This window comes from Diadema antillarum, unplaced genomic scaffold, assembly GCF_040938485.1.
Source record: "Diadema antillarum isolate AM-2024a unplaced genomic scaffold, OU_Dant_1.0 seq00000711_RagTag, whole genome shotgun sequence".
Classification (NCBI taxonomy): Eukaryota; Metazoa; Echinodermata; class Echinoidea; order Diadematoida; family Diadematidae; genus Diadema; species Diadema antillarum.
In genome coordinates this window covers 185,505-257,593 of record NW_027271615.1, presented here as the reverse complement: position 1 = coordinate 257,593, position 72,089 = coordinate 185,505, and the positions used below count along the sequence as shown (strand labels likewise).

Genomic DNA, 72,089 nt, shown 5'->3' with positions numbered 1-72,089 from the left:
AATGTCTCAAAAGGTACGCGAACAGTTTGCGATTACGTCGTAAAATGATCGGAAAAACTTCGCAGATTTCGCATAACATACGCGAGACATTCTCCAAAGTTTCGGAGTCTGTTTGGGGTTTCACGAACATTTTGCGAACATCGCGCGTGTCTCGCGAAGGCTTTGCGCATATGACGAGGCTTTAAAGACACTTTCGAGAACAATTCACGAGCAAATCACGACCAAGTGTGCGGAAAAGGTTGGCAAAAAATTTCAAACTTTTTTGAAATTCTCGCCGAAGTAAAAACGACATTCGCGAACAACTGACGACGCTTCCTAACCCTCACGTTCGTTTGGCGAACTTTTGCAGACTAAAATACGAATGCTGGATTTTGCCATTCGCGTCCTTCGCAAATCGTTCGCGTGCTCCGTGAAATCCCACTAACTTTGGACGTAGCTCTATCTTTTTCGGTTCGACAGATGAAGAAAAAATAATCAAGCGTTTAGGACTCTGAGCCTTCAACTCCTCCCCCCCCCCCCTCCTCCTGAGGACTGGACAGGTGTGTGCGTGTGGGGGGGGGGTCTCATTTTAACAAATTACGATCATATCACCATTAAGATGTTATCTGCCAAATCTGTTGAAAATATGCGGGGACAGCCACAACAGATCTTATCTTTTTTACGACTGACCGTTAACATTGGTATCTCATCTGTCCCCGAGCTGTGGGGGCAATTGGGGCTTGGGGCTAGCTCTGCCAGGCATAGCGCATGCGTACATTTGATGACCACAGCTGGACGCTATCAATTTCGCCCCAAGGTCACTCTCCCCTCCAAATCTTGTCCCTGTACCCGACTTGCTTGGCGGGGACGGGGGGACAAGTCCCAGTTCGGGTTCGGTACATTCCAACGACCTGCTATGCCTACAATTCATTCTCGTCCCCTCACCTAGGTGACCACTGCCCTTACCAACTTGTTTTCGGCCGAGACCCCCCACCCATGACGAACTTGACCTTTGACCCAATGTCTGGCATGACCCAGACATATGGCGAGTACGTTTCCCACCTCAAGAGGAAATTTGACCAAATCGGACGCACGATGCTCTCTCTACAGAGAAAGACGCAGGCAAAACAGAACGTAGGCATCACTAATCGGCTAAGTTTCACTCATTCAATAGGGCAACTAGTGTACTTGTACAAGCCGACCTCCTCCTCACTTACTGCCAACTCCAGAAAGATTGCAGCTGAATGGGTTCGACCCCTGGTCGTTCATGAGGTCCTTGATAGGACACACTACGTTCTAGCCACTCTCAAAGGCGAAATCTTGCGAGACGTCTTCAATTTCAACAGGTTGAAGCCCTGTTTCATGAGAATATCGGACGACCGAAAACCGATCACCCACCTCCAACGACTACTAGCGTCCCTTGGCAAATCAACGACTCCCACAGATGATAAAAACCCTGACCCTGTGGAGCCGGGAAATGTGCAAACGCCGTGAAATGTGCAAACGTCTCGCCGGGAAATGTGCAAACGTCTTGCCGGGAAATGTCAAATCTCTCAATTTCATCAACGGGAAATGTGCAAATGTTCAATTTTGCGGGGAAATGTGCAAAAGCCGCCGAGAAATGTGCAAACCATTCATTTCACCTATATTATGTGTAGATGGAAGGCCAAAGTGAAAATTCACAAACAGAAAACAAAAATATCACCATACATGCCATATTGATACGTGAAACTGTCGATATTACTGTCCCGTTCCACTTTCACTCATCACTCTTTCCCGCCAAAAATGACTTCCCCCTCATATGATTGGTCCAAGTACCACACCCACTCCTCTTCCAAAATTGCTGATGTGTCAAGAAGCACACTGGCCATAAGGGCAGACTGGACATTTATGTAGAGAGCTGGTCAGACGGTCATCGAGTAAAGACCGATCTTTTAGTTACTCGATTCTCATACACACGCTGTACACATTACCTTTTGCCTGTTCGTCGTTGACGTCAATAAAGGAGCATAGCTCTTTTGAACGGAAAACCTTGTGTACGAGCTCATCCTTATTTTCTACAAGTACCTCTAGAGATACAAACTACATTACACTATCCTTTCAAAAGTTATTAGAGTTGAAAGTGAAGAAAGTGTACAAGGTTGTTCAGAAATGAAAAAGGGAATCTAAAGACACACCTTATCACACTATTCTACCAAATATTTTCGAGACAAACTGCCAAAAAACACACTTTCCCGCCCGTTTTATGACCCCAAATGTTATCATAATGTAAAAGAAGACTTGCTCCTTCAGAAAATATGAAAAAGTCAACATCGGCTGGATTGACTCATTTCACTTATTTTCAGTCCTCACGTAAAATCAGCGTGTGCGACATTTTGTTCGTTTTGTGATGCACGGTCACATTTGTCTTTGGGTCTACTACTTGAACATAAGAAAAAATGTGATGCAAACAAAAATGAATTACCCTGTGTCACATGTGTATACTGAGAGGTGTAGTACGTTGATCTTTTCTAAAGCTCTGTCCATACAAAACCCATGGCATATATTGCCCTTGGCAAACCGCGCCTGCTTAATATGTCATAGAGTGTCTGTGAGGAGCTGTAAGCCGTGAGGAACTGTTAAAATCTACTCTTTGAAATTGCTATTTTGTATCATCTGAACAGGGATACCCAGATGATGATGTCTCTTTAATGATTAAGAACACCTTTGGAGGTATGTCATACCACGACAATTCGTGATTGATGGATTTCGAGTGTATTTCTGAAACACTGTTTTGCTTCAACATTTCGCAGAGCTTTACATTCACAGTCCCAAAGGCACATGTTGGTGTTAGTACATTGACAGCTGATCTACCTTCAGCCATACTACCAAGGTTTGTGACCCATAGGCGTATATTGTGCTTGTGCAACCTTTTGTAACAAGGATCAATTGTTCAACTCCATCGCTACCACCGTCAAGTGTAATCCTCTTGGCTGTCAGCTTTGTTGACTGGTCGCTCGCCAGCAGACTCTTCAGCTCTTCTTGATGCTGTCACAAGGGAGGTGCAGAATCTACGCGACTAACTCGAACAGAGAGAGAGAGAGAGAGAGAGTAGAGTAGAGTTATGGACCTGGAGAATGAGCTCAAGACAAAAGCCGCTATCATATCTTCGAAGCAGAAATAACAGGAACGCAACAATGACGAAATCACCAATCTGCAGCGCAGCTTGAACGATGCAGAACAATACTCGTTCAGGAACTGCTTGCAGTTGTTCGAAATTACTGAGTCTGATGCAGAAAGACACAGATGAAGTGATGCTCGACCTAGCCAGCGAAGAGCTGAATGTGAAGCTGAAACCTGAGGACATCGACAGGTCCCATCGCATTGGTGCTTCACGTCCTGTCAAGAGAGGAGAGAAGACGAAGCCCCCTAGACCTATCATCGTCAAGTTTGCTACCTACCGTGTTCGGCATCTTGTCATCAGAAACAGGAAGCGACTGAAAAGGAACCTGACAGCAACAAAAAGCAAATGAGTTCGTCAAAACGAAGAGTAATGTGATCGCTGCTTGGACAACAGACGGAAAGATCCTGGCGCTGCTCAAAGCTACGAATGGCGACACTGTGAAAAAGAGGATATATTCAATTTCTGACTTGTAAAAACTGTAAATCAGTAACGAATGAAGTAATGAAATGGTTTAAGGGTTATTTAGGTGATAGAAAGAAATTTGTTTGTAAAATAATATTGATTAACATTTTAGAGATATTTCAATCGGTGTGCCACAAGAATCAAATCTTGGACCACTATTATTGTTCTCAATGTATATGAATGATTTGCAATATGTAAGTGATATTTTATCTGTAATTTTATTTACTGATGACACCAGCCTTTTTAACCCTGACAAGATGTTGCAATGATTAATCAGCTTGTCAATACTGAAATGGAAAAAGTGCAATCATGGTTTTTAACCAACAAATTACAGATAGATTATACAAAGACAAATTGTATGATTATTAAATCTCGAAATGTAATTGTTGATGCAAATTCGATATTATAATTAAGAATGTTGAGATTTAGAGAGTTAAAAGTATTATTTTGGGGGTGTTATTATTGATGAATGCTTCAGTTGAAAAGATCATATTAATCACATTTCTTTTAAAATATCAAAACTAAGTGGAGTACTGAATAATAACGTCTAACAAATTTTGTAAATATATAATAGTATGACTTTATCACATCATATTGTAATATTGTATGGGGTAATTGCGCAATGTATTTAGCGAAGAAACTTCTTAAACTTCAAAAACGTGCAATACGTACAATGACTAAATCACATCATTTGGCACACACTGAAGTATTGTTTGTAAAGTTGCATTTATTGAATATTCATAGGATCAACAAATTTCAGATTGCTTCTTCTATGTATTCCTTCACCAAAGAGTTATTACCTGATGTTTTTTAATGATTATTTCATCTATAATTTTGATGTGAATATGTAAGTTACCAGAAATTCCTATAAAATGTATATTCCTTTTTATAGATATAATTTCTCTAGAACAGTGATTTCTTTTAAAGGTCCTGTAACCTGTAATTTGGAAGGTAAATTGGCACCTCGTCTACACCCACCCTGTCCACTGTCCACCTAGTCTAATGCCATCTCGTCTAAACCCACTTCGTCTACTACCAACTCGTCTACCAACCATTTAGTCTATATGCCAATTAGTCTAATTGTCATTTCGTCTACTAGCCATTTTATCTATAGTCCAATTTGTCTAAGTCACATTTCGTCTATCACCCATTATGTCTATTGACCATTTCGTCTATTAATCATTAGGTCTATGAATAAAATAGTCTACAGTTCATTTTGTCTAATAGCCAATTAGTCTACAACCACCTTGTCTAATAGTCAATTAGTCTAATAACCAGTCAGTCTACTCCCAACTCGTCTACTCCCAATTGGTCAACTCCCAACTCGTCTACACCCAACTCGTCTACTCCTAATTGGTCTACTCCCAACTCGTCTACTCCCAATTGGTCTACTCCCAACTCGTCTACTCCCAATTGGTCTACTCCCAACTCGTCTACTCCCAACTAGTCTACACCCAACTCGTCTACTGCCAACTCGTCTACTACCAACTAGTCTACACCCAACTGGTCTACTACTAGTTATAGTTTTTTTTTTTTGTTATTTAAGTCTACTTCATCCAGTTTCTTTTTTCCCAGTGAAATAGGTTGAACACTCTTGGTGCCCCATTTGAATTTTAAATTTTTATGTTCTAATTATGACACTTTTTTAGGAAAAAAAGATAATGTCACAGTGTGAAAAACTTGCTGTGTTATTTTTGTGGTGGATGTGTAATTTATATCAGAAGCAATCATGCAGCATTTATATGTCCAAACTCCAACACTCCATCCATTCAACTTTGATACACAATCATAAGTATGGTAAAAATGAAAATGAACACTTTAGAAGTACATTATCAGTATTCTTTATTCTGTCTGCCACGTACTGATGTATGTAAACGGTTAAATGCACAAAAAAGGTTGAAACATATGCACAAAAATATGATTCATGTACAATATATAGCTACTACTGAGATGAATAATTTACTAGCCTGCAATGTACTCAATACACGTTTCGCGAGGAACCTAACGAAGTCCACGCGCATGCGTACAAAAACCAGCCAGCACACTGATAGTCTTTGCTCAAGTGACACAATTGGCAATTTCAAAAAAAAAAAATCGCATCCCGCCAAGATCGCTGCATGCATGCATGCACGCGCATGGAGGTTAGTTTGCAGGCACAAACCCTTGTTGGTCGTAATAGGAGTCTGCATGTGCCAAGACTAATTATACACGTACCACTGCACTGCAGCCTCTCCCAACAAGGGTTTGTACAGACTTCTAAAATCAGTTTCTCACGGTGAAAATCAAACTCCACCCATGTGATTGGTTGCTTTCCAATGTCCATCACCATCTCTTGGGACTTGTCTGGCAGCACCCAGTAACTGGATAATTAGAAAGGCAGATTAGGCAGATATCACCAGTCCATGGGTGAAATAAAAACAACACTGGTCAGACCAGGGAGGTGACCTCCCTGGTCAGACAACCCTTATACCAGTGCACCAAATTCCAAGGGGTGTATCAGGTGACCTTTTCTTCCTACTCTGCACAGTAGTCCGTATTGTCATCTTTCCCCCTTAATCTGGCTCTTCTGTAAACCATGGAGTAACATATTATGCAGATATATGTGGATTCATTCACGTGTAAACCATGAAATGACTAAAATGTAATGAGATATTTTGGGGGCATTATTTACTATTCTGAACAAGATTTCAAGGCATGTTATAACTTTTTGCAACAATTCATGAGATTCCCCTTATCAAAAGAGCATACATATTATTCTAAGAGACGAAAATCAAATTTGAGATGGTCGAGATATCCCAAAACAGAGTGGTCCTAATGAAATGTGGGAAATTTCTTTTATATGGACCACCTTGCTTTACTTTGTTTTTGGATATTTCCAAATCCGACTTTCATCAAATAGAATTTTAACTTCTGTTTGATAATAATATCTCGAGTAGTTTCTATCTTGCAAAATGTCAAAAGCTGAATCATCATCTCAACCAAAATTACCATCCTTTAACACCTACTTGTTTTCTTTTTCTCGCTGGTATACTGTGTACTCATGGGCCCTAACACAAACCTAGGTTCATTGTAAGTGTATACCAACCTAGTGTATATGACAATCTAAAATTGATACCCTTGAATTTCATTATGTGTAGGTTCTGAATGAAACCTTAATTTTGAGAAAATCAATGCTGAAAAGCAAAGAACAGTTCTTGTGCCTATGCAGGAACCAGACCCAGAAAAACATTTTACTTCTAAGAGGTTTTCTACTTCCAGGAGGAATTTTTAATAAGTGGAGTCAGAGATGGTCTTCTGTATAACTTCTCTCCCTAGTTTGATCTCTCTCCTAGTAAGTTCCGACAGTGTTTCAAATTCACTGTAAATTCCTCCCTATTCATTGGTCTGATAAAACAATACATTTCCAGAGTGAATGTATGTATCCATACATCTTTTAAAACTTGTGATACTGATAGATATCAATGTAAAATCTCCTGGATGCTGCAGTTGATCATAACTTGCAATTGATTGCAATTCTCTATTCTATACTAGTTAAAATCATTTGCTGGTTGCCATCAATTTTTTTCCATCTTTATTAATTGCAAAACACTGAAAGAGCTAATACTTAGTTGTTATGTGTTCACTCAAAATGAGTTGAATCTACTGTGTCATAGCTGTAATAATCTAATTAAGTGCTTTTTGGAAATGAACCTGCAGTATGTTGGCAACAACGTAATATTTGTCACTGTCGTCCAATGTTTTGCCATGATTTACAACATCATTCATATTTTTTTGAATCATTTACAATTTTGTGGATCAAACTTTTTGCTCAGTTGTATTTTTGGATTTGAGTTGCAATTTGGGAATTATGACCACTCTATAGTTGGCCTAATGTTATTTGTTTTGTTTGTTTGATAGATACTTTATTTTCTGCAAATCAATATACATAAACTGAATAATCGTGAACATGGGAAATATACAAAGTATATTTGAAACAGAGTCGTTTGACTTGCATAAACAATGATATAAAAGGAAATTAATGATATTACAGTATGCATGTCTATGCAGCTGGGATTACAATAACAATATTATATTTAGGAAATGATAATGGAGAGGGCCGCCATTGTAAGCATTGCTTGAAAAGATGGCCGGCCCGAGGAAAAGGTAGGTAGGTAAATTGGTAAACAATACAAATTCTGCTGCGAGGATAGCAGGGGAAAATAAACTCTGATGTGTGAAGGTGGTGAATGTGCGTGCGAGTGCTTGAGAGTGCACAGGGGCAGATAGGCTGGGATTTGGAATGATAAAATTGGTTTGCTGGAAGAGGGAATGACTTACGATGTTGCTACTATCGGGAGACCAACATAAGTCATATAAATTATTCGGGCTTAATTCGTATTTGAAGTATACTGTGATAAAATATGCTTCTTTAAGTTTGCTTTGAATGAAAACAAGGAGGCACACTGTTTCAACTCTTCAGGAAGAGTGTTCCATGTATCCGGACCGTGATGTCTAATCGACTTTTGACAACACTTAGATATGATACATATAGAATTTTCAATATGCCTCTTTCCATTAAACAATATTTTTATGGATAAATACAAAATCACATGAACTGACCTACACTTTGTATCTCCCTCGATTTTTGAGCATTAGACTTGAAATTTGGCACATGACATTGAGGCCGCCATTGTAGAATTTTAGCTTTTGTCATTGTCAACAGTGTTTGCCATGGTAGCAGCATTTTCATTAAAAAAAACATACAAAATTTTGTGGAACAAACTGCTCACTTTTTGAACAATTGATTTGCAAGTTGAGAGACTATAATGATCACTCTTGCATGTTAAAGGACAAGTTCACCTTCATAAACATAAGGATTGAGAAAATGCAACAATATTAGTAGAACACATCAGTGAAAGTTTGAGGAAAATTGGACAATCGATGCAAAAGTTATGAATTTTTTAAATTTTTGTGTTGGAACCGCTGGATGAGGAGACTACTACAGCTTGTGAGTCATATGCGTACAACAGTATAAAGAAAATATAAAAGAAAATTCAACATATTTTCACTTTTTTCGCATAATAAAAGAGCAATTGACTTGCCTCTTTCTAAAGGCAGGGGGAATAATATTACCCATAACATTTATCGGTAACGAGGTAGGGGAATGTGTACTTTTTTCAAAAGATGGAATTTTGTGAAATTCTCTTTATATTTTCCTTATATTGTTGTACGCATGTGACATCTAATATTCATACACTGCAGTAGTCTTCTCATCCAGCGGGTACTGCAAAAAAACTTCAACAATTCATAACTTTTGAACGGATTGTCTGATTTTCCTCAAACTTTCAATGATGTGTTCTACTAATATTGCTACATTCTCTCAATCCTTATGTTTATGAAGGTGAACTTGTCCTTTAATAGGGCCTACTATTTCATTTTAGCAAGACAGTTGTGTGTGTGTGTGTGTGTGTGTGTGCGTGTGTGTGTGTGTGGTTTTCAGTCTGTCTGTTGCCATGACATGAGTATTATCTTACAATTACAGAATTATGTGGATTGATCTAACTCCCTCACTTATTGAGCATTAGAATTGAAATGTCGCATATATGTGGCCGCTACTGTAAAGTGAAGACATGCAAACTTCATCTCTTGTCATTGCTGGTCAATGTATTGACGTGATAACAGCATTTTTTTTTAAAATTAAACATCATACAAATTGTTAGTTGATTTTTAATAGCTAAACCCAGCAGTTTGTAGGATTTGACTTGAGATTTGACACATAATACCAATACAAATTCAATTGCTCAAAGTATTTCTTTCGTCAATATCAAACAATGGGATCCCATGGCAACATCCTTTTTCTATATTATAATTATATATAATTATATATATATATAAAGAAAAGTAACAAAGCTGCAACAAAGTTCATGCTGTATTCACCAACGGTTTATTTCTTCACACAAATTTTCGAGCGTCTCGCCGCCCTTTCTCAAGTGTTGATACTGTTGAAGAAATAAACCGTTGGTGAATACAGCATGAACTTTGTTGCAGCTTTGTTACTTTTCTTTTTATCTTGCCAACACGTGGACTACCTTATCAACACACACACACACACACACACACACACACACACATATATATATATATATATATATATATATATATATATATATATATATATATTAGAGCTTACTCCCTCAGTCTTTGAACATTTGATTTGATATTCGGTACATGTGACCACTATATAGCATGTTGATACTTAAATTCAATCTTTGGAGTATGGAAAATCCGTGTTGCCATTGTAACGGCATTTTTCATTAAAAAATATTCACTTCTTTCGTCAGGGACAGACAGTATTTGCCACAGAAATAATTAACTTTTTGAATAAAAATCAATCAAACAAAAACATTGCTTACGCTATTTTCCTCAGTTTTGAGAATGTTGTTATAGCTTTAGATTTAGCACATTTTGGTAAACCATTATAGATTTTAGATATGCATATTGAAAAACACATCTTTGTCAATGTTAAATAACGCATTGCCATGGTAGCAACTTTTTTATTTCTGATAAAAAGCATACAGAAGCATTGTGTATTGACCTAACTCCCTCAGTTTGAGGTCCATGGGGTATTAATCACATTTAGTGATAGTTCTAGTCTGTATTGCATGTATTGTTGCTGCCAGTCCTCTGTGGTACATTCTTATTATTTTCTGAGCAACACATTTTTGCTTGTTTGTTTACATTTCAATGAACTTCTGTTGTTGTTTTTGAAAGAAATGTAGGTAGGCTATTGTTCTTTAAACTGTAATATTCTCTGTTAAAAAAAAAAAAAAAATGGGCGTATATTCCTTGGCAATGTAGCCCACATTATGTGTGGGACCTTGATATTTTGACCTGGCTATAGAAACTTCAAAAATTCATAACTTTTTCTTTTTCTAATTTTGCTCAAACTGTCACTGATATGTTCTAATAATGTTGCTGAATTCTCTCAATCCACATGATTTCAACGTGAACTTGCGCAGTACTTACTTTTACGATATCATCAAAACATATCTAATCTCTTTTCTGTTACTCCCCAAATTAGCCAAAAGCATTACAACATATATAATACTACAGTTATCAGGGTCATGGCTTTATGACAACATAAAACTGTTTAATTGAAATATCAAACAATCGCAAAAAATATTTTGATGATATCGTAAAAGTCAAGTTCACATTGAAATACATGTGGATTGAGAGAATTCAGCAACATTATTAGAACAATAAACACATCAGTGACCGTTTGAGGAAAGTTAGATAAAGAGCAAGTTATAACTTCAAAAATTCATAACTTTGTTATTAGGCTCTATAATATTATCCACATTATTCGTAAGATACATGAACGCCTATATTTATTGACTAATTCAGCTAAAACAGTTTGAATGCATGACAATTATAAATTTGACATTGGTGTCAGATTTTTACTTGAATGGATTGATCCAGGTTATAGCTAATCTTATATCTCAGCTCCTATGGGCCTATTGGCAAACTATTTCGTTGAGATTTTGCTTTGGTACATGTACAACGCATTAGCAATAGCACGACAAGACATTACGTAGGCCTGAAGGGAAAAGTCACCAAATCATTAAGTATAGTAATCTATTACTGTAGATGAATAAGCCTTAGTAGATTTATCTCAAACTTCCAAGAAGGCGAATTTGATAAAATGCATGATAAGCAGGCACCATGCATAAATAGGTGAATTAACTTGGGTTTTTATATTCAGCAGTTTATCTCGAACATCTTGGGTAGAATAGTGTGATTAGGTGTGTCTTTAGAATCCTTTTTTCATTTCTGAAAAACCTTGTCCACACTCTTCACTTTCAACTCTAATAACTTTTGAAAGGATAGCGCTACTGCTTTGAAAGTTGGCATAAATCATGGACAGAATGTGGTAATGAGGCATGCTTAATTTCAGTTTAATCTAATAATCTCTGTCATTGTCGTTACTCTGGTGGTTTACTTCCTGTTTTTGTCCCATTGATGGCACAGCCAGCACGGTTTGGTAAAGATTAAGCGCTTGAATAGACATTGTACTTCAGAGCCTCTTTTCTCAGTTCACACTTTTCCTGAGTTTGTGCTTTCTTTCCAATATTTAGATAGGTTAGGAGAGTCCATTTGATTTGAGTTATACATCATTTTAAAGCTTAAAGTCTGCTCTTTCAGAATATGGTCTTAACTAAAAATTCATGTCTGGCGACTTTTTGTTTGTTTTGAGGTGCATATGTAAACTCGCATTCACAATTAAATCAGAATGTCACATACAATGTAAAAGCTTATTATAGCTATTATCTTTTTTTTTCTTAAACAGATAAAGGTTAGGCTCGTATAGACATATCAGTAGTTTTGTACAATCTTGTATAGCCCTTCATGAAATATTATAGAAATATGAAAGAAGGAGTTATATGACACATTGGATAAGTATGTCGGCCAGAGGCCAAGAAAACTATACATGTAAGGTAGACTGATATAAAAAAAAAACACAACAAAAACCTACAAACTTGTTCAGCTATTAATGCAAATGGGGAGTGAATTTTCAATGTACAAAAACAGAGAATGATTTAGGCCTTTTGTAGTATTTCTTTCATAAAGAGATTTATTGAGAGAAAGGTGAAAATAGAGGGAAAAATCATGTTGGTCTTGACATGATTCAGTAATTATGAAGAGTAGACAGACGGACAGAAAGAAAAAAGATCTAGTGAGAGCTTGAAAAGAGAGAAAAGAAGAAAACGAATAAACAGAAAGGGAATGGCTGGGATAGTTCCTTGGTTCCTCATGCAAGGAGGTCTCTCATTGCAGACAGAATGGAGCATTTCTTGCTCTAGAAAGTACATTCCGAGGTGTTACATAACAGTTCAAACCACCATCTGGCTTTCTACTCAGGTTGACCTTTATCTCAGTGGGGGTTAGCCAGACAGGCCCCCATAGGACATGTCAATCACGGTTACCATGACAATCCTCTCAGAATGAAGCTCTGCCTAATAAACATGAAAAGGTGTTTCTGGACTCAAAGGCTGTTGGGAGAAGCTACAACACAGGGCCTATGGGACAGTGCCGAAGTGGTGCATATAGTAGTCTTGGCGCAGACTCCTCTACGACCAACAAGGGTTTGTGCCTGCAAACTACATGGAGGTACGGGTGGACTGGGGTGGTCGGTCGAAATGTAATTCTGTTACGTATGACTGACAATTCGTTTGTGATGGAGGATTGTAACTGAGCTAGTTTATCATTATTTAGTTATTTTACGGCCAGAATGTAGACTGGATAGTCATGTCTCACCATTGATTAGTATGTCTTTATATTCAGCATGTGCGGAATAATTAACAACTAGAATAGTCTAATAGTAATATTGATTTTTGTGCTAATCAAGGGCAGGTTTAATATGAATAGTTCATGACAGTGAGACGGACTGGACACTAGACAAAGTGGTATATTCATTATAAGCATGACCAGATGGAAATGATCAGTTTGGGTAAATTGTTGAGAGTAAAACTATATCAGTTGGGAGTACACCAATTGGGAGTAGACGAGTTGCTGGGAGTAGACCAATTGGGAGGAGACGAGTTGGGAGTAGACGAGTTGGGAGTAGACCAATTGGGAGTAGACCAATTGGGAGTAGACCAATTGGGAGTAGACGAGTTGGGAGTAGACCAATTGGGAGTAGACCAGTTGGAAGTAGACCAGTTGGGAGTAGACCAGTTGGGAGTAGACCAATTGGGAGTAGACGAGTTAGGAGTAGACCAGATGGGTATAGACCATATTGGGTATGGACAAACTAGGGTTGGACGATATGATAACTAGACAAAGTGAATGTAGACTGAATGACTTGTAGACGAGGTGGGAGTAGACTAACTAGTGGTAGACAAAAAAAATATTAGACGACATGGCAAATAGACATTGTGAGTGTAGACGATTTGGCTATTAGATCAATTGATTTGTAGACGAAATGCTCCTTAGACGAGTTGGGTATTAGACAATACGGGTAGTGGGCAAAGTGGCTATTAGACAATATGGGTACTGGACAAAACGAGATGTAGACCAAATGGGTATTAGACTAATCGGTAATAGACGATATGCCAGTAGACCAATTGGAAAATAGACGAAGTGGCTGTAGACGAGGTGACAATAAACCATTTGGAATTATATATTAGATAAGTTTCAACATTGTTCCACTCTAAGTGATTTTAAAAGGAAGTATAATTTTTTTTCTTTCTTTTTTTATTCAAAAAATATATATAATGTGCAAAATACTGTGAGATTATATACGTGTAAGTTTTATTGATTGCCTGTTGTTCGTTCATGTATCGTTCGTTATTGTTGTTGTAGCTTTTTAGCTTGTTTGTATTTGCCTTTTGCGTTTATTACCAGTAAATCTTTGTCAGTGCTTCTTTTTTCTTATTCTTGCCATGTTGGTGCTGTCTTCCTACAAATGTTTTCTTTTTCTTTTTCATTTTCATGTTGTATGACTGTTTTCTTCTTGTCTCCGTTCATGTTCATTTACGTGTACATGTCTTCTATAACTTAATAATAAGAAACACAATTTTTAAAATGCGAACTTTTAGGATGCAGTCCACCACGGGTTTGACCTTTGATAGGCCAATGACCTTTTTTATTCCCTCACATCTGCAGTTCTTACTATTTTCTACTGTGTTCATATTTTACTGTAAACTCTGTCCTTGTACTATTTGTGTAGTGTTTTGTGTATATTTCCGTGTTAGGTTCTGTACATATCATACATAAGATATACATAGACATATATGTCTATATTTGTACATCTTAAGATATGTGAAATAAAATGAATTTAATTGAACTGAATTTCATTTTATTTTATTTAGTTTAATTGACCTCTTTCCAATCATCTTCAGATTTTTTAATTGACCGGGACCTTTGAAGTAGGATTATGAATAAATGAATGAATGAATAGATAAATAGATAAATAAATACATAAATAAATATACAATTACAAAATTGAACTCATCATAATGTAATGTTACACAACTTAATAATTGAGATTAGATACCGCCCATTGTATTTTCGCTCATCTATTTGCGGAAATTCTGATGGAGAATGTCAAAAGAAGTAATGAATACCGTTGACAATATGTATGGGTTGTATGTGTGTGTGTGTGTGTGTGTGTGTGTGTGTGTGTAGTGACCTTTTCCGTAATCTTGGTACAGATTTTCATATCTTAATAGACAAAATGTCTGATTAACTTATCCTGACGATTTTTTTTTTCATAAAGACAGTGTAATGTCAGATGAGTTTTTGAAGAGTGCAGTTGTGAAATATTCACGGTTAACACTGTTTAATCATTGTTCTATGTCAATCCCACCTCCATTAGCAAGTTTATGAAAATCGTAAATCTATTGCTTCTTGCTTTTTTATAGGAAGAAGGGTGTTGCTCCATATGAAGAGGGGGTCTTGAATATCAGATGTTGAATTTGGCTGTCACTAAAAAAAAAATAAATAAAAAAAACATATATTAATTCGAATAATAGTTTTGAGTATATTATGTAATAACGTTAACAATTTAATATTCTTAATGCAGTCATTTAGAACAAAACCATTTAAAGTAGGTTTTGGTGATATATATTTTCTGACTCATAAAGTTGCAAAATCCATCTTGGAGAGATGTATTTCATGACATGTGTCTGTAATTATGTAGTGCAGAGGAATTTCATTTTTTAACCCATCTGCGTGTGTGTGTCTGTGAGTATGGATGTATGTGTATGCATCGAGGCATACATGGTGTCATATTCTACCTTTTGTGGTAACTTGTTCTGGATCCTTGTCCAGTAGACATGAGCGCCAAACGCCAGAGTAGCTGGACCAATAAAGCTTCCTGTATTTTGTGTCATACGCTACGTCCATTGGTCCTCTCGTCACATTGATAAACACGGTGAATTCGGGTCGTTCAAGGTCAGCCATCAGAATCCGCTTGTTGGTGAAGTCGGTGACGAACATCCTCGGGAGAGCTATTGGGATAAGCAAGCCAATTGACACTGACATTATTGTATATTATATAACGTGACGAAGAAAAAAAGAGACCTATTCCATCCTTGATCCCTGTTCATTGTTTGAAGATAATCAAAACACAGTGAACCCTTAAAGCAGATGTGTATGGACAGGATAATGTGCAGTGACTGAGATCTAAAATCGCTTTCACTTTCAACAAAAGACAACGCATCTGAAAGAGCACTGAAAAGCTGGTCAAACAGGTTGTTGAATCAGCAGCATTCGACTGTTTTTTTTTTCCTTCGGCCAATATGATTTTGTCCGTCCCTTTTTCTGTCTGTCTGCCTCTCTCTCTCTCTCTCTCTCTCTTCCTCTCTCTTTCCACGTGCACACACACAGACATGTTTACAGAGAGAGAGAGAGAGAGACAGACAGACAGACAGACAGAGTGAGAGAGAGAGACAGGGAGAGAGAGACATGGAGAGAAAGGAGTAGATCTATAGAAGGACCGAACACATAGGATACAATATGTATTGAGACCATTATGTTTTGTTTTTTTTTAATGAAGTTTATTATGACCCGGTCATATTACCTCTAACTCGACTATTTTTGTACGCAAACAATTATACACTTTGGTTACTGTTTTGCTGATTTGAAAAAAAAGTAAGATTTTTTTGCATTACAAAGGGGTAGCTCAGTCCTTTGTTTAATTTAGCACAATTTATGTTATAATCTATGTACACAATTCTTTGCAATATGTTCAGTTCTTTATTTCAGAGAGCTGACTTGAGTAAATTCTCATTATTCGCTAATGAAAGATTTTTATCAAGAAGTTTTAAGTCAAAGGAATTGTTGGAAACAAAAGTTATTAGCTTATCCCTCATATTTGATTGAGTTGGTCTTGACACCATCATACAAGTGGTCCAAATTGCAACCCATATGAGCAATTATTTATTATCAATTTAATATCAGATCTGATTAGCGCTTGGACGGCTATCTAACTTTCATATTGCTGATTTGTTGTTAAATTTAGAATATTTAGGCAAATTTGAAATCATGCTTAGGAAAAGACTCGCTGAGTATTGTTGGTTGATGCAATTTAATTCCATGATTAATGGAAGTGCCATGCACGACTTGCTTGTAATACTCTCTGCACCTAAGTTCCGGGATAAAGTAAACTCACAGGTAGAATCTGTTTCAGATATATTGGATTCTTCAACGACACAATTGAAGCTATGTGCATAACAAATAATGTTAAACTACTAATCATTGTTAGTGTGTGATTTATTTTGCTTCATGTGAGTGGTGTTCAAGATGTTAAATTTACTTTTCTCGGAATAAAAGTCGATAATAAGCTTTCATGAAAATTTCATATTGATACTATATGTGACCCTGCACCTCAAAACAAACAAAATGTCGCCAGACATGAATTTTTATTTAAGACCATATTCTGAAAGAGCAGACTTTAAGCTTTAAAATGATGTATAACTCAAATCAAATGGACTCTCCTAACCTATCTAAATATTGGAAAGAAAGTACAAACTCAGGGAAAGTGTGAACTGAGAAAAGATGCTCTGAAGTACAGTGCCTATTCAAGCGCTTAATCTTTACCAAACCGTGCTGGCTGTGCGATGAATGGGACAAAAAACAGGAAGTAAACCACCAGAGTAACAACAATGAAGGTATTATCAGATTAAACTGAAATTAAGCATGCCTCATTAACACATTCTGTCCATAATTAATGCCAACTTTCAAAGCAGTAGCATTATTCTTTCAAAAGTTATTAGAGTTGAAAGTGAAGAGTGTGGACAAGATTTTTCAGAAATGAAAAAGGGATTCTAAAGACACACCTAATCACACTATTCTACCAAAAATGTTCGAGATAAACTGCTAAAAAAACACACTTTCCTGCCCGTTTTATGATACCAAATTTTAGCATAATGTAAAAGAAGACCCGCTCTTTCAGAAAATATGAAAAAGTCAAGTTCGGCTAGGTTGACCCATTTCACTTATTTTCAGTCCTCACGCAAAATCAGTGTGTGCGACTTTATGTTCGTTTTGAGGTGCACAGTCACATATGTAGAACTGTTTCACGAAATATTCGAATAATCAACAAGCTGAAATGTTGTCTTCCTTTATCGTTCCTGCTTACATTAATTGATCCCTAATATTACCTTATTTAAATTATGGTATTCTCTCGTGGGGAAATACATACCAAACAATCTAAGATGAATTAATTCTTTTACAAAAGCAGTCACTCAGTATCATATGTAATACTGCATTTGTGTCTCATACTGACCTGTTTTTTTTTTAAACGAAATATTGACAATTAAAGATTTGTATTTGTTTAATTTAGCACAATTTATGTTATAATCCATGTACACAATTCTTTGCAATATGTTCAACCAGGGTTGCATTTTATCATAACTTTTACATTATAGAGTCCAGTCTGCTTGTGTCCACAATGACATGGGATATAACAAAAACAGGATGAAAAGCAACGCAAAAACAAGAAGGAAAACACACGTAAAGCCCAAACGCAAACTATTTGTGACCCGCTACAACAAAAGGATCCTAAAGTCGCTGACGGGTGAGCCGAGAAAATCGAGTTTGAAGTGAGATCACCAAAATCTGCCAAAACGTTCGGATTTCTGTTTTTAACATGATTTTGTAGTCTAATGTATTTTCTATCATCTGCCGAAATTTCGAGGCTAAATGATCAAAGGAAAGGCCTGAAAATAAAATTTTTCTGGGCCATACTTGGCTCGCCCGTCAGCGACTTTAGGATCCTTTTGTTGTAGCGGGTTACATTTATAAATGTAAACATTACAAACATATTGCCTGCATCCATTCAGATTGCAAGGGTATTCAACTGTCATTGAATGAGTGGTTGATTAGCGCGGTACAAAAATGAATATGATCTACCGCGATTATTTGGCTTTATCCTTGTCTATCTTTCTTTCTCTCTCTCTGTATGTATGTACTAATGTATATCTTTTTATAAGAAAGACAGAGAGAGAGAGAGAGAGAGAGAGAGGGAGACAGAGAAAAGGAATAGATCTATAGAAGGACCGAACACGTAGGGTACAATATGTGACCGTGCACCTCAAAACGAACATAAAGTCGCACACACTGATTTTGCGTGAGGACTGAAAATAAGTGAAATGGGTCAACCTAGCCGAACTTGACTTTTTCATATTTTCTGAAAGAACGGGTCTTCATTTACATTACGCTAAAATTTGGTATCATAAAACAGGCAGGAAAGTGTGTTTTTTAGCAGTTTATCTCGAACATTTTTGGTAGAATAGTGTGATTAGGTGTGTCTTTAGAATCCCTTTTTCATTTCTGAAAAACCTTGTCCACACTCTTCACTTTCAACTCTAATAACTTTTGAAAAGATAGTGCTACTGCTTTGAAAGTTGGCATTAATCATGGATAGAATGTGTTAATGAGGCATGCTTAATTTCAGTTTAATCTGATAATCCCTTCATTGTTGTTACTCTGGTGTTTTACTTCCTGTCTTTTGTCCCATTCATCGCACAGCCAGCACGGTTTGGTAAAGATTAAGCGCTTAAATAGACACTGTACTTCAAAGCCTCTTTTCTCAGTTCCCACTTTTCCTGAGTTTGTGCTTTCTTTCCAATATTTAGATAGGTTAGGAGAGTCCATTTTATTTGAGTTATACATCACTTTAAAGCTTAAAGTCTGCTCTTTCAGAATATGGTCTTAACTAGAATTTCATGTCTGGCGACTTTTTGTTTGTTTTGAGATGCAGGGTCACATATGCATTGTAAACAAAACGTCTTTTCTATGAAGTTTATTATGACCCGGTCATATCACCTCTAACTCGATTATTGTTGTACGCAAACAATCAAACATTTTGGTCACTGTTTTGCTGATTTGAAAACGGAAGATTTTTTTGCATTACAAAGGGGTAGCTCAGTCCTTTGTTTAATTTAGCACAATTTATGTTATAATCTATGTACACAATTCTTTGCAATATGTTCAATCATTGTTGCATTTTATCATAACTCTCACATCATAGAGTCCAGTTTGCTTGTGTCCACGATGACACGTGTTGTAGTTTCATTTTTTCTTCTAAATTTATTTTCTTCTTAATATGATCTCATGTCAGTTGTCATTGATTCCATTGACTTTGTTTTATATTTGTTTGTAGTTCATTAATTAATTATTCGTTGTCTATGTATTTTTTGAGGGTCCCATGTTGTTCAAGCTTTGCTTTTTAGTGGGACCTTCCATTTCCATTCCCATCCTTATCTAATTTGTACTAAGCATAAATTATTATGTATTTAAAAATACAATTATGTTCCCTGTTGCTCATTATCACATTTATTTTGCTAATCTACGTTTTTGTAATTATTACACTACTTATATATCGTATATAATTTTCTCTGTTATTTGATGGAAATGAACATTCTTTTTTTAACTTGAAGATGAAGACCTTGAAGATAAAGAATACGTTTATTCAACAAGTAAAATCTACTTCATATCCAGCAGCAGCTTTTTTGATGACTTTTGAACGCTGAAAGGAGGGATTGGAAGAAGTAGGTAGCAACCAGTGGCTATTGCGAACTCTTTCCGTGAGACTGACATCGGAGAATGTTGTACTTTCGACACGACTCACGCGTATTATACCTAGATGGCATGTGTAATATTATATTTTGTTTTTGATATTTTTCTTTTTATTTCAGTCCTTTCAGTACTGATCGTTACTGTAACTGTCGAATCTGTTTATAAATGTACGGGAAATAAACAATGATGAAAGATGGTGCCGCATGTTTTTTTCTGAAACCAATGAACGCGTAGTTTCTAGATAGTTGCAAAGGGATATAGTTATGCAGCTCTCTGGTGAATTAAGTTTAATCCAACACTTCTTGAATCAAAACCTACCCGTTTCGCAGTTCGACCCGTTATAACCCGGCAAACACAGACAAGTGTACATGTTGACCGCGTCCTGACACGTTCCACTGTTCTGACACGGATTGCTGTCACACTCATCAATATCTGTAAAATGGGATAATAATAATAACAAAATTGCTAATAGAAATGAAATAACAATAACAGAATGTAAACCAACGAAAAAGTACACATCATGTCAAAAGACAGGATTATTAGTTTTCAAAAAACATCATTATACACACATTGTCTGCATTCCAGATTGAAAGGGTGGCATTGTTATTTCCTTAGAAACAATGGATATAAAACGGGAACTTTTTTCTGTCTATCTTTCTCTTTCCATCTGTATGTATTTATCTATTCATTGATATAATAGAAAGAGAGAGAAAAAAAGAGCGAGAGAAACGAGTAAATTGATATAAAGACCGTATTCATCACAGTAAACAAATGTATTCATGGTACCCATTACGTTATAACACCTTTAAGTCGACTATTTTCACATGGAACTATTATACATTTTGGATAATTTTTTATGCCAATTTAAGAATATGAGGAGTTATGGATTACAAGGGGATAGTTCAGCTCCTATCTTCTGGGTTATTAAAACAGCTCACATGAGTGAATTGTCATTATTCGGTAATCAGAGATTTTTAGCAAGAAATAAGAAGTCAAAAGATATGTGGAAAACAAACGTTATCTTATCCCTGATATTTGATTGACTTAGGATCTATACTATCATACAAGTTGTCCAAGTTACAACCAATACGGGCAATTATTCATATTCAATTAGTAGATGTGATTCGCGCTTGGACAAACTTTGACTTACATATTGGTTAAGTAGTACTGAGATAAGATATTAAATTTGTAAAATTTAGGCAATTTTTTAATCATGTTAAGAAATCCACACAACGTAAAAAGATGTTCTGACAATTTGATTCTCAGTGACTAAATGAAGTGTCATGCACGACTTGCTTATAACAATGACGCTATGTAACTGCATTTACCTCTCGGAATGTAATACAATTACAGGCAGGATTTATAACAATTAGTGTTGGATTGTTGACCGATGCAACTGAAGTTATTTGCTTAACAAACAAATATATATATATTTCGAAACCAGCAAGATTGAATAATTCTAATAAATATTACTGTATTGACTTATTTCAGCTAATGCAAGTGGTTTTCAAGATAAAGATATAATGCTTGCTTGTGCTGGTTGAGCGTATTTCTCGACGAGGACTGATAGTCTCAGAGCAGTCGAATGAATATATCATATAGTCTACTTCACATCCACCAGCCTGTTCGAGGATCTAGAATGCTGCAAGGAGGGGTTGGAAAGAGTAAGTAGGAGCTAGTGGTTGTTGCGAAGTCTGTCAGTGACATTGACGTCGCAGAATGATTCACTTTCGGCGCGAGATGATACATTTAATATTTTGTAACTAAGTTATTTTTGTTTATTTCTATTTCATTCGTGACAACCCCACTGGTCGCTGCTACAGTTACCGTGGAATCTGTTCAACGGAGACAAACAATAATGAAAGATGGTGACGTATGCCTTTTTAAACCACATGAACATGTACTCTCTAGATAGTTATAGAGGCATAGCTCTCTGGTAAATCAAGTATATTCCAACATTTCTTGAATCCAAACCTACCTGTTTGGCAGTTTGTCCCGTTATAACCAGGGGAACACAGACATGAGTACATGTTGACCTTGTCCTGACACGTTCCTCCGTTCTGACACGGATTGCTGTCACACTCATTGATATCTTTAAAATGAGATGTCACAAAACGAGGATGAAAAGCCACACAAAAACAAGACGGAAAACACACAAAAAGCCAAAAGGCAAACTAATTAGATGTAAACATTACACACAAATAGTCTGCATCCTTTCAGATTACAAGGTTTAGGGTATTACCGTCCTTGAATGTGTGGTTAATTAGCGCGGTTTAAGAACAATTAATGATCTACCGCGATTATGCTTTTTTTTCTTTGTCTATCCTTCTTAAGCTCTCTCTGTATGTATGTATTTGTATATATACTTTTATAAGAGAGAGAGAGAGAGAGAGAGAGAGAGAGAGAGATAGAAAGGTATAGGAGCTAGTGGCTGTTGCGAAGTCTTTTGGTGAGACTGACGTCGCAGAATGATGTACTTTCGGCGCCAGATGGACTATCAACATGGTACGTAATATTTTGTGTCCACATATTTCTTTCTATATCATTCGTGACAATCCTTCTAATTGCTGCTGCAATTTCTAATGATTGTGGAATGTATCTAACGGGAATAAACAATGATGAAAGATGGTGACGCATGCTGTGACCATGTGCCCTCTGGTGAAGAAACTCTAATCCCACATTTCCGGATCCCAACCTACCCGTTTGGCAGTTTGTCCCGTTATAACCAGGGGAACACAGACATGAGTACATGTTGACCTTGTCCTGACACGTTCCTCCGTTCTGACACGGATTGCTGTCACACTCACTGATATCTGTAAAGTGAAATGATATATGAAAGTGAAATTAATGGAAAATAAGAAATATAACTGAATAACAAAAGTGATGCAAAGCAAGGCAAAAAGAGACAAAAGGCAAAAACAACTCAAAAGACAGACTTATGATATGTAGATATCAAATGCAAGTTTACTTTACTCCTTACAGATTCGAATGGAAATAGGCCCTAGTTTCATTAGTTGAAGGCTAATCAATGCGTATTACTAAGAGCAATGGATATGGTATAACATAAATGTCCGTATCTCTCTCTTTCCCTTAAACATCACATATGAACAAACATAAACTTCACAGAAACAGAGTTTTTCGACCGAAGTTCTTATCATCAGATGGAGAGGTAAAGAGTGTAGAGTGAAACGTGGCTTCTACATGCACACATTTAATATAACGAAGTCCACGGGCCCGGCAGATTTCTTTCGTTATATCAGCATTTTTTTTCACAACAGAACGAATAAGCAATAAAACACACACACACACACACACACACACACACACACACACACACACACAGAGCAGGTAAGGTTGCGGCCTTAATTTTTACTTCGTTCGAACCAGAATTTCCTTCTGCGTACTTAATATAAACGGAAGTGCACTGTAGCACCAAAAGAGTCGCACCTGTGCCATTGATCCCTTCCGTTCCATTAGGGCAGTGACAGGTGTAGTTGAAAATCGTCTCTTCGCACCATCCATTATCACATGGATCCTTGTCGCAATCTTAGAACAAAGAAAGAGATAGATAGGATAGAGAGAGAGAAAGAGAGAGAGAGAGAGACAGAACGAGAGAAAAACGATGTGGCCATGTATGTAACGGTTATCACGAAAACATGTAATATTGGAGAAAAGAAAATCTAGCTCATTTTATTGTCTTTTACCATAAAAAAAATCTTCGGATTCAAGGCTTTAAGTCGATATAAAATGACCAACTTCACTTTAAGGAAACTTGAAAGAAAAAAAATGGTTTAAAGTTAGAGAAATTAAAAACTTATGTCGGTGAAATAAGATTTCCAAACACTTTCTTTCTTCTTTTTATGACGGCTTACTTGATACGGGTTACGAGACGATAAGTCATGTATCGAGTCAAGTCGATATAGAAATGGTCAACTTCACTTTAAGAAAACTTAAAAGAAAAAAAATGGTTCAAAGTCAGAGAAATTAAAAACTTATGTTGGTGAAATAGGATTTCCAAACATTTTCTTTCTTTTTTATGACGGCTTACTTTATACGGGTTACGTGACGATAAGTTATGCATCACCAAAATTGTAATAGACCTATGCTGTGGCCACTAGGTAGAAAGAAGGAAGGTTTGACAAGATACCAATGTTTCCAATGAAATGACAAAGAGTAAAAAGAATCACTTGAGTATTTGAAGAAGCCTGCCTAATATATTTTCACCTCATTACTTTAAAAAGATACAGTTCAAATAAACCTGATATTAAATCCCTGCAAACCGATTGTCTTTGATGAAGCCAGAATGCCGGCCTTTGTATCTCATAAGGAAAAAAAATGACTTTCAGTGTGTTATAAATAGATAATTTTCTCCTCAACACGACTCATTATACGCTTTTTGGTTAAAGCGCTGTTTACACTCTTCGAGAATGTCTCAAGTGGTATCGTACCCCCCAAAGATGAAAATAGCCAAGGTTTTACCGATTTGTAAAAAGGGTATCCCTTAATTTTCTCTAATTGAAGGCCAATATCTTTACTTATATCATTTTCCAAAACATTTGAGAAAATATTAGAGAACAGTAGATTTCATCAACAAACAAAATATATTTCTTAAAAGACAACGTGGTTTTCGTGAAAAAGACTCAACTTCATACATCAATGTTATATTTCATTGAAATAAATTGCTTTTGTAATGGATGACCATAAATCATACCAAGGGTGTGCTTCTAGACTTTAATGCCTTCAACACGATTAAACACGAAGGCCTTGGAGTGGTTCAGAAGTTACCTGTCTGGCAGGCAGCAATATGTTTATTTGAATAATAAGGAGCCGTCTTTAATATATATATATATATATATATATATATATATATATGTGACCGTGCACCTCAAAACGAACATAAAGTCGCACACACTGATTTTGCGTGAGGACTGAAAATAAGTGAAATGGCTCAACCTAGCCGAACTTGACTTTTTCATATTTTCTGAAAGAGAGGGTCTTCTTTTACATTATGCTCAAATTTGGTATCATAAAACGGGAAGGAAAGTGTGTTTTTTCAGCAGCTTATCTCGAACATTTTTGGTAGAATAGCGTGATTAAGTGTGTCTTTAGAATCCCTTTTTGATTTCTGAAAAACCTTGTCCACACTCTTCACTTTCAACTCTAATAACTTTCGAAAGGATAGTGCTACTGCTCTGAAAGTTGGCATTAATTATGGACAGAATGTGTTAATGAGGCATGCTTAATTTCAATTTAATCTGATAATCCCTTCATTGTTGTTACTCTGGTGGTTTACTTCCTGGTTTTTGTCCCATTCATCGCACAGCCAGCACGGTTTGGTAAAGATTAAGCGCTTGAATAGACACTGTACTTCAAAGCCTCTTTTCTCAGTTCACACTTTTCCTGAGTTTGTGCTTTCTTTCCAATATTTAGATAGGTTAGGAGAGTCAATTTGATTTGAGTTATACATCATTTTAAAGCTTAAAGTCTGCTCTTTCAGAATATGGTCTTAACAAAAAATTCATGTCTGGCGACTTTTTGTTTGTTTTGAGGTGCAGAGTCACATATATATATTTCATGCGGTGTTCCTCATGGATCTTTATTAGGGCCCCTTCCTTGCTTTTGTTGTATTTATGATGAAACATATTCTTCTAAACTTGCGACTTTTGTTTCATTTGCTGATTATTCGACAGTTTTGCTTTCTCATAAAGATCCCCAAATACCTTTTGAAACTGTTAATGAATTATTTTTTGAACAATTGGAATAAAGCGAATAGATTTAAGTTCAACATACAAAAAAAATATTACATGATATGCATTTAATTTTTCAGAATTTCTTTTTCTGGACAAATTGTTTTGAATCAAACACTTATGCGTCGAATACATTCAACAAGATTCCTGGGGCTTTTTGTTGACGATCATTTTAATTTGAACACTCATCTTGTTTACTGCAATACCCGATTTCATGAAATGCAGGGCTTATTGATAAACTAAAGCTGTTTTTTCCAATTCAAAATACTTTTGATGTTACATTCAACTATGATTTTACCATATTTAAATTACGGAATATTATCTTGGGAAGCTCATCTAAGACTGATGAATAAAATTGATATTAGTTATTGGTTTCTCAAAAGATCGTTTTAAGATGTATTTATGGATGCAAATCATATGCACAAACTGATCCAATATTCTTAGATAGTAAAATCTTTAAAATAAATGATTTTTTTAATGTGACTTTTAGGAATTTTGATTTATAATATGAATAATTGTTCTTTGCTTGAAGTTTTAAAGTTTTTATAATAAGAAAAATAAAGAAATATAAAGATTTCCAACACGACAGATTGATATCTTCCATATAACGAAAACTAGATTACGAATACTGCACAATATTTTTACTTACAATGGCCCTAGATTTTGGAATTCTGTAGATAGTGAAATGCGATGAACTCACGGTTGTTATTTATTAAAACGTACGCTCAGAAATAAACTTCTCTTGCAATACTCTTGTAATAGTATGAATTGATCCGATTTAGCAGATGATTTGAAATTATTATTACTGATACAGACTATTCGGCACGCTTGCAGAACAGGTCCACATTTTTTTTTTTCATTTTTAATTCTTTCCTTTCATATACCTTTCCTCTTTCAGCTGCAGGTGCCGTCATTGATACTGTCCCTATGACGGTCTTGTTGGTGTTCTCTCCTCTTCTTCTTTCTCATTCTCTTCCTCGTGTTGTTGTTGTTGTTGTTGTTGTTGTTGTGTGTGTGTGTGTGTGTGTGTGAGTGTAACAGCCTGTGTTTTACTTTCTTTCGGGAACCTACTCTCACAAGCATCTGTTTCTGTGTATGTCCCCACCACACATAAGTTTATTTATCCGTCATAAAGGTAATATGCTAGAGAATTTTTTCGATACTGATTTTGTCCCATGTAAATGCTATTTGTATGTACTGCAATTATAACTTACAATTTGTGTTACTTTACACTGTCATGGATGGATGTTGTAAACACAAGACTGTATGATTTGTGTGGAAACTTAATAAATGAAATGAAATGAAATGAAAATGAAGTGGAAATAGAGCAAAGAGTCATCATCTTGGATTTATTTTCTGAGAGAAATCCCAATTATCCTTTAGAAGGAGAAAATCATCTAAATACCTGGTTCCCTACAGACACGATGTCCAGCTGGAATATTAAATCTGCTGCTCCTCCTCCTCTGGCAGCGGCTGCCTACACCGTGGGGAAAGGGTATCACCTTCGGAATTTGTCCGTTTTTGCACCTCTTCCTCACCATCGGAACTGTGTAATTCAGATTGTATCCATCAGAACACGTCGACAAAAGCCCTTCTTGCCCACTGTCGGACGCTGTAGAAGCTAGAGAACAATACACTTACGATTATTTGTGTACGTGTGTGTAAATAACAGTGAAAGGGAGACAACTAAAGATCCTAGGCAACACTCTTAGAATGCCAGAAGGAATGCACCCTAAAAGAGCCCTAGAGCGGACTGACTCCTGATGGAGGAAGGAGAAGAAGGGAAAACTACCTGAAGACAGACAGTGACCAAAGACCTCCAGGAAATGAGGCCTACCTGGCAAGAGGCGGAGGCTTTAGCAGAAGATCGCCAAAGTTCGACTTGTTCTGTTTGCTGCTCAATGCTCCGCAAGTAACACGATACGTCTAGGTGGGTCTAAGTTAATCAAGTGTAGGGATATTTTTTAATAAGTCAATTTTCTAATGTGTTAACTCCTTTCTAGTCATAGTAAGTGTATTTCGACGCACTTCATTATTGCTGCAAAGTTTTACATAATCATCATGTTTTATTGTGTAATTTTAATGTTTTATCAAATTTTCGTTTTCGCTTTTTTTCGGGCCACCAAAATACAACTTGATATATATATATATATATATATATATATATATATATATATTCAGTGTGAAAAGAAGAGCCAGGTGGACGTAGCTAGGTCAACGTGTCTGTTTATTGCCGCCGAGCTTTCGGTCCCAGACGGACCTTCATCAGGGCTGTAAAGATACAAAAATGACTCACTCGTATGGCTACACTAATAAATATATATTGATATATATATACTAATATAAATCTAACTGACGTGAGTCTATAATGACTGTGTAATCAATCAATCCGTAATTACAGCTGTTTATAACATATTCAAATAATCATATACATAATCAATTGCATATTATTGGATACATTTCATATCACACTCGTGTTATTAATTGAGGTGAAGGTATATAACAAAAACACCAATTCAGTATCCTCATCTTATGTGTTGTGTGACAGACGACTGTCATATATCAAACTAGACATTTTTATGTTGTCGACGATAATACAGCATGTGGCAGCATTGCAAGACGTAAGTGGCTATATAATATACGAATAATTTATGAGTTGTGAGTGCATAGGGCACGAGGCGCGAGATAAGCCACTGGTCTATTCAACAAGGCGCGTAGCGCCGCGTTGAATAGACCAGTGGCGAATCTCGCGCCGAGTGCGGTATTACGTGCCCCAATGCACGAACAAAATCATAAATTATTCGTTTTATACAACACCTTGTCCACAATCAGAGTACTAAATTAGTGACCGCCAAGTCAGGAAGGCCCAAAAATAAATGTAACAATCAGGCAGAGAATTGTAAACCACCCTGTGTACTGCTTTCAAGCACTCGTCATGATTCGACCACACAGTCACAGGAATCACAAACTCCGCAGGGTCTATACCCATTATACGCTTACGTTAGACCGAGTTAGGCCTGACTGTTAGGCCGATCTGAGATGTCGGTAGATCTAGTAGTAGGTCTAGACTTTGTCTATTTCCGAAAATGATTTTGTATAAAAACACAGAAAAATAATCAAATTACAGTTTCTCAACTTGAAATGAAGTCTTGATTTTGGGATCACTGTGGTCCACGTAGCAGATCAGAGTCAAAAGTAAAAACACAGCAGTAGGTGTAAAGGCCGCGATACATGCAACTAGCTAGGTATACCGGTAAAGTAGCTGCGCGCGCGTACACGTTAACGTAGCAGTACTCCGCCGCGCCTGATGGTATGTGAGACTTACCGGCAGCGCAGCGCAGCCGGCCAGCACGTACAATGTAGTTTGCTGGCGCTTTGCTACGGGTGGGTGTGAGCCATAGAACTCTGTGAGCGGCCATGCATTAGTAGCCCCCCGCGAAGCCGTGCTATAGTACCTTCGAGCCATGCAATAGGCCCATGCCAGGGGCCTATTGTATGGCTGTCACTCTAAATGAGTTTGATAGGTATTTTCTATTGAATGTCATGTGACATGTTCTTGGCCAATCACAATTCGACATCATTCTGAGGTGTTGTATAATACAGTACAACAGCCACGCGTCATCTTCTGGCTATCGTATAATGAGGTAAATAATACTAATATACCACAACCATTCATATACATACAGTTGTATTATAACATATAACAGAATATGACATAAGGTACAGAATATGAACGGTTCACATAATAAAAAAGGATTTACCTTATTAATGGCGGATATAAAGGCTTGCGGCGGTGTCTGTGTGGGTTGAGTGTTTCTGTTCGTGTGTGTGTGTGTGTGTGTATGTGTGGGTTGGCGTATGGTTGCATATGCGCATCACATTGTTGCGCATGTGCAGTTAATGGTCTGCTGGTTAAGGATCAACATTGATGCCATTTGGCTGTAATGTTTTTAGTGTGGCTATCCAGTAGGATTCACGATTTAGAATCACAGGGCGGGTCTTCTTCTTGATTAGTTCAATGGCAGTGATTTGTAAGCAGTTCAGGCTGTGTTCTGGGAGGTTGAAGTGCCTTGTGTATGGGAGGTGTTTTGATTGTGTGTTGAATGTTCGTATTTCTGAGCGAGTGTTGTTGAGTCGTGTGTAGAGTGTGGTTTCTGTTTTGCCAATGTATTGCTTCTTACAAGTGTACATGTCAGTAGATAGACGACCCTGGTTGATTTGCAATCGATGTAGTCTGTGATGGGGTATGTGCGATTTGTGGTGGTACTTGTGAATGAGTTTGTTTCTGTAATGTGTTTGTGTAGGATGCATTTGTTTGATTTGCATTTGTAGAAGCCAGAGCGAGGGTGGATGTCTGTGTGTTGGTGGTGTGTTTGTGTTTTCGGGTCTTTTGCATTAACTAAGATATCACGGAGTGATCTCGGTCGGCGGTATGAGATGAGAGGGGGTTCGGGGAAAGTTTTCTGAAGTGATGATGACGACTGTTACAGTAGTGTTGAGAGGTGCTGTTGGATGATGCGTGGAATTTTTTCCGTGGCTCTGTTGTACGTGACTGTGAAGATTGGTCTTTGTGTTTTTCTACGTTTGTGGTAGGTGAGGAGTTCAGGTCTGGGTTTTTGTTTTGCTCTTGCAGGCCCGTAGCCGGGGGGGGGGGGGGGGGGGGGGTGCGTCGGGTGCGTACGCACCCCCCCCCCCCCCCAAATTCTGAAAGGTCCACTTTTTCATAATAACGGTTTTTAGCAATTCTCAAGATAACAATCCAAATAAATATAAAGACACATTATATGCTACGTAAATGTGGAAGAGTACGTTTAACAATGTTAAAAATAATTGTACGAAACCCTTTTGTTGTATGAACCATCGGATCGTCCCCATGCACACAAACACAAATGTTGTGTATCAATTTGTGCGAGCTATTATTATATTGGCACTGCATGCCATGGCCCTTGGCGCGTGTGACCGGTGCTTTTTTTTTTTTTTTTTTTTTTTTTTTTCCACTGGCCGCCCGAGTACGTGCGATTCGTGGATGACATTGAGGTTGACACTTGCATTTTTTCACAGGAACAGAGGTAAGTGGATGAAAATCTAATAGCCTCAAGTTTACATATATGATAAAAATTAAAGAAATTTCCTCGAAATTACTATGATCGAAAACCTGAGACATTTTATATCTACGTCTCACAAAGATATAGTACATGTATATATAAGTACATGTTGGCATGATAATGCCTGGGGATAGATTATTATGTCAACTATTTTCCATTATGAATGCATGCTCCAATCAAATTGTGAAAAGGTGGTCATGAATTAGCATTTCTTACGAACGATCAGGAGAGATAAAACAAAATGAAAGGACTGTCTTACTCCAGTTCTCTTGTAACACTCATTGGGCCATTATGCATGCCTAACGAATTATAATAGCTGCTTTTTCTAGCCCTTTTGCTAGTACCAACATTCGAGAAAAGATCATCTATCAAGTAACTGTACGATCTCCGTGCATAATCTAATGCTTTTTATAGTACAAACGATTTCTTGAGCCTGCACCATTTCAGGCTCTGTTCTGGATACGGCGGTAGAAACTCATTCTTTTTTGTTGTTTATTTTATCATTGTTTACTAATCTCTTTTCTAACTTACAGGTAGCGGATTTCTTTGCAGGCCAAATTCGGAAATGTAGTGTTGATTATTACTTATACATTTTCTCATGTTGTGACAGTTCTATTGGTTCTCATTTTAAAGTGAGCCAAAACCTAAGAACATTTTCACTTATGATTTCCAAAGAGTATTATGCAGGCACGCCAACTCATTTTAGTTGTATTTCATTTAAATGTAATGGGTAAGAGGGTATGAGAGAGAATGGAAAGTGCTGAGCTATGAAGTAAAATGGTAAAGTAAAAAGTTTGTCAGAATACAGTATTACAAAAGAAACTCTTTCTTTTTTGTTTGTTTATTTTATCATTATTTACTTATCTCTCTTCTAACTTAAAGGTAGTGGATCTCTTGGCAGCCCAAATTCGAAAATGCCTAGAGACAGCTAGTAACCAAATATGCTACTATAATTTAATAAATAAGAAATAACCATTCCAGTATGTATCTTAGTGTGCACAGTAAGACAGATCAAATCAAATAGGAAAACACCTGAGCACTAAGCCTGAGGTCTGAATTTGCAATCAACTTCTTCCAGTGGCTAACGGATGTTTAATTTTTGAATTTCACTGACCTCCAAATTTCACAAAGAAAACCTTCTTAGCATGATGGTTAATAGAAAGATTAAACGAGAACTTACCTGTTTGAAGTTTGATCTTTATTTTATGAGGGAGTTGGAGAAAGAATTCACAGTGAGAGCCCGCTCAACGCGCGCGCAGTCATACTTCGTAGCAACAAGATGTGACATCTGTCAGAGTGGAAAGATTGAGAACTTACTTGAAGTTGATCTATACATTTTGTAATAATATTCATGCCATGGGAAGGGAGAGGAGGGACTGTGAATTCTTTCTCCAACTCCCTCATAAAATGTGACTCTGCACCTCAAAACAAACAAAAAGTCGCCAGACATGAATTTTCAGTTAAGACCATATTCTGAAAGAGCAGACTTTAAGCTTTAAAATGATGTATAACTCAAGTCAAATGGACTCTCCTAACCTATCTAAATATTGGAAAGAAAGCACAAACTCAGGAAAAGTGTGAACTGAGAAAAGAGGCTCTGAAGTACAGTGTCTATTCAAGCGCTTAATCTTTACCAAACCGTGCTGGCTGTGCGATGAATGGGACAAAAAACAGGAAGTAAACCACCAGAGTAGCAACAATGAAGAGATTATCAGATTAAAGTGTAATTAGGCATGTCTCATTAACACATTCTGTACATAATTAATGCCAACATTCAAAGCAGTAGCACTATCCTTTCAAAAGTTATTAGAGTTGAAAGTGAAGAGTGTGGACAAGATTTTTCAGAAATGAAAAAAGGATTGTAAAGACACACATAATCACACTATTCTACCAAAAATGTTCGAGATAAACTGCTAATAAACACACTTTCCTGCCCATTTTATGATACCAAATTTTAGCATAATGTAAAAGAAGATCCGCTCTTTCAGAAAATATGAAAAAGTCAAGTTCGGCTAGGTTGACCCATTTCACTTATTTTCAGTCCCCACGCAAAATCAGTGTGTGCGACTTTATGTTCGTTTTGAGGTGCACGGTCACAAATAAAGATCAAACTTCAAACAGGTAAGTTCTCGTTTAATCTTTCTATTTTATTTCGTGAGTTTACGCAAGAACTCACAGTGAGATTTTGTAGCACAGAAGTCACATTTGTTCCAACTGAACAAACTCAAGCATGCACAATGGCAAGCAAAATGTAAGCTCAAATTACCTGGGTCTGAGGCCATTATTCCCTCACAATGAGCTGTGACAGGCACTGTCCCTCTTCTTGTAGAGGTTTGTCGTAGAATTTACGGAATGTTCGTTCTTTTGACCAGCCTGCTTTTGCGAGGATCAGAGGAATAGGTGCATCCGCCCTGTTTGCTGCTGAGCTAGATGCTGCTCGGGTTGAATGTGCACTGAACATTGTGGTGTCAATGCCAGCGCCAGTCATGATTTCTTTGATCCATCGAGAAATTGTCTGTGCCGTTACTCTCTTGAAAGGCTTGTGAAAACTAATGAAGAGATGACTTTCCTCTCCTCGGATCTCTTTGGTTCTCCGAAGGTAGGCCTTAATGTATGTAACTACACACAAACGTCTGTCTGGGTGGTACGCTTTCAAAAGTACGTCCAATCCAAAATTCCCAGGTCTAGACTGCTTAAGATGTTCATTAACTTTGAATGACACCATAGATTGTTTGAGAATCATGCTGTCTAGATTCAGGCAATGCAAAGTCTGTACCCTCTGGGTGGATATCAAGGCCAGTAACATGCACAGCTTCATCGTCAATTGCTTCAAGCTGAGCGAGTTAGCGGGAGCTAGACTTCTCAAATATCTTAACACAATATTCACGTCCCAAATTTCCGAATACCGCGGCCTTGGGGGCCTGAGCTGGAACACACCTCTCATAAAACGAGAGAGAAGCGGATGAGTGCTGACAGTAAATTGTTCATCCTCTAACACTAGAAAGGTAGCAAGTGCACTCCGTGCTGAGTTAATAGCTGAATAGCTCAAGTTCTCTTCATAAAACATGTGTGTAAAAAACTCCGAAACAAAATTAATCTTGGCATGAAGGTGACTTTCCTTCTTAAGTGTACAAAACTTTCTCCATTTCCTTATATATGTACAATACTGTCTTTGGGTTGATGCCCTCCAAGATGCTGCCAAGATGTCCACCGTTCTGCTGCTCATGCCAGAGTTCTCGAACGGCAGCTTCAAAACCTGCAACACAACAGATCAAGGCAAGCGTGTAAAGGGTGCGGTTCCCCAGATACTGGTTGCGTAATCAAATTCCTGTGTCTAGGAATTAAGAGTGGTTCATCTTTAAGCATTCTCCTCATGCGAGGAAACCACGCTTGCGTAGTCCAGTTTGGGACAATCAAGAGACCATGTGCCTTGTCGTTTTCTATTTTTTGGAGACATTTGGGGATGAGGCAGAAAGAAGGGAATGTGTAGAAATACAGATCACCCCAATTCAGAGTGAATGCATCCACAGAAACCGCATCTGGGTCAGGCAGCCACGTAACGTACGCAGGCAGCTGCTTATTGAGTCTGGACGCGAAAAGATCAATTTGGGGAGTACCACATTTCTTAGTGATATCAGTAAAAACTTTCTTATTCAGCATCCATTCTGTTCTGTCATTAAAATGACGAGATCTCCTGTCTGCTTGTGTATTGTCACGACCTGGTAAATAGGCTGCTGTGATCCAGATATTCCTTTCCTTACACCAAACCCAAATGCCTCGTGCTGCCCTGTCGCAGGCTCGAGATTTAATGCCTCCCATATTGTTCAGGTAGGCTACAGCTGTTGTGTTGTCAGTTCTAATGAGCACATGTGTATCATGCAGGTGGCCGCAAAATGACTTCAAACCAAGCCCTGCAGCTAAGATTTCAAGATAGTTGATTTCATTGTTTTGAGCATGCACTATCTCCTGATCATCCCATCTACCGCCAGTTTCACTGCTTAAATCAGTGGCACCCCATCCTTGCCCACTGGCGTCAGTACGTAGCTCTAAAGCTGGCCGATCTCGACTAATTGGTGCCGACTGGCAGTGAATGTTATTGAACCACCACATTAACTCCTGTTTAGAAGCTTCAGACAAATTCATAGGTCTATCAAAATGCCCTTTGCTTGATTTTGGTGCAAGAATTTTGTCTCTTTCTAGGTTACGATAGAAGAGGGGGCCATATTGAATAGCAGGGAAAGTAGCAATCAGTTTCCCAATGACCTGCGCCACCTGCCTGATAGTAGGGTTTTGTTTCCCTAGCAATTCCGCACATACTGCCCTGATATTTTGACATTTCTCATGCGGGAGCGTTATAGTCATGCTTTCCGAATCCAAGATAAACCCCAAGAATTGGAGCCGTTGCTGAGGCTCTAGGATAGATTTCTCTGAATGAATGACAAAACCAAGGTCAGAGAGCAGTTTTGTGGTTGCTTGCACCGCTTCTAGTGCTTGTGATTCAGTTTCACCGATTATGAGAGTGTCATCTAAATACCCCACAACCAGGTGGCCTGCCTGTCGCAGCTTTGCGAACACCGGCTTCATAAGCTTTGTGAAGAGCCTAGGCGCTGTACTAAGGCCATTGGGGAGTACCTTAAATTGCCAACATTTCTCGTGCCAGACAAATCTCAAATACTTGCGATATGAGGGGTGAACAGGGACAGAGTAGTAGGCATCTCGAAGGTCGATTGAGGCAAGGTAACAACCAGGGGAAATTAGGGTTGTAGCCGTATGGATGTTATCCATTTTGAAATGCTGTACATTCAGACTGTCATTGAGGTCCGATAAATCTAAAATTAGGCGTATGTCCCCATTTTTCTTTGGGCGTGTAAAGATATTGGACACAAATTCTCCAGCCACATGCTGGCATTCTTCGATTACGCCTTTCTCGGCCAGTTTTCGAATTTCAATGTCAATCTTGCTCTCCTCAGCATTACCCACTCTGTAGTGGTAAGGCGGTTTACCTCTATGAGGTGGGCTATACGCCTCTTGAAATTCAAGTTTGTAACCGCTAATTGCATCAAGTATGAAAGGATCAGTGGTACGATTCCACTGTTTGCTAAAATCCTCAATCGACCCCCAACGGGCAGGTCTAATGGAACATCTACATGTTCATTGTCAAAAACTGACTGTACAGTGTGAGTAGATTGTGTATTTCCACAACAAGAGCTAGGCCTGCAACTTACCTCCTTGGGTAGTGCAGTTACTTTCTCCGTGACACAGTGTTTGGCTTGGCTGGGGTTGCTGTCGAGTAGCTCTGCCCCCGGTTGTGCGCATGAGCTGGAGGTGGGCGAGTCTGCGTGTGCGGGGCTGAATGTCTGTATCCCCGCTGCTGCTGGCCTAAAAAAGGCCTGGATGTATCGCCAGCTGTGAGCCAGCCTGCGTTCCGATATTGCTTCCGGCTGAATCCACCGCTGGCCGTGCGCTTGTATGGGTGGTATGGCTGATGAGTAGATCTCTTAGCCTGGCCTTTAACCACACTAAAGGCAGCCCTATTCTCCTCCTTGAGATCTTTTACACGTTGTCCCAAGTCATCACCGAATAGAAACGCGGTCACGGGCGTAGTAGGCTTGCACAGATGTGCGTAAGCAGCGTTCATATCGGGCTTGATCAGCTCCTTTCTCAGGCAATTCATCTCGTAATTGGCATTACAATGTACAGTGTAAAGCGAGTGCGTCCTGTTGCGCCTCGTTCAAGTCAGTAGGAAGAGTTTGTAGGAACGCACACAGCCCGCGGGTAAGAGATTTCTGTACTCTCTGCAGCTTAACGTCTCTGCTGCGCGTAGTCTGTGTCACATTATCCCAAATCACTGGATTGACTTTAGGGACTAGTAAGTTGGGGCAATTGCTCGGTGCTGGATAGTTTGCCGCTGACTCTTCCATAGATTTTTCCTCCAGACAATGGGAGATGAGATAATTTGTAGAATTTGCCAATTCGTCATTGATAGGGTCGCCCACACAGGCGGAGACCGCAAATTTTGCAGCAAAGGATAGCACTTGTACTGGCCGCCCCGTGCGCTCTGCGGGTGCGTAACCCGCTGCCGCCGCAGGGAAATCGCATTCATCCCCACTGTAGCTGCTGCCGCCGTGGTCGTCGTGCAGCGTACCGCGTGCTTGCGTACTATCGTCTGTAGCACACACATCCATGCCCCCAAACGGCACACCACCGTGGTTTTCTGCGGTACAAGCCGTGCCAACATGGCCGACACGTAGTTGCTGTTGTTGGATACGAGTAGGCTGAGACGGCAGTATTTCCATGACCTTTTCAAACATGGATTCGAGTTTAGAAAGGCGGGAAAACACCTCCGCGTCCGTCTTCTCTTTAGGGGGAGCTGCCTTCTTACTTAGGCCTGGTTTGGTGGGTTTTTTAAGGGTTTTCCCATTCCCTTCTTTCTTTGTTGGAGCCTTAATAGCCGGCGAACACTTGGGTCCATGATGCACGGCTGTAGTCACCATCGCCACGACAGACTTAGCTGTATGCAGGGCGCTCGTACTAGTGGTGCCACCCACGACAGGCTTAGCTGTATGCTGTGGGGGAGCGGAAAGCGGAATTTCCATCCCGCGATATCTCGTGAATAAAAATCCACTTCCGAAGCAAAGTCAGCTCTAACTGAGCTATAAATAATAACAATCCACAATATGATAAGATATTGCGACGATGCACAGTTAAAAGGACGAATAAAACTTGATTTAGACTGCGATGAGGGAACTTAGCCCCTCGTGCAAAACGTGTGAAGAAGCGATATGACTGCGCGCGCGTTGAGCGGGCTCTCACTATGAGTTCTTGCGTAAACTCACGAAATAAAATATGACATTTGACTGATATTGGAGATTCTTGCGAATCGGATCTACTACCTTTAATATTATTAAATCTAAAATGATTATTTGAAAGTTCGGAAATGCTGGAAATATCCTACCACAAGGAGGCAAAATATAACTGGTTCACATTTACAATTCATTTTGTTTTAAAAATTTTCTTATTTATTTTCGTTTTTGACAAACTCGCATACCAACGGCTGATATACTGTATAGTAAAGTGAATGTTTCATCTTCCAAACAGCATCCAATGGGATGGAAAACTCCAACTGAAAGGTGGACACCGTGACCATACTCGCTAAAGAAAACGCGTAATAGGGGTTGTTTTTTTCTCACGGATTAGATGGAAAGTGTGATGTACGAGCGTATAATATATTATATTATAATCAAAGGGTATCAAAAAGACCGAAATTTGGGAAAATGGTATTGTTCAATCATGATGAAGTACTTCTTTAGGGTGCAGGAAACATTTAAGGAATACTTGATTTTAAGGCCCGAAAAAATCATATGATCATTACTCGTTTAGGGGCCATTTTGAAAGTCCATGTATGAGCATGGTGTCCACCTTTTAATTGTCGCTACCCCTCCCGGCACAGTATCAAAGGACCGTTTTGTTAATTAACGCACCCCCCCCCCCCCTTCCTTTAAAAATCCTGGCTTCAGGCCTGCTAACGCGGGTATACAATAGAAAAAATAAAAGTTAAAACAACACCAGGAAAATCACTATTCTCAATTTTGCGGCGCGCTACGCGCGCAGAGTCTCGAACACAATTAAACTTTGCAACTTCCTGGCAAAATGAGTTTTTACTATTTCCTGGATGAAATACCGTAACGCGATGCATGCAACAGACAAAAATACAAATTTCCTCGAGACTTTAAAACGTCATTAAAACAGTCAAAATTCACAATTTGCGGCGCGCTTCGCGCGCAAATTCTTATACAACTTTTGTAGTTCGGTCGTCCAAAGAATATATATATATATATATATATATATATATATATATAATTGTGTGTGTGTGTGTGTGTCATCATTGGTATTGGTACCGAAGGTCCGTGTTTTTAGTGACCACACCCCCCCCCCCTTGAAAAATCCTGGCTACGGGCCTGTCTTGTTATGGCATCATCTACGGTCTGTGGGTCGTATTTGCGTCTTACGAAATGGCTGCGAAGTTCTTCGAGATGATGCGATTCGTCTTCTGGGTTAAAGCAGATGCGTCTCACTCTGAGGGCCTGGCTGTATGGTATACTGTGGAATGTGTGTTTGGGATGGCATGATGTGGGTAGAAGGTATGCATGTGTGTCCGTGGGTTTAGTGAAGATTTCTGTGTTTAGGGTGCCATTGTGGAGAAGAAGGTATGTGTCAAGGAAGGTGATTTCAGTGTCGGATGACTGAAATGTGAATTTGATAGTGGGGTGCGCTTCATTTAAGGACAGTTGGAAGTTTTACAGTGTGCGTGGTGATCCTAGCCATATGAATTGGATGTCGTCAATGAAGCGTTTCCAACTGCCTGACAAGATGCTTGTGGTGTTGGTTTTCGAGAAGATCAGTTTCTGTTCTAAGTCACCCATGAACAGATTTGCATATGCAGGAGCGCAGGGGGTCCCCATGGCAGTCCCATGAGTTTGCTTGTATACTTTGCCTTGAAACTGAAAGTAGTTGAGGTTAAGTACAAGCTCTAAAAGGCGCAAGAGTTGGTCAGTCGGGGGATGTGGATTGATGCGGTTGTCCAGTGCGCGTTTTGTTGCTAGGATACCCTCATTGTGAGGTATGTTTGTGTACAAACTACACACGTTGGCTGATACTAGGATGCTACGTGGTGAAAATGGGGCATGCTTGGTGTTTATTTCCTGTATGTGTTGTAAGAAGTGTGTTGTGTCTTGAATGAAAGAGGGCAATTTTTGAACAAGCGATCGTAAGTGTACATCGATGAGTCTGGAAATTTCTACAGTTGGGCATGCGCATCCGGATACAATCGGTCTCCCAGGGTTGTTCTCTTTATGAATCTTGGGTAGGAAATAAATGTTAGGGCAGGTTGGGTGTGGTGGGGTCAGTACCCTCTTGACCTTGGGATCAATTTCTAGTGGTTCAATGGCTTCCTTTACTTGTTCTAGATACGTTTGTGTGGGGTCTTTGTCTAGTAGTGTGTAGGTGTTATCTGATCGCCTTCAGCGATAATATAGTCAGTGGTTGACATTATGACAGTTGATGAGCCTTTGTCCGCCGGTTTGATTACAATGTCCCTATTTTTGCATAGGCTTTGTAGTGCCTGTCTCTCTGGTTGGGAGAGGTTGTCAGTGCGGTTATTGTATCTCTGCACCATATTGTCGATGTCACACTTGACGTTTTCCAAAAAGACGTCTAAATGTGCATTGTGAACAGGTGGGTTCCACTTGCTTTGGGGGCGGAACCGTCGTTGTGTCTCTGACACAATGGAATTGTCAACATTTTCAGTGGTGGCTGCTAATGAGGCCGTGGGGTCAAGAGCCGATTCATCTTGGGGTTGATCATTTTCACTGAAAAACACTTTCAATTTCATTTGTCTTTCAAAGTTAAGAAAGTCTGTGTTTACTTGCAAATAATCAATACTGGGGGAGGGGTTGGGCAGAAGGTAAGACCTTTTGAAAGGAGACTGACCTCTGCAGGGCTAAGTACATGGTCAGAAAGGTTGAAAATTGGCACCATTACATTTCCCAATTCTTCTCCTTCTCTACTTGTTTCATTATTGTTGGAGTCAGTTGTATTGCTTGGATTACTGATTCTTCTTCTTTTCGTGTATGCTCTCTTGTTGTATCGCCTATTTCTCTGTTTGTTCCGGGGCTGTGTTGGCTTAGAGGAGCTGGCAGGTAGACTGTCCGGTGGACCACAGTTCTGGTTGCGTTTGATTGACGCCCTGATTTCCTCCCACAATTTTTTATCCCGTTTCAGTTTACGTTCTTTCTGTTTCTTTTCTTCGGGGTTTTGCTTTGCTAATTTCCCATGGATTGAGTTCAGTGTTTCATGGTAAACTCTCGGGGTTGTATTTTGAAAGAGTTCAGCTTTGGCCGTTTCTATGTTCGATTGAGTGCTTGTTATTTTCCGCGTGATTTCTGAGGAGACGATGTCTAGAAGCTGGCGAGATGCAAGCCAAAGAGTAGTCCGCCATTCGCTGGTTGTGTCATCATCGCAGTTGAGCGCGCATAAGTTCCTCAGGAGTAGGCCTTTAGGAATGATGTCTCTTTCTTTACATTCAAATAGGTAGTCTTGTTGTGCGTGTAGATGGGGTAAGACGCATAAGACGAATCGCATCATCTCGAAGAACATCGCAGCCATTTCGTAAGACGCAAATACGACCCACAGACCGTAGATGATGCCATAACAAGAGCAAAACAAAAACCCAGACCTGAACTCCTCACCTACCACAAACGTAGAAAAACACAAAGACCAATCTTCACAGTCACGTACAACAGAGCCACGGAAAAAATTCCACGCATCATCCAACAGCACCTCTCAACACTACTGTAACAGTCGTCATCATCACTTCAGAAAACTTTCCCCGAACCCCCTCTCATCTCATACCGCCGACCGAGATCACTCCGTGATATTTTAGTTAATGCAAAAGACCCGAAAACACAAACACACCACGAACACACAGACATCCACCCTCGCTCTGGCTTCTACAAATGCAAATCAAACAAATGCATCCTACACAAACACATTACAGAAACAAACTCATTCACAAGTACCACCACAAATCGCACATACCCCATCACAGACTACATCGATTGCAAATCAACCTGGGTCATCTATCTACTGACATGTACACTTGCAAGAAGCAATACATTGGCAAAACAGAAACCACACTCTACACACGACTCAACAACACTCGCTCAGAAATACGAACATTCAACACACAATCAAAACACCTCCCATACACAAGGCACTTCAACCTCCCAGAACACAGCCTGAACTGCTTACAAATCACTGCCATTGAACTAATCAAGAAGAAGACCCGCCCTGTGATTCTAAATCGTGAATCCTACTGGATATAGCCACACTAAAAACATTACAGCCAAATGGCATCAATGTTGACCCTTAACCAGCAGACCATTAACTGCACATGAACAATGTGATGCGCATATGCGACCATACGCCAACCCACACATACACACACACACACACACACACACGAACAGACACACTCAACCCACACAGACACCGCCGCAAGCCTTTATATCCGCCATTGATAAGGTAAATCCTTTTTTTGGTGATAATCGGTTGACCCTTGCAAATTCTGTGTGACCTTGAAGTTTTGACCCCATGGTATAGTGACCATTCCGAAAATTTCCCGTTTCTCACTTTGCGATTTTCCGCTACCATACGAACACATAAACTCCCCAACGATCCGACTTCGCTGCTCAAATGTTCGTAAGAATTCCGAAATTTACGTTTAGGCCTATTTGAGGGACTATGTCCTTCTAGATTTATGAAAGTTCGTTTTCCGTCATCACAAACTGGCCCGTATTTTGATGATTTTTCAAATTAACATTGATTGTTTTTTTCGTTGGAGGAGCATTTTGCTCGGTCGCAGTCACACTGCACGATATGCGTGCTCAATATCAATGCGTGTGCAAGGCCGCTGAAAATGCATCGCGCTCTACACTGTTGGTGCAAAATTGCACCGGGGACGTTGCGGCGCTCGTTGGTGCCCGAATACTGGTGCAGTAGACATTTGCATTCAACCCTTGCATTGAATAATTCCCGTAGACACTAATCATAGGGGTAATTGCCTAGGGGGTACGTAAATTTTGTTTTTCTTTTTTGCTTTTGTGGATACCATCAAAGATCGTACACTCATACGACCTTTGATATTTGATGATTTTTCAAATTAACATTGATATTTTTTTTCGTTGGAGGAGCATTTTGCTCGGTCGCAGTCACACTGCACGATATGCGTGCTCAATGTCAATGCGTGTGCAAGGCCGCTGAAAATGCATCGCGCTCTACACTGTTGGTGCAAAATTGCACCGGGGACGTTGCGGCGCTCGTTGGTGGCCGAATACTGGTGCAGTAGACATTTGCATTCAACCCTTGCATTGAATAATTCCCGTAGACACTAATCATAGGGGTAATTGCGTAGGGGGTACGTAAATTTTGTTTTTCTTTTTTGCTTTTGTGGATACCATCAAAGATCGTACACCCATACGACCTTTGATATCATCACACTCTCGGCTTGCTATAATCAAAAATATCCCGCAAGAAAATTATTATGTGAACCGTTCATATTCTGTACCTTATGTAATATTGTTATATGTTATAATACAACTGTATGTATATGAATGGTTGTGGTATATTAGTATTATTTACCTCATTATACGATAGCCAGAAGATGACGCGTGGCTGTTGTACTGTATTATATAGCCACTTACGTCTTGCAATGCTGCCACATGCTGTATTATCGTCGACAACATAAAAATGTCTAGTTTGATATTATTACAGTCGTCTGTCACACAACACATAAGATGAGGATACTGAATTGGTGTTTTTGTTATATACCTTCACCTCAATTAATAACACGAGTGTGATATGAAATGTATTCAATAATATGCAATTGATTATGTATATGATTATTGGAATATGTTATATACAGCTGTAATTACGGATTGATTGATTACACAGTCATTACAGACTCACGCCAGTTAGATTTATATTAGTATATATATATGAATATATATTTATTAGTGTAGCCATACGAGTGAGTCATTTTTGTATCGTTACAGCCCTGATGAAGGTCCGTTTGGGACCGAAAGCTCGGCGGCAATAAACAGACACGTTGACCTAGCTACGTCCACCTGGCTCTTCTTTTCACACTGAATGCAAATAATGAAGGCCATACACTGGTAATGTAAATGGTCGATACCCCTTCTCACAGTCTATATATATATATATATATATATATATATATATATGTGACCCTGCACCTCAAAAAAACAAAAAGTCGCCAGACATTAATTTTTAGTTAAGACCATATTCTGAAAGAACAGACTTTAAGCTTTAAAATGATGTATAACTCAAATCAAATGGACTCTCCTAACCTATCTAAATATTGGAAAGAAAGCACAAACTCAGGAAAAGTGTGAACTGAGAAAAGAGGCTCTGAAGTACAGTGTCTATTCAAGCGCGTAATCTTTACCAAACTGTGCTAGCTGTGCGATGAATGGGACAAAAAACAGGAAGTAAACCACCAGAGTAACAACAATGAAGGGATTATCAGATTAAACTGAAATTAAGCATGCCTCATTAACACATTCTGTATATAATTAATGCCAACTTTCAAAGCAGTAGCACTATCCTTTCAAAAGTTATTAGAGTTGAAAGTGAAGAGTGTGTACAAAGTTTTTCAGAAATGAAAAAGGGATTCTAAAGACACACATAATCACACTATTCTACCAAAAATGTTCGAGATAAACTGCTAAAAATACACACTTTTCTGCCCGTTTTATGGTACCAAATTATAGCATAATGTAAAAGAAGACCCGCTCTTTCAGAAAATATGAAAAAGTCAAGTTCGGCTAGGTTGACCCATTTCACTTATTTTCAGTCCTCACGCAAAATCAGTGTGTGCGACTTTATGTTCGTTTTGAGGTGCACGGTCACATATATATACATACATACATATTGGTTAGTATTCCGCAGGCAACGTGTTAGCACAGTAGTATCGAAAATTGAACAGAAATGTGTCATGTTGTCAATACTAGTAGTTTAAATTCATATATGTATGAAGTTTCCCTGGTCAGCAAATGGACAAAATTCGACCTGAAAATTTTCCAAGGCCCCATACCGGTTGTGCACATGTTTTCATCAAACAAAAGATGTCAATCAGTAAAAGAATTGTGTACACAGACTGATATCTTCTTTGTTATACTTCAGATGTATAGAAAATAACACTTTCAGGATAAACACAAGATTATCAATAATCACATTACCAAACATTAAGGCTGCTCAGAAATCTACGTAAGATATAGTGTTCATAATATTTCCAACGATGGTATAATAAATCATTTACCAGAGATACTTCGTTATTTCAGTCGAAGTGGGGGTGTTTTGATGTTGTTGTTGTTGTTGTTTTTTCCAATTGCTTTAAGCAACGGTTATGAAATCATTAGTCATAGTAAGTCTATGACTTTTACCGCATCTCTCTCTCTCTCTCTCTCTCTCTCTCTCTTTCTCTCTTCCTACCTGTCTTTAACTCTTTATGTGCCATGGTGGAAACCCCCTGTGTGCCACGTTATTCTGAGACACGAAGGTAGTCATGCTTTGAGAAAGAATTCTGTTTTTCCAATTTCTATAAATTCTACAAATTTCTGTGAAGATGGGCGTATTAGTAAGCAAAGTTGAAGAGGAATGTAAAGCTTTGTTTCGATATAGATTGTATGACGAATCTGTTTTCAATTTGTCTTTTGAATGACCAGTTGCTACATTACTGTAAAGGCATGACTTTTGCACATAAAACCGTGACAGAAACTTAGAATGTAAGAGCAAATCTAGTTGGGAACACCGCTTGATAGTCAATCACCACATATAATGCAAGCCGTATATGAGAGGAACAAAAGCACGAGAAAAGCTTTCATTGTGCCGCGGGATTAGCAGTGGTTAGCGATTTATCGATCGGTTTTTGCCGCTTTGTTTGTTGAGCAGAATATGCGAAGTTGGCACGCCGTCGACTGAGTCGGATGTGCGAACGTGGCACATAAAGAGTTAACAAATGCTTTCCATAATTAATGCCAACTTTCAAAGAAGTAGCATTATCCTTTCAAAAGTTATTAGATTTGAAATACAGTGTGCCAAGGACTACAAGAAATGTCAAGAGAACTTTAAGACATGCCTGATCGGTCTACTCTCCTCAAACAGAAAAGGTTGTAGAAAAAGAACTGAAAACACACTTTCCCATTCATGTTATGACTATAATGATTACTAATTTACAAATAATGTAGAAGAATTATAGTTCTTTCACAAATTTTGACATCTCAAGATTGACTCGTTTGACCCATTTTACCTTTTCTGAGTCCTCACGTGAAATCGAGGGGTACGACTTTTTGTTTGTTTTGTGATGCACGGTCACATAATGGTAATTTCTGCAGACAATAAGAGCTGTGTATCTTATTTATTGAATAAACACAACATTAGGTTAGAGTATGTTATCAGAATAATAAAAGTGTAACAATATCAGACGTGTTACCTATATAGACTAGTAGCAACGCACAAACGATATACAGTGGCGTACTTTTAAGTTCCATTCCAGCGCAGTTATCTGTAAAGAATAAATAATTTCGGAAAAGAATTACTTCGAATGTTACCACTACGAGTACTTGATTTAAGCAATGTATTATTCTTTTAGATATGTACTTTTTACAAGAGATATTAGCTCGACAAAGTCATCGAAAAAATCTAAGTATTTTTTAAACATCCATAGGGCTAAAATTCAGGAAGGTATGTCTAAGACCGACAAGAAAAAAAAATAGCAAGCATATTATAATAATAAACACAACGTGCACGTACAGAGGAAGAGTAGGCAAAGAGGAGATGTTAAAGGCATATAGATACTAAAGTTTGGAAGATTTCAAAATTGGGTGAATTGTGCTGCAATTCTTGTATGTTGTGATTTTTGTTTTTAGCTCACCAGAGCAATACTGTCTGACTCTTGTCAACTGTAATCTGCACAATACTTTTTAAATGCAAGCATCACTTGACCTATAGCCGCACCACCAGCCATCAACATCTTCACCCACAGCACTTTCATTGTCAAATAGGCCTATAATATGCAATCATTAACTCCCCAACAAAACAACATTGAAAACCTTTTTAGTGATTACAATAAGTGCAATCCAACAACAGCACAATGTTGCCCGTAATTTAGCAACCAATGCAAACTTATCCACACAATGAAACATCCGTGGGACCCTTCGTACTCATTATGTACACGCAATGACATTGAAGTGCAAAACCAGCTTTAACAGCAGACCAGAATCTGTTGACTATTTGACGATCACAAGTTACACAAAGTAACTATACACCACAAAATGTGGAAGCTTTGAGACCATGCAGAGTAATATCCCGCTGAAATATTCGCGTAATTCGCCTGTGCCTATCATGCAGTAAAAGTAGGAATTAAACTCACATCTAGCAGCAAAGCAAAACCAAACAGTACTCAGTTAGACTGCATAACCGTCAAAACTGCCCCTTCACAAGGTACATACAAAATACAATTATTCATGAAGCAAAACTGATCTTGACTAGTGCTTTATATCCTGCACTAAGCATTGACTAGGATCTAGCCATCAAGACAATTCAATTTCTAACAGCATAAGAAAAGATGTTTTAATGAAACAACGGTCCTTGTTTAACTGGACAAAATTTAGAATCACTTGGAGTCTTTTCGATCTAGGGAAAATATCCACTGGAAAGTACCGTTTCACCCCCAAAGGTATTGTATATAAACTGTGGTTTCAAATCTGTTTGAAGGCATTAAACTAAAAATATCAAATACATCTGAAAAAAAAAACTGTAATCAGTAAATCGTGTAATCAGTTTACAATTAAATGTTCTTACAAATTGAGCGACCACATTTTTCCTCAGATTAAAGCCTTAAGATTTTTTTTCTTCACTAAGGGCATGAAATTCCATGTGCCCGGGCTTTCCATCACCCTTAAGTATATGGGTCAGAATTTTGAACGATGTACACTTGAGCCAAAACAAGGCAAAATTTAAAAAGAAGGAAATTCTCCAAATCATTCATCTTACCTGAAAGAGTATAACTCAAGCTTTGATATGAACACAATTATACTAGGATTTTCCCAGAGGAACAAGTTTTTAATCACCGCTGAAGTTTACAATGTCCAGAGCAGCGAACGTCAGTGAGGAATAGTACTGCACATACATTTGAATACCATTTAACATAGTTTGCAAAGATCTGATTCTGTTCAAAATCCTAACGAAATGTTTTAAGTGACGTGTGTATGTGCTTGCAGAATATCAAGCTTGTACTCTTAACCTGTACGTAATGGTACACAACTGATGATTTAACTAAATTCGTCATTTCTGTTGAAATATTGCTCTTCCGCTAAACACTTTCTCCACTTTACGCGCATTTTACAAAACTCAATATTTTGACCTCTTATTTCACTATCCCATTCTTTAATCCTCACTCCCAAATAATAACATACCTTTTTAAGATGTATCTGATCTATAGGCAGTCTCTATAACCCAACAAACATAGCATAGTTTTCATCACGGAGGTTCGCATGTAGCTCACGGACGTTCGGAACAAACATGATATTGAACAATGCAGCTCTCTTGAGTTGGAAACGCATTTTACTCACAACAAACATGTCGAGAACAAGCTCCTCTGCAAAATCCTGAATAGCTATTACCAATTCTCAATTATATAAGCTTGTTTATCTTCTCATACTGAAGAATCAAAGAAAACAATTTTCTATCTCTCGTAATTGAAAGTACAGACGTACACTGTAAAAAATTTGTTTAGTTTCTAAACACCTAACTAAACACTTTTCTGTGACAGTTTAAAAACACTGCGACGCGTTTATATATTAAACATGTTTAGGAACTAAACACATGCTGTGTTTATTTTCAGCACACCCTAGGTGTTTATCACACACACATGTTTATGTTTTAAACGGTTGTGATGTTTAAAAACTAAACACCTGCTCTGTTTACAGCCTAAACACCAAACGTTTACACCATAATCACTCACAGTGTTTAAATACTAAACACCACACAGTCACATAATCACTCACAGTGTTTAAGATCTAAACACTGAACCCAAAAATAAACATGACGCACTGTTTACGATGTAAACACTGCGACATGTTTATTCGCTGTGACAGATTAAAAACACTGCGACATGTTTATTTGCCATTGAAGTGTTTATTCTCAGAACACATGTCTGATTTTTAGATCGATCACAAAATTGCATACACTAAACATGTGACATGTTTACATATTAAACATCGCAAGTTCTCAGTGTTTATATGATACATGTTTACACCTTATACATGCTGAGTGTTTATATGAGACATGTTTACACATCATACATGGTAATTTCCACGTGTTTATATGAGACATGTTAACACATACATTCATACATGCTAATTTCTACGTGTTTAAATGATTATGCATGTTAATTCCCATGTATTTATTAATGTAAAGTGGATTGTTTCCACCTCTTTTTTTGCATGGAATGAGATAAACGCATAACATTATATAGAATTTACCCAGTATGTACCAAATCATCAGCACACTTACATCGCAAAATACCAGGGAAGACCTGGGTTAGCTTTCACAAACATTTTGGCTACAAGAGTCAAAGGCAATTCTCTGAATGCAAGTTATCAAAACATCAATCAAAGCTTGGGCAATATCTGATGAATAATAAGTTAAAATCCTTTAAAGGGGAAATCGAGTCCAATAAAAAAGATAGTCTGATAAAAAAGAGTAAAATTTTACAAGTTAAATAGTAAAAATTTGAATGAAATCGGATGAAAAATAAGGAAGTTATAAAATTTTGAAGTTTTGCTAATTTCTGCAAAGCAGTTAAAAGTGGAATATGCAAATGAGTGAGTTGACCATGCCATAACCTCACAATTTTCCATTGATCGTGTAAAAAAAAAAGAAAAAAAGATGAAATTCAATGTTTATGTTAATGAAATGTGAAACATTATGGTATTGCTGGTTGAATACCTTCAGAAAAGTGATCAGTTAGATATATTAGGACTTGAGCCTCGGGAATAGTTGCGTTTGAATGAAAAACTTGACATTAAGTAAGTTGTGAGGGAATGACATGCCCACGTTGCCATTTGCATATTCATATCAACCATTCAAGAACTGTTTCCTCAAAAATTAGCGAAACTTCAAAATGTCATAACTTCCTTATTTTACATCCGATTTCGATCAAAATTTTACCAATGAACTCTTAATATTTTACTCTTTCTTATCAGACTAAATTGTATTTGGACTGCATTTCCCCTTTAAATATTGCCATATTTTGCTATACGACACAATACTGAGTTAAATGCAAGATACCTGGGAGTCACTGGCATGTACACGAAGACGTAAATGAAATTCTTTCCTATACACACAGTAAAGTCTGTATATGCAGGAAATGGCACACAACTCATTTTGGAGAAAAAAAAATATTGCATTAAACAATTACTTTTCAGCCACATGTAATTCTTGGCCTACTTTCAAGAATTACCGTCTCTCTACTGTATTCAGAACTAATTCTTAGTATTGTAAAACAAACTAATAAACTTGTTGATTGTGACTTGCAACTCAACGCTTCGGAAGCTTGACATGTATGTAACACCTCCAGGAACATAACTACAGTCTGTGAAGAAATCCATGCCGACCTTGAAGGTTGCATCAATTATTGGCAAAGTACTTTGGGGTGTACCCGAACCAGATTAGGCTCACGGCAAGTTATACCATGCACAACACTATGGTCGCATTGGTACTGGTCAGGGAGTGTAGATGATGCACTCCATCATAAAGAGACCAAAGGAAAAAAAAAATGTTTTCTCTGTATTTAGCCTGTGGTGAACATCTGCACTCTCTGATCAGTACCAATAATGGAACTTAAATACATACATGATATTGTTCTTTTCACTGTGACGATCACTGAAAGTACATGTAGGCTAACAGTACTGTATGGATTTTTCACTTTTGCTTTTTTGAGAGAAATATTAGAATGTTAGTGGATTTCAAGGGGTGAGTGAGAAAAAACTTCTACCTTGCTAGAACCTTGAAGAAAGAAGTCAAACTCAATGGGTATACATGCATAGTCTATTAGAGTCTAATCAGTGTCATCATACTCCACATAATCATGGTATGGAGGGCTACTTTCAATGTCGACACAGCAGAATTTTTGGTAAAGACAAGAGGATATGAAAAAAAAAATAATGCATTGCAACTGGAGGCGGGAGGGTATGCAAGGCTGTCATGAACACGCGATGTGATCAGCAAGACTCCTCCCTTGTCAATTTGTCAGTCAGTTGCAAGACCCCTCCCTGTTCTCCACACATGTTGTACTACATTTCTAATACCTCTCTCCATGTGACCGATTTCAAGAATATCCCAGAAAGAAAATACTAACTACCGAATACTGCATTTCCTATCAGGTCTACAAGAAGATTGCAAAGAATTCCAAACAAATGCAGCTACTGGCCTCTTATTTGCGTCTAATATCTGCTGATTGTATTGGAAGCACCTGAGGGGAAAAAAATAATATGGCTGATATTTTGATTTGATTTGTTTTGATTTCTATATTCCTTTTTGCACAAGAATATAACAGAAAGCCACTCGAACAAAGTTCTTGAGAAATATCTTAACAGGGAATTACAATTAGTACATTGGTTGATGAATAAAATGAAGTGAATAAAACTGTTCTTCTTAAGAGTGCGAAACGATTTCGAGCAAGTGTCTTTACATACTAGTATTAGATAAAATTACAATTTGACGTACCAGCTGTTAAAAAAAAGACAATTACACATATCTATGAACAATAAGAATGCAGGTGACCATTATCGTAAGCACAGAGGACAATAGAATCGCTTTGTTTTGGATATCTCTGCCATTTCAAAACCAATTTTCATCAAATAAGCATTGAATTCCTCTTCGAATTATATAGGCCCCCTACCTTCATTTTCTTTAGAGGTTCGTCATTATGTAATACACACATGCATACACACACACGGAGAACTGAAGCCCCATCGCATACAGAACCCTATCATCCCCATATGATCTACTTTATTCTAGTGTATACAGGTTTAGATGCACACTGTCAGTGAAGAAAAAAAAATAGAAAGGTTGCTCTAACAGGTGGGATGCCTCCTAATTCATAGTGCATCATGACGATGTGAGACATCACATGGCTAGCGGGAAAAAGATTATTAACATTCAAAATTATTATCCATGGTTCATTTCCTTCATATGGCATGTAGGCCTATAGATATACTGTATATCAGTATATCTTGCGATGTCCTTGTAATCCTCAGATGTTTGCACTTATAGACGGGTTGTATAGAAGTAAGCGCATGCATCTTTCATTCTAATCCAGACAGGTTTGGCGTGATCCCTGATCAATTCTTCCATGATGTACTGGTGCTAGTAAAAAGAAATGATTACACAAGGAAAACAAATCAGTTGGCTTTGCAATACAATGGACTTAACTGCTCCCATAGATTCTGAAAATGAATGGATAGCAAAGAAGTTGACTGAATCCGTAAGCAAGTTTAAATTAAAAGGAATGTCAGAGTCCCTTCATCACATTAGCCCTTGGTGTCTTGCGTCAGTTTTTACTTACTTTGCTGAATTTTCTGGAAATAATTCAAGTCTTTTTTGTTGTTGTTGTTGTTGCTTCTTTCTTATTCATCATCATTATCAAGCAGAGTTACGACCATTACTGTATCCTTTGTCTCTTGGGTGAAGATTTTCACATCTGCAATTTACACTTTCAACAATATTTGCAATAAATCAATTTTCCATATTCATTTTACCTAATGGATTAGATTCGGGAGTCGGGAGTAGGTAATCCCCCCCCCCAAAAAAAAAAAACAAACAAACAAACAAACAAACAAACAGAAGAACTTAAAGCATCTAAAATCTGCATTTTATAGAAACTCATCTACATGCCCTGTCATTGATTTGGCTCTGCAATTTTGAGTACTTACTTGATTTCCACTTTCCACATGGGTAGTATACAGTGATGTACTATCCCCAGTTGATGTAATACTCCGCTGACTGCACCATGCCTCGTTCTCTGCCAGCAGAGGTAATGATGTCTTGCAGAATTTATACAGTCGTCAGGACATCACGTCACCCACTTTGGTGCCATCGGCATCCCTTTCCAAGACATCCTAATGGGCTTTACATTCAATTTTCACCACCTGTTGAGTTATGAAGAATTTACAGGGAATAAAACTGAATTTCACTCAAAATATAGATCTAGTCACTGACCCATCGTCATTCACATGAAAGATACTTCATAACCTCGTAAATACAGTGAGTTTACCCGCTAGGCCGAGTTTACCCATAACTACGGTACCGGTAATCTGTAGAGTGTAGGCCTAATGTATTAACGTTAACAACACTAACACGTTACAGTTACAGCGTTCCCCGTTGGAAATAGAAAACTAAAACAAACGAGCAAAATCTTCAGGGCGTAGCCTATTTCTACGCCTACTACAGTTTTACATTAAACGAGGGCAATTTTGCAATAAATCTTGTTATTCACCGACTTAGCAGACTTACCGCTTTCAAAGTTTCATGCAGGCCGGCCAGGCTAGAACTTCTTTATCGCTTCGACGCCATCTTAGCTATAGATCCGTTCGTTTAGCTTTACATATACATGCAGTACAACAGTATAGCTAGTACAGTCAGTGCATGCAGTCGATCGAGTCGTAAGTACAGTGGTGGACGATACCAAGCCTAGAACGAATGCGCACGTACTGTAGGCCTACGCACATCACGCTGCTAGGGCAGCACTCAGCCAGCCAATCAGACAGATCCAACCGTACAGGTACCTTCGCGCACATCTCCTTTCCCGCCAATTGTGCATTGATTATGGTCATAATATGCATAGCACGAGTGTGCGCTAGAAGCGCACGCACAGGGCACCACTGCGTGCGTTGTGGCCGCGGCCGTCATGTCACATGCGCTGCTGACTGGTAGAGTACTCGTATCACAGTGTTTATGTTAAACATGTGCGGTGTTTAGAACGTGTTTACGAGGCGTTCTAAATGTAAACGCGTCTGTTTACCCTGACAGTAGAAGTGTTTAGGCCTAACCAACAAACATTTGGGTAATGCCCTAAACCATGAACGAAATCATTAACAAAGGCAACTCCCATTTTTTTCTAGCAGTTAAAATATAGGACTGTACATGCGAAACCAAAATATAGATTTATTACAGTTGTATTACATATTTTTAGGTTATCCTTTTTCCTTATTGGTTAGGCATTTCAATGAAAGACCTAATACATGAATTATTTCATAGTGCATCTTGATGTCGTAACAGTTTCCACTTTCTCGTGATAAAAGGAAACTAGAAATTGCAATTTACACACCATTTCCAACACTTCTCCATATATACATGGACATATTGAGATTAACATAGCGTGACGAGAATAAACACTCCAACTAAACACTCCAAGCTAAACACTTTAACTCTCAATACTTTACACGTGCTATACACACCGGGTGTTTAAATGTTAAACAAAGTGTTTAGATTTTTAACACTGTGTTTAGTTCATAAACATGTCGCATGTCGCATTTTTTACAGTGTACGTGTAATCTCAGTTACGTAGTCCATCCTTGAGAACGAATATATTTGGGCAATTCCGCGGAAACGGAATTACAAATCAGAGAATTTTGGCTCATATTCTTTCACCCTGTATACGGGATTGATTACTTTGCCTTCTCTTGATACATTTAAAAGATGCAGAGGTACGCACACTGTCACCCCAAATACAAATTTGTTAATTGTTCTCACTTGGGTGGTTACAAAGGAGGTCTATGTGCGATGGTAACGGAATTACCAGAAAATTTAGTCACAACTTCAACTCTGACTTTGGGAGTTGTTTCTCTGAAATCTATAACACATACACTGTAGGTTGTTGTCTGATTTCATCTTTGATTGTGTCAACTTCGATTTAGTTGTATTGTTTTTCAAATATTTCATCACATTTTCCAAGCAGCAGGCTTTTTCCCTGTAAAGTCAGTGGTAACGAAATTACACAAATGGTAACGGAATTACGCCTTCTGAAATACACTGGAAAAAATACACATTCTTGGTACTCATGTATTCTGAAATGTCTCGATAAAGATTGTTTATACCTTTAGCTATAATATAACCACTAAATAAGTACTCTCTAGCCTTTGACCTTGAACTACTACAAGTGTATAGGTGCCAAATGAGTTTCAATTTAAAAAAAAAAAAAAATGTTCATGCTAACGACTGTGATTTGAAGTTGTAACTATGTAAATCAAGATCTCGTAACTTCTAAGTACCACATCCATCAAAATTTGTCTACTTTCAAGTTAAGAATTTCACACTCTGCAGGTAAATGACATCTAAGACACATGGTAACGGAATTACGCTAGAATAGCCCTACACAAGTGCAATTCTATAAATCCAGTCAACAATACCCAAATCTTCTTGTATTTCTTTTGTTGATATCATGCAAGACAGATGTCTCTGTTTTCTTCTTCCTAAATATGCCAATAATTGACAATATGTGTGAATTACTTATACAAGTATTGTACATAAATATTATGTGCACATGCATAAGAAAATAATAAAAAAACTGTCCGGATTGACACTGAATTTAAATCTAAATCATAAAGTGCCAATTTACAGCGCAAGAGCACAGTGTGCAGCCCCATCATTAAACACAATGTTTAACCCTATTAAGCCCAAGCTATTTTGACCCCTCGCAGGCCCAAGGGGGGGGGGGGCACATTGTGCCCCCCCCCCCATATAACTTTTTTATTATTTGATGTATCATCGTCATATTTGGCACGTGGGTAGAGTAACTCATACTCTACATGATCGTACATTTTAATTTTCACAAGGTCACCCATTTAGGGCGCTATTTACCAAAATATAAAGAAATACATAGGAAATATGCAGAAACACGATTTTTCTGTATAATTTCTTTTTCCCCATTATATATGTCTTATTATAGACCAATCATTTTCATATTTGCCACAAATGATAAGCAAGTGGAATTTTATTATTTGTTATGGTTGAAATTTCTCAAGGTCACCACGCTATTCATATCAACATAGTGATACAGTATGAGACCTGAGATGAAATGTTTGGGATGGGTACATAATAGTTATGACATTTCATATTTGCATAATACTGGAATTTTGAGATTGGAAATTGATAATATGATCAACTAATGATATTAGAGGCATAACTAGGATGAAGGAATCAAAATAACTCAAAATATACGGGCAATCTTTAGAAAATATTATTGTTTTCAATTATCTCTATTATATCTATTGTTTTATGCCTTTGTCACATAAAAACAAAGGAAATAATAAGAAAAACTTTCCAGGACCATAATTACTTCGAATTTTGCTCCTTCAACAAATTTCAGCCAAGAAACACCAATTTCATACACTGCAATGCTGTTAAATGAAATGGGAACAGAAAAAGATGCAAAATCTGACTGACATGGTCGTCAGTTTATGGTTGCCATGGCAACCAGCAACATCAAATATAGCTAAATTATATATCAAAATGTTCACAATAAGATTTTAGGAAAAGTCACCAAATGTGGTTGAAATCGAATGAAGGGCGAAGGAGTGGCGAACGAAAATCTGGTAGGGGGGCACAATGTGCCCCCCCCCCTTTGGGCTTTACAGGGTTAATATTAAGGATGAACACTAAGGACGCTTGAAACTTTTAATTTGTTAAGTGAAGAGATGCTGTTGTGGTTCAATGACAAATATAACAAATTTCAATTCAATCATAAATTGAAAAGAAAATTTCTTATGACTATGGTACTGCACCAGTGCTTAATCATTATCATCTATATGTTGTGGCATATATTAATCACTAAAAACTTGTGACATTTTACTAATAGCTGAAGTTGCCCCCTGGTAATAGTGGTATATAATGTAGTGCATAATTTGATAATTCCCTTACAGTGTAAGTCCTACTTAAGCCCGCCAAAATAAAATGAACTAGACTAAAAGGAAATAGAAAAACAGCAAAATAACTTTAACAAACTACAACTTTTTGAACCATAAGAGTGAGTCCACCAAATTCTGTTAATTCATAGAAAGGTAAGAGGGCCTCTTTTATCCATCTGCAGCTCACTGCGTTAGAGCTAGATTAATCAACCTGTGAATAATGTTAGTATTTACTTCTGACCACACAAAATTTCCAAATGACGTCTTCAGAAACACAATCATGACTTGGCGTATACATTTCTTACAAGTTTCCTGTCTCTGTCTTTCTTCTTTGACTTTGTCTATTTTCTCATCCCGAGTGTTGCCATATATATTTACTCACAAGAAGTGTGCATCTTCTCTTTTGCAGTAAGTTGTATTTTGACTGCCTGAAAGCAAATTATATAATACACTGTAATGGCACTTGTATGAAAGGAAACTGGATTGTAAAGCAAATGGTAACATGAAGAGTAAAGGTAGAAGCAGAAGCCCATTGACTATTTAAAATCTTCTTAGGACGGGAAGTATAGGCCTAAATGTTACATTTTAGAGCTGTATCGCAATTACTGACGGGGTAAATGTTCATCACAAATGGTGTTTTTGTGTTTTTTCCTTTAAAAAAGAAAGGATTAAAGAACAAATTTCAAAGGGTAGCAGATGCTCTGTATCAAATAGGTGTGAAAATCAAAATACATGTCTCTGTGGAGGAAAGATCTATGTACGAAACAGATGAAAGAAGGTCATAGTCATACACTTACCATTAAAGATAAAGCACTTGAGGATGAAAACAGGACATGTTCAATAAAAGGTCAGACTATCGACTTGGTGATAATAAAGCCTTTAGCATACAGAAAAATCAAAGGTGTCACATTCAGTGGGCATCCCGTTTCAAGTAATGACTTCTTTCACATTGTGTATGATCCTTAAACTCTTAAATTCTTGATCTTTCCTCACAAAAATTATCCTGTTCATTTCTCTCTGTCAGTAGCAGTGCTCTCTTTTCCTTTTAAAGAAAATTTATGTCCTTCCTCTTCTTTTTAACCTTTGTTCAATTTATGCTGCATCACACCCATTCAATAGTCCCTCATCACTATACTTAGATTTTGTATGAAACCATAAGACTTTTTAGCAAGAAAATATACATTGATATCTCAGAATCCAGTATGATTTTTAACATTTGAGAATGAGTAACTGTAGGAAACCTTATAAAGTTATCAGTTAGCACAGTCTCCGTGTAGTTCTTGTACAAATGTATGAGAAAAGGTGAAAGAAGGGAGGAGACTTTCAGCACAAGAAGTTTTGTCAAGCATGTGCCCTGATGTCAGGACTTACTGTCAGAGGCATCCAGCTACTGTATGCTGAGTCATGTCAGTGTATCATACCATACACACATTTCAACTTTCACTCCTTTACTGCCAATCACTAACACTGTTAAGCTCAATAATAATGCCCTGAAGCTATTTCATGAACAGTTCACATACATATTGGCACAAAAGTAGGATATGTCATTCTCTTCCATATTAGATGTGCGTGTAATTCCGTTACCATGTAATTCCGTTACCACAATTACAGAAGAACTGAAGGAGATATTTCACAAAATGTTTTGTGACTTTTTAGGGAGTCACATGTAGAGAAAAAATTTACAAGGGGAGAAAAAAATCAGTGATTAGTTTGTTAAGGAGAAAACTTTTTTCAATTTTATGGTAACGGAATTACGTCAATTTGTGAGTAGATTTTGAAAATTTCTCAAAAAATATCATAATGAGAGTGACTGAATGCTTCATTATATGTGATTGTTGAAGCAAAGGAAGAAAGATGTGGAAGTATGGATAAAGCAGAGAGATATTTAAGTTGTTTCATTTTAAATTTTCATTTAATATTGTAAAATTTTAGATAAATACAATAAATAGTCTTCCAACTTTAAAAGTGTGTACGACAAAAACGACGAAAGTTATTGGAAAAGGGTTTTTTGTTTCCGTAAATACAACAATCCGTCTGTACGGGAAACTTAAATTTCTGAGCATTTACTTAACTTTGAATTTTGCTGTTTTTGCCCTTCTCATACGGAATTGCCCATTTATATAAATTTCGTTATCATGAAGTAAAGATTCAGGTCCTAAACTTGTTATAAAAAATCTACAATACAAAATTTGCTTATAACGAACATGGTCACAGCTAAAATTATGACAAAGAATTAACATAGAAAAACAACAGAAATGTGCTCCGTTATAGAAATACGAAGTTTATCTGGGGAGGGCAAACGAATACGTTAGGAAGAAATCCCTCTGTGTTTGCTCCTTGTGTTACACACAGTTACCGAGGAGAATTTGTGTTATTATGAGTCAGAAATGATAATAGGTTCCATACTGCGAAGTTTCGTCATAGCAAGACACAATAAGTCCATATAACTTGGATGGATGTTTGTGACTTCGATATTATACAATAATCTTATGGTTTGTTATAACAAACATTTTGCAGCGCGTCATTTCGGAGACTCGTTATTCATACAGTTTGTCAATACGAAAATTGATAGAGTTCGTATAGTTATGAAGCTATTTTATTCGGTAAATGATAGGAATCTCCGAAGGTTAATCGAAAGTTTATTAATTGTGACCGTGCACCTCAAAACGAACATAAAGTCGCACACACTGATTTTGCGTGAGGACTGAAAATAAGTGAAATGGGTCAACCTAGCCGAACTTGACTTTTTCATATTTTCTGAAAGAGCGGGTCTTCTTTTACATTATGCTATAATTTGGTACCATAAAACGGGCAGAAAAGTGTGTTTTTTTAGCAGTTTATCTCGAACATTTTTGGTAGAATAGTGTGATTAGGTGTGTCTTTAGAATCCCTTTTTCATTTCTGAAAAACTTTGTACACACTCTTCACTTTCAACTCTAATAACTTTTGAAAGGATAGTGCTACTGCTTTGAAAGTTGGCATTAATTATGGACAGAACGTGTTAATGAGGCATGCTTAATTTCAGTTTAATCTGATAATCCCTTCGTTGTTGTTACTCTGGTGGTTTACTTCTTGTTTTTTGTCCCATTCATGGCACAGCCAGCACGGTTTGGTAAAGATTAAGCGCTTGAATAGACACTGTACTTCAGAGCCTCTTTTCTCAGTTCACACTTTTCCTGAGTTTGTGCTTTCTTTCCAATATTTAGATAGGTTAGGAGAGTCCATTTGATTGAGTTATACATCATATTAAAGCTTAAAGTCTGCTCTTTCAGAATATGGTCTTAACTAAAATTTCATGCCTGGCGACTTTTTGTTTGTTTTGAGGCGCAGAGTCACAATTGGAACATGAAAAATCATGTTCGATTATCCAGATGTGGAGAAACAAATTAATAACTAAAATTCTCCAAATTTCAAAACCTCATAATAACCGTTTTCACCTAAACGAATATCAGGCCCATTCCACTTTTAGAAGAACGGACCTAAAAATAATGATCCTTAATATCTATTTTTCGGACTAGCAAACTTTCGGAATAAGAACATTACCATTTTGATTAACCTCCTCAATTAACTACAAACATTTTTCTTTTTCATTTTCGGAGTAACAAACCTTTGGACATCGGAGTAACGAATCTTTGGAAGAGCGAACGTATCAAAGTGCAACCTTAAACCTATTCTTAATCATTACTTTTTTTAACATGTGTTTTCAAAGTAGGCACAAAAGCACAAACAAATTGACGATCTCTCTGTCTCTTAAATGCAAAATGAAAAAAAAAAAATCTTGTAAGGAATTACAAATGAACATTTCTTTTCAGTGATGAGTATAAAATAACACCATGTGATGATAAGCGGAGTACTTGTGTGTTTTCATCAGACAATAATTGTATACTGCTTTATTTTTGTTCGCTTGTGACGGCATTTCGATGAATAAAAAACATAAACAAAGAAACAAAAACTTCTCCAGAGGAATTTGGTATAACGGGAGTGCACTAGCAATTCTTTTCTCTGTGTGTTGGAGCTTGATCCCTTCTCTGTTTCTCAGTCATTTTCATTCAACTGCTTCCACGTCCTTTTGAATCTTTTCCGTTTCTTATTCAACACATGTCCATTATAGACTTCTTCCGTCATTATCCTGAATGTGATTGCGTAACACTTTTCGGATTGTTGTGGTTTGTTTTGCTTTGTTTTTGTTTTCTGTTTGGTCGCAGCATGTTGAAGCTATTGAGGGAATGAGAGAAAAATCGTCATGAAGAGAAAAATAAGAATGAATGAAGGCATTTAATATCATGACAATTACAGCGAACGTCCGTTATGGAGACCAAAACTGGATGTGTTCTGTTTGAGACGGCAGCTACTACACTCAAAAGATAAACACTTGGAGCACCTGTCACTAAAAAGTGGCACCGATCCTCTTTCTCCTACATTGTAATCTATTTATTTATTCTACCATCGAACATCCGTGACCAAAACGTTTTCCGTTTGTTATTACAGGTAAATTGAGTGATGAACGTTATTCACTTTCGGGTATGAGCGGCTCGGTGATTTGGTAATATTTTCAACTAACATTAACTTTATGTGCAGTGATATATTTGCAATTATCAGAAATTTCCTCTCTCGGAGAGAACGTCCGTGAGCGAAACTTTCAAAACCTGTAACAGTACAAATTTTCTCCAGAACCTCGTTAGAAAGACATTTAAATTCACAGAAATTACAGATTACGCAAAATTCCATTTACCTATAACTTTGTTTTTGAGTGTTTAACTGTTTTTGTATAATTAGAGGGAAAACAAGCGTCAAATTGTGAGTAAATCTTTAACTGTTTGTTCATCATGATCACATTACGCCTTCAAAATTCTGAAACTACTGCTCTAAGCTCACTATTTACCTTGTAAAAGTTTATTTGTTGCCATTGGAGCCAAAAGTTTTAAAGAATACAGGACACTTTCGGGACAAGTTATCCCTATCGGAGGGATTGCATACGTCACGGACGTTTGCTGGAATTGTCACGGACGTTCGTTCTACTACTAGGGTCATGTTCCAGGACGGATAACTAATAGGCAGAGAGTACCTAGCTTTCCTAACTCTTTCAAAAATTTGAAAAGGTATTGTCAATGCAAATTATAAGAAATTTGACATCCTTACAACATATGTATTGCTCAGAGGGGGATCAGGAGGTGAATTTTCAGAGAAAATATGAATCATTTGGTTGGTTTTTGGTGAATTGCATGGTCCAAAAACTGCGCACGAACCTCAGTCCGCTCCAAAAATGACATGCAGCTCCTCGGCTAGAGAGCCAAAGGTAAAATGCACCTTCGCTATCAAAGCAAGATGGTGTCCCACTCGAAAACGTTTTAATCATCACGGACGTTCTTTTTTTCTCGGTAGTTCGTCTAAAAATATAATTTCGGTTTCTATTTGACAAAGGATGGACAGAAACTCAAAACAAACATATTATCAGGTGGCTAGATCTTAGTTGATTACGACTCAGAACAATATCGCCAATAACGTTTAATGGGCTACGATATGTATTAGAAAATAGCGGAAGCACGTCCGTGACGAAAACTGAGTATAATTTTGCATAAAAGAATATTACGTCCCATGTACAGCCAGCAGACGTACAATTTTTGCAGGATATGTTAATTAGGTGGAACACCAAATTTGCGTATACGTTACAGTTGGGACAACAAAGTAGAATTTGCAGCAGCGATAGAAATAAAAGCATCACGGACGTTCGTCTGTTTAGGACTTTGATATTTCAATTGTTCTCTGTAATTCTATACGTGCTCATAAAGTTCTTATAATTTTATGGTACATACCCATGATATGTCAGATCCAGAACATGGTCAGATATTAGATGCCACGTACCATAAAAAATGTACATCATTAGTTTGAAAAACAAAAATTATTGTGAAAATAGCGTTTTTACCGTATTTTTACGCTTTAAGTCCTTGTCAAATGAAAAATATCAGGCAAAAGTCAACCAAACCATATATTTCCTGAAAGGAAATTTATCAATCTTTGAGATGACATGAAAAAATCTGGTTTCTTAGATCATCCTGGCGTGTTCTAAGGGAAAGAATGTCATAGGGTGCGAAAATTGGCAATTGTACATCGTTCAAAATTCTCACCCATATAGAGTGCGTATAAAATAAAAGGTACTCCAAATTTGGAGGGCTACTATAGGGCTTTTTACACTTGTAAATTTTTGCTTAGCCCTGGACCAACGGTGGGGCTAAGGCCCCCCCCCCCCCCTTTAGCCCCACCGTTGGTACGGGACTATCCTTAGCCCACTTTCTGTTTACACTCGTTTTTGCCAAAGTGGGCTAGCCCCACCGATAGTACGGTACTATCTGGCCCTGCAAAATAGCAGGGGTTAGCACCGCAATTGCGGTGCCAAGCAAGTGAGTGTAAACAGAACGAAAAAAATAATCCTGGGCTAAGCGACGGAGACGAAGTCCGACCCTCACTGACCAATCAGAAACGAGGTAATCAAGTGCTGCCGGTGCGTGCGTGTACGTGTACAGTACACAGCGTAATTATGAATATTCATGTGGTTTGGAAAGTCCGGGGCTAAGAAATACGAGTGTAAAAAGGTCAGTTTTCTCCTTAGCCTCGGACAAGAGATAGTACGGGACTAATTGGCGAGTGTAAAAAGCTGAAAAAATTGGTACGGGACTAACGATAGTCCTGGGTCAGAGAAAGTCCGGGTTAAGAAACACAAGTGTAAAAAGCCCTTATTTTACTATTGCCAACTATGGAGAGCTCAATGTTAGTTATGAGGCATTGCGTACCTAATTATGTTGACGAATGTCATGCATGACTGAGCACATGGACTTTAAAGACAAGAAAGACAAATTGCCCTTTTTCCAACTTTGAGTGTCACATGACGGAACAATGAACGTCTCAATGAATGGATGAGATCAGTTTAATGAAAGTGGTCAAGTTAACAGGCCAGCCTGCATGACTGCAGTCTTCAATTTATAGGGTTTCGTCAGACCTTTTATGATCCATACCTTTCAACATGGCCATGTTGTTGATGACTTTGTCACTCCCACAAAGGTTAACCCATTATCCTCTTTCTCCCTTCATTTTCAAAACATGGTTTGTCGCTACGAGCTATGCATTGAATATGAACAGAGATAATGAACTGTGTGGGTTGGTCTTGTGGGGGTGACCAAGTTATCGGACATGTGGCTATGTTGCAGGTTTAATATGGACCATAAAATGTTACAAGAAACCCAGAACACAAACCTAAACACAATCGTGCATTCGTACAGGCTGGCCTGTTTATTTAACTGTTTATCAACCGTTTAGTGGGCGTTAGTTGATCACTACATTCTGCATGGGTGTGAGTACCAAGTCCTTAATATCTGGTTTTTCTAGGCTGTCTTCCCTGTGGTGGACAGTTGGTAAGAAGACCCTAGCTTCTGGTAGAGGTCTGCACATAGTGTGAGTTACCCTTTCTCTTTGACTTGCACTTTATTTCACTCCTGCCCCTGACACTATGCCTGATCTAGTAAAGGCTAGGTGGTTGAGGCTTGTGCCGAAAGGGTGGTTGGGTGGTGGCGCGTCGCGTTAATGGGAATACCACCCTTCGTCCAAAGCCCCCCCCCCCCCCCGGTTTTGCCGAAAGGGTGCGTTGGGAGCGTTGGGTCGCGTCGCGTTGACTGGAACCCCCACCCTTCGTCCAAAGCCCCCCCCCCCCCCCCCCCCGGTTTTGCCGAAAGGGTGCGTTGGTACTTTTTCTCATGTAATATCAAAAGACGAGTTTTGAATTTATATTTAACCTTCAAACAACCATTTCAAAGAGGCTATCGTTCGGATCGGTTTACACTCTATTACAACTTGGTCTACAGCCAGTTGGTCTAATATTTAATATCTAGTCTAGTCTAGTCTAGTCTAGTCTTATGTTCAATATCAGTTGGTCTAATATATACCAGTTGGTCTAGTCATCATTTCGTCCAATTACTGTTTGGTCTAATTGCTATTTGTTGTTTACTATCAGTTGGTTAAATATGAATTCAAAACTCGTCTTTTAACCCTATAAAGCCCAAGGGGGGGGGGAGGGGGGCACATTGTGCCCCCTACCAGATTTTCATTCGCCACTCCTTCGGCCTTAATCCAGTTTTAACCAAATTTGGTGACATTTCCAAAAATCTTATTCCGAACATTTTGATAGTAATTTAGCTATATTTGATATTGCTGGTTGCCATGGCAACAATAAAACTGACAACCATGTCAGTCAGATTTTGAATATTTTTCTGTTCCAATTCCAATTAACCATATTATAATGTATAAAATGGGCGTTTCTTGGCTGAAATTTGCTGAAGGAGCAAAATGTGAAGTAATTATGGCCCTGAAATGTTTTTCCTATTATTTCCTTTGTTTTTCTGTGACAATACCATAAAACAGTAGCTATAATAGAGATACTAGAAAATAACAGTATTTTCCAAAGATTGCCATTCTATTTTGTGTCATTTTGATTCCTCCACACAAGTTATACCTCTAATATCATTTGTTTATCACATAATCAATCTGCAAACTTAAAATTCCGATATTATTGGAGTATGAAATATGATAACTATGCATGTACCTATCCCTAACAATACATCACAGGTCTAATAATGTATTTCTTTATTTTGTTATGAATATAGCGCCCCCTGTAGTGACCTTGAGAAATGTCAACCATAAAAAACAATGAGCTTTGACTTGCAGATCATTTGCGGCAAATATGAAAAATATAGGTCTATGATAAGACATACTGGGGATAAAGAAATTATACAGAAAAATCATGATTTTAGCACATTTCCTATGTATTTCTTTATATTTTGGTAAATAGCGCCCTCTATGTGTCACCATGAAAAAAAAATCAAGTATGCGGTCATGTAGACTATGAGTTGCTCTACCGATTTGCCTAATGTGACGATGAAACATCAAACAATAACATCAAAATAGCTTGGGTTTTATAGGGTTACATGAGAAAAAGAGAAAAAGTACCAACGCACCCTTTCGGCAAAACCGGGGGGGGGGGGGGGGGGGGGGGCTTTGGACGAAGGGTGGGGTTCCAGTCAACGCGACGCGATCCAACGCTCCCAACGCACCCTTTCGGCAAAACCGGGGGGGGGGGGGGGGCTTTGGACGAAGGGTGGTGCTCCCATTAACGCGACGCGCCACCACCCAACCCACCCTTTCGGCACAAGCCGATGGTTGACTGCCCCAGGGATGTCAAGTTCAAAAACTTTTTATGAGTGAGATTTTCATGACTCGGCATCTCGGCGCGCGAATGTGCACGTGAGCGAGGGTGTGGGAGGGGTTTTTCCCCCTGTGGCCTCCCACAGTAGGGAGCCTTTTCAATTTTTAGGTCTTAATGGTGCGATCAGGTGCATACTTAAGTGACTATTTTGTACTTATTTTGAATGACAAAAGGGAAATATACCTTCAATTGCAAATATCACTTTAATCTTTTGAGCTATGCTCCTTATTACAGGCCAAAGTTGCAGACTTCAGTTCAGTTCAGTTCAGTTTTTATTTCTGCATTTCAAAATCAATACAAATCAACAAATCAACAAAATACTTATATAGTCATTTACACAGTTAATATTCGTAACGTTTGGATCTTACATACATTTTGCATCGGACTTCGCCCGATGCGTGAGAAAAATGGGTGCCATGCGTGAGATCGTGAGACGGCCCCTAAATGCTTGAGTCTCACCCAGAATGTGTGAGACTTGGTAGCTCTGCTGCCCCCTTTCTTTCTGTACAGTGTAAACTCTCAGAAACATAAATTTCCTGTAAACGGGCTGATGACATTATCAGTGGAACTGTCACATGAACGATGTACACCCTACCACATCGTGACAAGGTAAAACGGGTTAACCTTGCTCATATTGAGTTCGTTCATTTTTAATACTTTTTGAAAGAGCAAATCTTCTTCTGCATTGTTCCCAAGGTTTGGATCATAAAATTCTGTTTTTAGCTGTTTTTCTATAACATTTTTTTAGGGGGTGGTGTAGAAAAGAGTGTGATTAGCTGAGTCTTCAATAGAACCCCTTTTAATATAATTCACACTCTTTTCACTTTCAACCCTATTTACTTTTGGAAGGATACTATTACTGATTTGAAAATTAGAATTAGTCATGGACAAAATGTTTTGATAGAGTATGAATGCTTAAGCAGTTTAATTTGATATTTTCTTGCATTGTTGTTGCAATGAAGTTTTGTGTCCTGATTTTGTTGTCTCATTCTCTGCACAGACCACGGTTGGGCAAGGTTAAGTGCTTGAACAGACCTTATCTTACTTCAAAGCCTCTTTTCTCAGTACATACTTTTCCTTAATGTGTATGTGCTTTCTTTCCGAAATTTAGATAGATTTATAGGAGAGTCCATTATTTTGAACTGAGTTACACATATATGCTCTGTCATAATCTGCTCTTAACTAAAATCAATGTCTGTTAACCAAGAGTTAGTTTTGTGATGCAGAGTAACGTATACAGATTTATTTGCAGCACATGTGTAGCACTGATATCTTTTGGGTGGGAAAGGATTTTTTGGTGGAAAATATACTAACACATATCGACACGCAGTGCAAGCATTTTCCGGGATTTACATGCACGCCGTAGTGAGACGCGCACCAACGGTCATCGTCAAGGTAACCCCCACCTTTCGGTCTGCAGAGAAGAGACATGCATACACATTATATTGCACGAACAAAATGGTGAACCGCTTTCAATCTAATACACCCACCATTATACACGTTATTCTCACCAGCAAAAAGCAGATACTTACTACCATGACAGCCAATCGAGATCTGAATACAGACAACTTTGTGTAAAGGAAATTTATGCAGCTTGTGCTATCAAAAAAGGCAAACGAGTTTCTTTGCAACTTTTTACCATCAATATCATTCTTTTTCTGTATGATATGTACTGAATGGAGAGATACACTTCCATTCTTTCATTTGATGCACAACTCAATATTCATAATTCATTCATGACTGAGTAAGAGCAATGAACAGTAGTGCTACTCAATTTCCAACTGCGCGCGCAAACGGTCTTTTTGAACGATTTTTCAGACTTTTTCAGCTTTGTATTTCATAACCCAAACATCGTTATTTTCGTCTTTTATATGAGACCTTCTGCGTCGAATATGAATAATGCGTGCCCGAGAAATCCATGCATGAAAACATGCTTCAATTTTACCGATTCCATCGATAGTCGAAAAGCAAGCATTCAGCTCCTCCAACTTTACATTACTATACATAGGGCTCATCTGCGCAATTTAATTCACACAAAACAACGGCAGTGCTTCAATGAGTGTTGTTCTGGGGATATTTACTTTATTTGCTGTGTTGGGACGAAAAGCCGTTTGTTGTCATTTTTATTTCAAATCACCTATGAGACCTAACCAATAGTTGAAGACTAATATCGTCGGTATTCTCAGGTTTCATGGAGTCCAGAGGCTATGGGAAATTAATGTTGCAACAATCATACAAATTCTGATGATCGTGTACTTCAAACATTCCTCCCTACATTTCCCTCAAGTGTGGTTCATCCCTAATCTGTGATCGGGTTTCGACGTTTTTGAAGGGGAGGCGAAGCAGAAATAGAGTTTATCACTTTTTTTATCACTGACTTTAACTTACTAAACTTGCATTTCTAATATTTCAAAGGAATACGAGCGCAGGGCAGAAGCGTTGTGTGTGTGTATGTGTGTGTGTGCTGGTTCCCCCCCCCCCCCCCCCAACATTCCACTTTTGAACGTTCTTTGCTCTGTATAGTAAGTTGCATAGTTAAGCCCCCGTTCCACTATGCCGTTCTCGCTACTATTTGACAATTTTCTCAGGTCGGGAAGGATCGGGTAAAACCTGAGCCGATCTGGGCCCTGTTTTATCAAGATAAAGTTAGTGTTGATTGTGAAATCAACGCTAACTTTATCCAACTTGAAGTCTGCTATAACTTTAAATCAACTGCAAGTTTCCGTTTTACGAAGAGACTTAATAGTCGAATATAGTTATAGCTCATCACCATGACTTAATTATTGATTTAGTCAAAACTAAAAACACGGGACGAGGCTGGTTTCCGGTACTGTCTGCTTAAAAACAAAACAATACATTAAGCAAAACAAACAACAAAAACATGATTGTTTGCCACGGCCACGGATTCGTAGTCTGCTAGTGCGACGCAGTATTATTGGCGCTATACAGCCGCTGAATTAGAAGTATTGAGTTTGCAACAAAACCGCAAAATACGCCATTTTGCGTTGTATTGAAAAAAGTAGGTCGATAGATCTAGCACATCCCGAGCTCAACGAAAATCTGCTTACGCGTGTACCGTAAAGATTCCGCACATACGTAGGATTACTTCAAGTCTTAATTCAATAGGCTGAAGTTCTGTTTGTTTACGTGTAGGATTATGGAAACTTGTGAGAGTGTGGTGATTACAGTAGCTTGTTTGTACCTCTACGGCGCAGATCGGCATTGTAAAGAATAGATCGCAAGTCTACATCATCAACATGTCGACATTCTAGAATGACTTAGACGCTTTAATCAGCAATACGCCACTACGTGTTACGGTAAGTACAAACGACTCGCTGAACGTTATCTATAACCAGTTGGGCCTAACGTTAAGCTGGATCTCAAGTAGCCCCGGAGACCGCGCCGCCAGGCGCGGTCCTGGCGGCTTCCCCGCAGTTTCGCTTGTGTGAGCCCCCCTATTGCTACATGCGGCGACTTCACAAATAAACAATAACTAAATTTCGATAATGAACACAGTAACAATCAAAATTGAAGTATAGATTACTTCATTGGCTTGGTTCTTCTCACCAATTCATCTGGAAATTGCAAAATTTTCCACATTTTTTAGGAGTAAGCTGCCTGCCCCAGTGAGGAGAGCCTCGCTGCCACTTTGAACGTGTATCCATTCGCACGCATCTACGCATGCGTAAATAATGACGTCATCGGTAGGGAAGCTCAAGGATATGAATAATGCATAATTACTCAGTGCATAAATTACAAGGTGAAATGATATGCATCAAACAGTTCATTTTCAATGTTTGCAATACTGTAGTACAGTACTGTAATTTTTATAGTTGTCTCGATTATATAATCGTATTAAAAGGACAAGTTAATGTTGATGCTTTTATTGCTAGTATTTTCGCCTGTTTTTCTTTTTTCCTTGTTTTTTTCCCCCATCGGCCGCATCGTCGATGTACATAATACTAGTAACATTGTAAATGAATATTCATGAACTCAGTGTGATGTGCATGATCAAGACATTGTTATTATTATTATTATTATTTTGTAAGCGATTCAAGCAGCATTACTGGAACACATTTCTTCGGCGTATTAAGGTTACGGAAAAAAATGCAGCAGCATGTTGTTGTTATTTTATTTTTTTTGGCGTGTATCATTCATTTATGAATATTTACGTCTGTAGCAATACGTAGCCTTTTGTCAAGGCCCTCTCGCTGTATGGTGTGGAGAGCCCAGCCGAGTGGGGTAGCGCTGTGCGCTCGGATGGACTAGCTTCGCTCGTCCGTTCGCTCTTCCGTTACAGCGAGAGGGCCTTGACAAAAGGCTAGCAATACATTTCAAGTATTCTGTGCGCTTGTGCAAGTGATTGTGAATTCTGTGAACATCGGTAAGCTGCTTATAAGACATCATTTTGTGCATCACAAGCAATGAAATGCATCAAATAGTCGCCGATGATAGTCATTTAGGTTTCATCGACCCATGTAAGTATTCCTAGTAGTTTCTGTTGAAAAATTAAGGAAATATAGCGCCGCAAAGGCACCCGTTTGTTCAACATGAACATCTGAGTGGGGAGCACGGCTGTCGCAGTTAGATCTCAAGTTACTGTCGTACTCGGTGCTATAATTTAAACTCTTTATTTTCTGTATATGCCTACTAAACTCTTAATTAGTATCTATTGCCGAACTAGCTCTACGTAGGCTTACGCACGTCAGAAATCACTGGTTTCCTCGCATATGGGTTCTTTACTTGGCAAGATATGCATTACACACAGACGCGGTTCCAGTTCCAGTACTGTACTCGGTTACTTGCTTGCTGGCGATAGCTTGATTGGCGGGCGGACGGCGTGCCGAGGCGCCGGGCGCGCAGGCTGGGACTGCGACTGCTGTCGAGGGTGTTTGCGTGCAGCAGTCGCGTAAGCAATGCGTGCCGATCGTGAATTTCATGGAAGGAAAATACCATAATTAAATGAAAGAAACGCAACAAAATATTAGAGAAAGGTTAGCATTTAACAGACAAACATTTGTGACAAGACCCCAGCTAGACTAGGAAAGTGTGACAGTCATCTTTTTTCTGTAAATTGCCTTACAATTGAGTCTACCTAGACTGTTTCTACTTAAAGTTGATATTTATCACCTGTTAAGTTAATCATAGTTTGGAGCGGTTGAGAAAACTTATTCGTTGATTTTTTTAGGCAGTTGGAGTTGATGTCAACTCTGGGTGTCTTAATAAGACGGACTTCAAGTGGACTTGGAAGTTAATCATAGATTAAGTGGACTTAGAGTTGATTTGAGAGGGTAATCATAGATTAAGTGGACTTAACGTTGAATTTATCTTTTGATAAAACAGTGCCCTGGACACAGTACGATGTTAGAACGCTCTAAGTACGCTGCAGTTACGACTACCAAGTGCTTGCTACGCTCTTACTACGATGATCGGGAATGAGACATTACGATCTCTGCCGCTGCCGGTACGCTTTAGAACGATGTAGCTACGCTGTCAGTGCGATGTTGCCGACGTTATCCGATCGATGCACGCTCTGAACGATCTATACGATCTTATCACGCTGTTACCCCGTTCAGAGAGCTGAAAAGTGCGCGATGTGCCCCGATGTACCCCGATTCGACAGTCGGTCTGCAGTCAGTCAACTTATTAGCATGCAGAACCGAAGAAATATACTGTGGACCTCGAAGAGGTTCCTCAACTCACGGTTCTTTTCCAGCAATGCATTGTATAAACAAAGACGTGCTGATTTTTCCAAGGCTTTTTCTTGATGTCCTTGCTTTTATAGTCCGTCTTCCTCCAGTTGTAGATGATTTCATATTCTTCAAAATTCTGCTATGTCCTCTAGTCCTCCTCCTCTTTCAGCATCACGTGTAGTCTCTCTTTCTTCGCCTTTTGGATAGCTGCTTCGCTGCTTTCTTCTCTTCTTTTTCTTCGAAAATAACAGCTAAAATTATTTCCCGTTCTTGTGCCGTTGTTACTACGCTCAGAAAGACCTTGTTACGCTCATCCCGCTGCGTTTACGCCGTCACTTCGCTCTCCCCGCTGCGTTTACGCTGTCACTACGCTCTCCCCGCTTGCCGTACGATTGAAAATATGTCAATTTTGATCGGGGAGATCGGGAAGAAATTTTGAACCGGTTCAAAATTTCTTCCCGATCTGAAAAAATGCCCGCTCCAACCCCGACCTCAACACGCTGCTGCTACGATGCTTCCGATCCCCGTACACTTTTGCCGCTCTCTCCCGATCTGCTAGATCGGGACAGATTGGGGTCCA

At 38.2% G+C, this 72,089-nt stretch overlaps 1 pseudogene; it reads right to left on the bottom strand.

Moving 5' to 3' along the window:
• Positions 1-33,912: 33,912 nt before the first annotated feature.
• LOC139737865 (uncharacterized) lies at positions 33,913-37,487 on the bottom strand (annotated as a pseudogene).
• Positions 37,488-72,089: the final 34,602 nt, after the last annotated feature.